This window comes from Sminthopsis crassicaudata, chromosome 5, assembly GCF_048593235.1.
Source record: "Sminthopsis crassicaudata isolate SCR6 chromosome 5, ASM4859323v1, whole genome shotgun sequence".
NCBI classification, from domain to species: Eukaryota; Metazoa; Chordata; class Mammalia; order Dasyuromorphia; family Dasyuridae; genus Sminthopsis; species Sminthopsis crassicaudata.
The window spans coordinates 34435669-34507757 of NC_133621.1; the positions used below are offsets into that span (position 1 = coordinate 34435669).

General features: G+C 39.4%; 1 long non-coding RNA gene across 1 annotated transcript; it reads right to left on the reverse strand.

The window, feature by feature from the left end:
- Window positions 1-16340: 16340 nt before the first annotated feature.
- On the reverse strand, window positions 16341-53026 carry LOC141544241 (uncharacterized). The gene is made up of 5 exons (XR_012482568.1): window positions 52354-53026; window positions 41344-41423; window positions 35271-35434; window positions 19780-21199; window positions 16341-19022 (listed from the first exon to the last, which is right to left on the reverse strand). It is a non-coding gene; the product is annotated as an uncharacterized LOC141544241 (long non-coding RNA).
- Between the last annotated feature and the right edge of the window lie 19063 nt (window positions 53027-72089).

The window sequence follows — 72089 nt, forward strand, 5'->3', positions numbered from 1 at the left end:
TCTATTGTAAAAACATACTGGACAATGAGAAGCAATAGTTAGGCTGTGCCCAGTGAGCTGCTAGGGCCTTCCTGGGCTGCTTATTACTCCCTTATTTGGGAAGATGGGGTAGTTATTGGAACCTGAGTTCTTAGTACTTATTTATTGACATTCTTTTCCCTCAGGAAATCTTTAAAATTCAGCATGGTGAAAATAAACTAGATATTTCCAGGGTGAGAATCAATTAATAAGCAAATAGTAATATTTCTTCTTATATCAGTCACTGTTAAATGTGTTTGGAAGATATCTTCCAAAAATTCATTCTAAGGAGGACCAAAAGTATATAAACTAGAATATGCCAGATCCAGAGTATACAAAAGTAACATCAGAAGGCATGATCCTAATGGAAATAATAAGGCTATCAGAATAGTTTGAGAGATGTACAGGGTGACCAGGCTGATAGCTCTGGGAATGAAGAAAACTATTGGGAGGAAAAATGTTGAACTAAAAGATACCTAACTAAATGGATAATATATGGGCTAAGCAAAGGGAAGAGTGGTGGATGACTGAGCCTGCAAATCTGGGTGATAGAAAAGGGAATTTCAGAAGAAGGCAGAGGATGGGTTATAAAGAGTGGATTGTGTTTTAAATACATCAAGATTCAGGTGCAATTGGGTGACTGGGTAAAAATGTTCAACAGATATGTGGGAATTGGGAAAGAGCTCAAAAGAGAGACTGAGGTAGGTTCACTATACCTGGGAGTGGTTTAAACTTGATGTGTTTACATAGGAAGATGATACTTGTAACTCCTTAGGACTTTCTCAATATTCTGTCAATTAGAGTATATGTAGCTAGATAGGATGGGTGTGAGTGGAAGATGAAGGAATGATCTCTTTTGAAAAATGGATGAAAAAGAGTAAGATAAGAATGTACTGGAAAAAGTGAAAAAAAGAAGGGAATGGTGTAAAGTATCTGCTCTAAGATCTCCTTCCAGTGGAGGAGGTGAGGAGGAAGAGAGGTTGAGTAAGAGAACATTCATCAGAACTGGCTCAAATAAGAGACCCCATAAATACTTAATAGGGGTATAGTAATGTCTTTTAGCCTGCAGGAAAATAGGAAGGGAAGGGAATATTGGGAGGGAGCATAAAAAAAAAAACCCAGGTAACCTGGGGGGAGTCAGTCAGTAGCAAAACATTTTTGAGGAGAGACAGTTAAAAGAGAGAATATGTGGGGGAAATACAATTGGCAATAAAAGTTGTAAAAATATTTTTGAAGCAAGTTTTTTTGATGGAATATCATTGTTCTCTGAGAAATGAGCAAGAATGTTCCCAAGGGAAAAGTAAAACCTGGAAAGTCTTCCATGAACAAAGTGAAATATACCATATATGAAATGATAGCAATGTTTTGGGGTAACCAGTTGTAAATGATTTTGTTATCAGTAACAAAATCATCCACAACTACTCTGAAGGAATTATGATTAAAAACCCTATCCATTCCCAGAGAAGAAATTGAAGGGGATGAACCCTGAAACTGTCCTTAACTTTTGAGGTAAACTCAAACTCTCCTCTGACAGGCTCATTCTTCAGGGTAGTTAAGTGGTTTCGATTAGCCCAGGACCATTCCTTACTTAGCTGGAACTTAAGTGGTCTCATTCAACTGGAAATCTAGGCCTGGGGGCAGTGACAATGGAAACCCCATCCTCAGACTTCTTATAAAAAGGCACTTTTAAATTCATATCTTCGCAGAAATCCGAAGTAGGAGAATGCTTTGCCAAGGGACCTTTCCTCTTTGCACAGCTGCCTACCAGAACTTCTGCCCACTGTAAAGAGACTGTCTTCTCAGTGATAGGATTTTGCCACTAAGAAGTTTGTCTTCCTAGCAAAGCTGGATTCTCAGCCAACAATAAACTTCCCTTTTGCCATTCAACTTTTTCGGGTTTGTGTATTTTTTTTTCACATTAGACCTGCATCGACCAGAGGAGATTCCCACAACTCTCTGCATTGCCTCTAATCACATTAGAATGATTGTGTCTGAATACAGTTCAAAGCATTCTCCATTTCCCTCCTTATCTATTTTATCTTAGAAAGCATCTATGTTGTCCTTGCAAGGAAAAATCCAAACTATGACCAAAGGGCTATAAAAATGTGCATCCCCTTTGATCCAGCAATGTTTCTATTGGGCCTGTATCCCAAAGACAGCTTAAAGGAGGGAAAGGGACCCACGTGTGCAAAAATCTTTCTGGCAGCTCTTTTTGTGGTGGCAAAGAACTGGAAAGTGAGTGGATGCCCATCAGTTAGAGAATGGCTGAATAAGTTATGGTATATGAATGTCATGGAATATTAGTGTTCTATCAGCAGGAAGATTTCAGAAAGGCCTAGAGAGACTCACATGAATTGATGCTAAGTGAAGGGAGCAGAACAAGAGATCATTGTACACAGCAACAAGATTATATGATGATCAGTTCTGATGAACATGGCTCTTTTCAATAATTAGATGATTCAGGTTAGTTACAATGGTCTTGTGATGAAGAGAGCATTTATACCCAGAGAGGACTGTGGGAACTGAGTGTGGATCACATCATAATATTTTCACTTTTTGTTTTTGCTTGCATTTTATTATTTTTTTCCTAATTGATCTGATTTCTCTTGTGCAGCAAGATAATTGTATAAATATGTATGCTTATATTGGATTTAACATATATCTTCACCATGTTTAACATTTATTGGATTTTTTGCCATCTATGGGAAGGGGTGAGGGGAAGGAGAAGAAATTAAAATACAAAGTTTGGCAAGGGTAAATATTGAAAATGATCCTTGCATAATTTGAAAATAAAAAGCTTTAATTAAAAAAATGTCCAATTACACCAACTGAGCATGGTATGTGGCCCCAGGCCGGAAACAGAAAATGAATTAAATAACCAAAGACTTGGGTTCATTGGATGGATTAAAAAGGAAGTAACCATTGACCAATGGTCAACAATGCTATCTATATAGATGTTCACGCTCATTCCCTTGCCCAGTTCCAAAGCTCTAGTTACAGCAATGAATTCAGCTTTCTGGGCAGAAGTTCCAGAGGGCAATGGCTTAGCCTTAGTGCTATTTAGGGTCACCATAGAATAACCTGACTTTATTTCTCCATTTTCAAGAAAACTGGATGCATCTGTAAACCATTCACTATTTGGGTTGTCAAGAAGAATGTCCCTCAAGCCAGGTCCAGAGGAGTAGACAGAATCTAAAATTCCTGGCAATTATGAAGCTATCAAAGGAGAAATTTAAACTGATGTGAGAGCAAGCCCTCATCTGGGAGTAAGGATGCTAGATACGGGGAGAGATTTCTGAGCCAGCAGAAAAGTGGCTTTTTCTTTGGAGAGAAAAAAAAACAAATAAAAATTACACAAGAAATCTTTTGTAAATTTAATCTGATTCAGGTTTTTCAGTTATGTTACTGAGACTTCTTTCTTTCTCTCTCCCTCTCTTCCTTCTTTCCTCCTCAGAGCACACCATTTTTTGCTTTCATGATAGGAGAGAAATAAAATTTTGTTAATTTTGCCTTTTGGAAACTCTGTACCGTTTTTACTTTTTTTGTTGTTTGCTTGCATTTTATTAATTTTTTTCTTTTTGATCTGATTTTTCTTGTGCAGCAAGATAATTATATAAATATGTATGCATATATTGGATTTAACATATAGTTTCATCCTGTTTTGCATATATTTAATTACTTGACATCTAGGGGAGAAGGTTGGGAGAAAGGGGAGAAATTTGGAATGCAAGGTTGTTCAAGGGTAAATGTTGAAAAATTAGTCATGCATATGATTTGAAAATAAAAAGCTTTAATAATAAAAAAAGAAACAGAGAGGTCCCAGTTCACCAACTGAGCAGCCCAACATGGTGTATGGCCCCAGGTCTGAAACAGGGAATGGATTAAATAGCAAAATACATGGCTTCATTGGATGGAATGAAAAGGGAGTAAACATTGACCAATAGTCATTTATGCTATCCACCTTCTCTCTCTTGGCCATCTCTTTCAAGTAAAGACAACAGCTGAAAAATGTTAGACTAATGGCCTTCTCAGCGTCTGTATCCTGCTTATAAAAACTAATTAACTAAGGACTCTTTAAAAGTTCCATGATTCAGTTGCTCAGAACCTACTGATTTTTGAACATGAGTTCGATTCCGTCCCCTAGCCTAAACTTTCCACATTAAAAAGATTAGAAAAAAAAATCTCTGTCTTGCCTCAGTTTCTCTGCCATTACAATTTCATGTTGTCCAAGTACTTGTAATTTCATTCTAGAAGAAACAACTCTCAGAAGTAGGTTAAAAATGCAGGGACCAAATATAAGCAAAAACCCAGCATAATTAATATGGGGGTTCCTAGGGACTTGGGGGGAGAGGAAGATGAGGTTATATCATGAATACCTCTCCTCCAAACAGCTTTTCTTAGGATGGATACTAAAGAATATTTTCCCCCAGTTCCTGCTTTTGTTTCTTCAAAGATTTCATTTCCTTTGGTAAAGGCATACACAGGTGGAAGATGACAAACCTGTTAAATGTGAATCAGTGGTAAATGTGAAGTTTGAAACCCAACTAAGGCAGAGGGACTTAGGTTTAGGACACTAAGTAAAGAGCAAGCTTCCCATGTCTGCCAAAATACTCCAGCCTGCAATGATAGAGGTGAGTTTTGACTCAAAATTTGAGTTTTGCAGTTCCTCCTCTGACCCTGGAAGTGCCTCAATGAATGTTGAACCATGCCTACCTATTTATATTCATGACCATCAGGAAGCCAGGCAAGACTTCCCTAGGGCTTCTCCCAAGAGGACCCGAAAAACTCCATCCTGTCTTGCCCACAGAATCCAAGGTTTCTACTTAGACTAGATGCGACCCCTCTACCCAATACCCCAGGAAAAAGGGCATAGACTAAAAGGCCCTTATTCAGGCTTTGTGAAAGGACTGGCCTGTGGAGAAGAGCCTGAATAGTTTTTTTTCAATTTAAACTCACCCAATTCCCCCCCCCCCCAAAAAAAAAAATTGAACAACATAACCTCAAATGCCAGGAGGAAGTCATTCCTATCAAATCAGTGAAGAAGCCAAAAGAGCTGGGGGAACTGTCATGGGTGAAAATTTGAGTTTTGCAGTTTCTAATCTGACGCTGCCAGGGTCAGATTAATGTTGAACCATGCCCTGCTATTTACCTCCTTGACAATCAGGCAAGCCTTTCCTAGTGCTTTTCTGAAGATGACTTGGAAATTCCATCCTGCCTTGGCCAGAGAATCCAAAACTTCTTCCAAGACTGTCCCCAACCCTTCCACCCAAAGCCTCTAGGAAGGAGGATCCATACAAAAAGATCCTTATTGGACCTTTGTAAAAGCCATGGCCAATGGAGCATTCTTCGATGAAGAGCCTGAATAGTTTTTTTTTTTTTTTTTTTTCAAATTCAGCTCTCCTAATTTCCCCCAGAAATTTAACTTAAAAGTATCTAAGCTCAAGGGATAGGAGGAAGTCATTCCTGTCAGATCAATGAACAAGCAAAAGGAGCTGGGAAACTGTCATCTATGAGAAATTTGGGGACTGAAATGTGCAAAAATGTTTGTGGTAGCCCCTTCTGTAGTGGTAGGAAGATTTCAGAAAGGCCTGAAAGACCTACATGAACTGATGCTGAGTGAAATGAATAGAACTAGGATATCATTATACATGGCAAGAACAAGATAATATGATGATCAATTCTCATGAAGGTGACTCTTTTCAACAAGGAGATGATTCAAGTCAGTTCCAATGTTCTTATGATGGAGAGTCATCTTCATCCAGAGAGAGGGCTGTGGGAACTGAGTATTTTCACTCTTTTTGTTGTTGGAATGCAAGGTTTTGAAAGGGTGTTGAAAATTCTTGCATCATTTGAAAATAAAAAGCTTTAATTTTTTAAATGGATGTTAATTTTATTTTTTAAAATTCATTTTATAATTATAACTTTTTTTGACAGTACATATGCATGGGTAATTTTTAAGGCATTATCCCTTGCACCCACTTCTGTTCTGAATTTTCCCCTCCTTCCCTCTACCCCCTCCCCTATATGGCAGGCAGTCCCATACATGTTAAATATGTTATAGCATATCCTAGATACAATATATGTGTGCAGAACTGAATTTGTTACATAGGTAGAATTGGATTCAGAAGGTAAAAATAAAAACAAAATGCAAACAGTTTACACTCATTTCCCAGTGTTCCTTCTCTGGGTGTAGCTGATTCTGTCCATCATTGATCAATTGGATATGAATTAGATCTTCTCTTTGTTGAAGATATCCACTTCTATCAGAATACATCCTCATACAGTATTGTTGAAGTGTATAATGATTTCCTGATTCTGCTCATTTCACTCAATATCAGTTCATGAAAGTCTCTCCAAACCTCTCTGTATTCATCCTGCTGGTCATTTCCTACAGAACAATAATATTCCATAACATTCATATACCATAATTTACCCAACCATTCTCTTAATTGATGGGCATCCATTCATTTTCCAGTTTCTAGCCACTACAAAAAGGACTGCCATAAACATTTTGGCACATACAAGTCCCCTTCTCTTCTTTAGTATTTCTTTGGGATATAATCCCAGTAGTATTACTGCTGGATCAAAGGGTATGCACAGTTTGATAACTTTTTGGGCATAAATCCAGATTGTTCTCCAGAATGGTTGAATTCATTCACAGCTCCACCAACAATGCATCAGTGTCTCAGTTTTCCCACATCCCCTCCAACATTCGTTATTTGTTCCTGTCATCTTAGCCAATCTGACAGGTGTGTAGTGGTATCTCAGAGTTGTCTTAATTTGCATTTCTCTGATCAATAAGTGATTTTCATTTTCATATGAGTGGAAATAGTTTCAATTTTATCATCTGAAAATTGTCTATTCATATCCTTTGACCATTTATCAATTGGAGAATGCCTTGATTTCTTAGAGTCAGTTCTCTGTATATTTTGGGGAAATAAGGCATTTATCAGACCCTTTAACTGTAAAAATGTTTTTTCCAGTTTACTTCTCTTCTAATCCTGTTTGCATTAGTTTTGTTTGTACAAAAGCTTTTTAATTTGATGTAATCAAAATTTTCTATTTTGTGATCAATAATGCTCTCTAATTCTTTGGTCACAAATTCCTTCCTCCTCCACAAGTCTGAGGGGTAAACTATCCTATGCTCTTCTAATTTATGACCTCGTTCTTTATGCCTAAATCATGGACCCATTTTGATCTTATCTTGGTATGTGGTATTAAGTGTGGGTCCATGCCTAATTTCTGCCATACTAATTTCTAGTTTTCCCAGCAGTTTTTGTCAAATAATTCTTATCCCAAAAGTTGGGATCTCAAACACTAGGTTATTAGAGTTATTTTGTCCTGTGAGCCTAATCTATTCCACTGATCAACTAGTCTATTTCTTATCCAATACCAAATGGTTTTGGTGACTGCTGCTTTATAATATAGTTTTAGATCAGATAAGCTAGGCCACCTTCATTTGATTTTTTTCATTAATTGCCTTGAAATTCTTGACCTTTTGCTCTTCCATATGAATTTTGTTGCTATTTTTTTCTAGGTCATTAAAATAGTTTTTTGGGAGTCTGATTGGTATAGTACTAAATAAATAGATTTAGCAAGTATTGTCATCTTTATTTTATTCACTGGGCCTATTCAAGAGCACTTAATGTTTTTCCAGTTATTTAAATCTGACTTTTTGTGGCAAGTGTTTTGTAATTTTGCTCATATAATTCCTGACTTTCCTTTGGTAGATAGATTCCCAAATATTTTATATTATTTATTTTTTGTATCTCTTGTTGGATTTTGTTGGTGATGTATAAAAATGCTGAGGATTTATGTGGATTTTATATCCTGCAACTTTGCTAAAGTTGTGAATTATTTCTAATAGCTTTTTAGTAGAATCTCTGGGGTTCTCGAAGTATACCATCATGTCATCTGCAAAGAGTGATAGTTTGGTTTCCTCATTACCTACTCTAATTCCTTTAATCTCTTTCTGGACTCATTGCTGAGGCTACCATTTATAATACAATATTGAATAGTAATGGTAATAGTGGGCAATCTTGTTTCACTCCTGATCTTACTGGGAAAGGTTCCAGTTTATCCCCATTACATATGATGCTTACTGGTGGTTTTAAATATATGCACCTGACTATTTTAAGGAATAGTCCATTGATTCCTATACTCTCAAGTGTTTTTAGTAGGAATGGATGTTGGATTATGTCAAATGAAAAGCTTTAATTTGTTTAAAAAAAAAAAAGGCCCAATTACACCAACTAAGCAGCCCAGCATGGCATGTGGCCCCTGGTTGGAAACAGAGTATGAATTAAATAGCAAAAGACTTGGGTTCATTGGATGGACTGACAAGGAAATAAACATTGACCAATGATCATCTATGCTGTGTATTCTTTGTGGATCAAGTGATTTTCTGAAGCATAGGTCTAGGGTCGGAGCTTAACTTCCCTATAACTCTCTGAAAATAGAGATCATGTGACTCCATGAACCTTAGAACTAGGGTCCTACAGCCCTGAGAAATCTCCCCTGGTCCCATTCAGTCCATTTTTATTTCATACCTTTGAAAATTTCTCAACCCAGTCCTGATGCATTTCTTCTACCAGGACTTCAGACAGATCCCTGTCCTCAGTATCCATTGTAACCCACCCTCTCCCAATCAGAACCAACCCCAGCACATCAGTCAGAGCTTTCAGGAACCATTTTAGCTAAGAAACCTTGACCCATTCTAGTACTCAAGTTATTAAGCAAGCAGATGATAGAATAAAGCTGCTTAAGGCAAGGAGCAGGAGTCAGAGATCCTGCTCCCACCAGCTCCCCCTTCTGTCTTGGAAACCCCAATGTCACAGACTCCTAATTGTGTTATCCACAGAACTCCAGCACTGTCCAGGCCTGGAGGCCTCAGGACCATTATCCCTCCTCAAGCAGGACAGACCAAGTCATTTGGGACAAAGGTATAAAGGACTCATCTTCTGGAGCTGCTTCAGGCTGATAAGGAATGAGGAGGTGGCCCTTCCCAGTAGTGTTTGGACTCAGGAGGGAAGACACGTGACTTGCAGAAACCACCAGCAGCAGGGGGATGCTGATTGTCCCAATCAGGTGTCAGGTGATTTCATATTGACCATGTGCTTGGAATTTCATGGCTCGGAGTCTGGAAGAAACAACTCAAGACTAGATTAAAACTTCAAGGATAAAATATGAGCAAAAACCCCATAAAAGTGGAGTTAATATGGGGGTTACCAGGGACAGTCACCAGGGACCCCACCCAGAGGAAGATTTGGGGCAGATAAGGCTCTCATCCACCCAACTTTTCTTAGAATAAATACCTCAAGATTTGCCTCAAATCCTGCTTTTGCTTGCTCAAAGGAATAAGGGGCAATGGGTGGGACAGTGTGGCCTTCAATGAATATGATCTCCTTTGGCAAAACTCTGCAGCCATTTCTGTCTTACAAGGAAAGGCTTTTAGCCAATTAGCACAGGTGTTAACAGAATCCAAAAGCAGTTTGAAGCCCTTGCCAGGGGCATATATGCACAATCCATCTGCCAATCCTCCCTAAGGATGTGCCCCTCCTCCAGAGAGGCTTCAGGATGGGGGGAGGATGTTTAACAGCATTTTAAAAATTGGTTTGTCTGGGAGCTCTATGAGGGAATGCAGGAGTCAGGAGTTGGGGAATTAAAGGTGCCTTGGTCAGGGGCAAACAGGCAGCTGCACAGGCCCGAATCAACAACCCTGTTTCCCTTGGACTGAAGTGAATCCCTCTTTGTCCTTTACAAATCGTAACAGGAGCCTTTCTAAGTCCAGGGACAGCTTGTAGTCATTGTTCCCTTACAGACTTATTGGAGAATGATTGGCTGTCAATAATCCCCTTTCTCTCCATATCACCCCCATGAGCATGCAAAACATGAACGGCATATTTGGAGTCAGTATAGATATTCACTTTTATTCCTTTCCCCAGTTCCAAAGCTCTGAAGAGGGCAACAATACTCCAAATTTGGTGAGGAGTTAGAATCTCCAGGGGTTGGCCTAGTATGAGCTTAGGGGTCTCCTTAGTTATACTGTGGCAGCTATTGCTCTAGGCAAGAAAGTTGCCTTAGAAAAGCAAGAAAGTTCACCATAAGGACAGGAAGTTTCTTTGAGAATTAAGCAAGGAGTCTGGGACAGGGTCCCAGGGACTGAGTCAAGATCCCTAGGTTAGGACCTTTTCAGTTTTCAGCAACATAGAGGAAAAGACTTTTGGTAGGGCTAAGTTTGGGGAGAGGGTCATTTTGGTTTCAAGGTCTTCAAAAGCCTGGGGCTGATCAAGGAGTAATGCGATTGTCTGCTTCCTTTGGCTGTGAGCAAAAGGGAGATGGGAGATGGCACAAATACTTAATAGACTGATAAGCAGAAGGAGCCTTCAGACAAAGAAGTCATAAAGTGAAAGGTCTTTTTATGGCAGCAGCCAGAGAATCCTCCAGAACTGGGCTGCAGATCTAGATATCATCTACATATTTGTATTATGCTCTTTGTTTCTACTTACCATGTGCTCTGATTACAAAAACTTGCTATAAGAGGAATAAGCAGGGACTTGATTTTAATATATCATCCATCAAAACCCAAACTTCAAGGCCTTGGCTTGAAAGCACAAATGTATGATATGATAAGACATCCTTGTCTGTGACAACCTGTCATACAGTACCAATTCCACCTCATAGTCAGACTCAGGAATAATTAGGTAAGAGACAAAGAAACAGAACTGGGAAACCAAGTCACAAGTATCCCACCCTGAGTAGGCATCAAGGTTGTCCTCCCAGTGCTTGCCCAGATAAGACATCCACTTGTAACATCTCAGGAAGGTCTCCTCTAAGTAACAGGGTATTCCTTTCAAACGTTGGGTTACTTACTTCATGATCTACCAGGCAATCATATCCAAATTTGAAATTCCAAATCATATTACAGTCCCAAGAGATTTCATCTCAACAGCAAATTTCAGTCATCAGGTTTTAGATCCTAAACTGACTATCCATGTGTGTGCAGAGCACAGCCAAAGCTAGATGCAAGACTGTCAGATGAGAATTCTGCTCTGGGTACTTCAAGAAAGCTATAGACCATATTTATTATGATATTCATTAAACAATTGAGACCATTATGCACTTACATAATGAAATAATTTGAAGATGGAGACCTTGGAAGAAGTAATCATTTTCAGAGAACTTGTACTTCTAATAAACCTCCGAAAAGTAGAATCTTTGATATAGCATCAAAAATAATCTTGACTTCATGCAAATAATATACAGTTTTCAATCCTAAATTTTTGATTAGCTATCAAATGTTCCAATCAAAAACCACCAGAAATTGAGAATTGGGCATAGGTGTATTGGGTGAGTATCATTAATCAGGATGGCAAGGGGGTGAAGTCATTTCTACAGAGAATGCCTAGTTTCTTCTAGCACCCAAAACATTGTCCCTTTATGCAGTGGTTGATTTACCTGCTTTATGTTTCTTTATGGTTGCTTAATACTTTTGCGGTTTTAAAGCTTAAATATGGAGAGCATAGAAACAATAAACTTGTCTTGACCATCAAGACCAGTGTTTCTCTTTTTTTTTTTTTTTTTTTTTTTTTGCTTTATGGTCTTTGCAAGAGCCAGTACAGCTGGTCTGTCATTGGCATTTCACATCTCATGTAATTGTAAGAGATTCATCATATAAAATTTAAAACTCATTTTGGTATCTAAGGAGGTGGCCTTAAGCTCAACATTCCTGGTGTAAATGCCAATTTTTAGAAATTTTTCCTACTTAATTTGTAGATTATCAATAAACTCATCCTTCATTGGTACCTATGTAACTCAAACAAGTTATTTCTCAGGGATAAGAACCTTATTCACAGGATAGTTTCAAGAAGCCTAACAATTGCGGAGGAATTTCAGAAAAAGATTCCTTTCTACTTGCTGCTTCCTTTCTTTAACTGACATGTGCTTTCTTCGTTCTCTTTTACCTCCCCCAATTCAGATCTGCATACTCTCAGGTCTCTAGGCTTTTAAAGTGCAGACCTGATCCAGATAAGATTTGGGTTTTTGCTTTTTTGTTTTTTGGAAGATATAAACTTTTAGTTCCAAGCCAAAATCAGTTCTACACTTTTAGAAAAAAACCATTACCTTTTGATTGTTTTTGTCGATTCACACAAATCTTTTACACATTCCTCTATGAATCAGAAAAAGCTTCCAAACTAGGTTGTTTGCTTCATAGGTTTTAAATGCAATTAATTGCTTTTCTGTTTTTCCCTAAGATTCTTCTGTTAACACAGTCAGTGGAAAGAGATTACAATTTACATATTCCTTTAGTGCATTTTGATTAGAACTCTTTTAAGACTGCTTTTACTATCATATGTCAAATAACAAATTTCACTGAATTGAGTGAGTATATTTTCCTTCTCTCCCTCTCACCCCTTCATCCACATGTCCCAGATGAAGTCCGGGAATGGGGGAAGGACAAAGAAAGAGAAAGAGAATCTCTTTATTCTTTGCACTATCCACCTTGTGGAGGCCCTAATTTAGTTGAATTAGCTTCCAGGTTACTTTAAATACATACAAAATGTTTATCTCAACATCAGCATTGTAAGCTGGTTTTTTAAAACCCCATGTAACTTTATCCAATATGAAGCAATTAAATCCACTAAAGAAGTTAACTCATACAGCATTTACTTTATGCTAAGCACTTTTGCAATGTTAAAATAACCAACTGCCAAACTCCCCAATCATTGCTCTCAAAAATTAGCTAACTTTATTTCTTTAACCCCCCACATGTCCAGAACTGGGACCATGAGAAAAAGTCAGACTTTTTTTTTTTCCTTCTAGGGTGGGAGTTAAGGGTGTTAAGAAATCTTTCCCAATATTAAAACTAGAGCATAAATTTTATTCTTCATGCTGTCTGAATTTAAATTCTGTTCAGGTAACAAAATCTAGCTCATAGAACAAATATGACACAGATATGCTGCACAAAGGCACAGACAGACAGAAAGTACGTGGAAGACGACTGCCCATTTCTCACACAAAACAGCAATATCTCATCTCTGTTGTGCATTCCAGAAAAGGAGAATCAGCTTCTTCAGAGTCCCATAAATCACAATCTGGACAGGATTTTACATGAATTCCCCAACTGTTTCACAGTTCTGTCCCAATTTACCCCTAAAAGTGGTTGGTAGATTGAGGAAATGTTGTATGCTTTGTGACATTAGAGACTTGAGACTTTTTTTACGCACTTGGAAAGTTATAACATTCTTACTAGCCCAAAGCCTGTGAAAAGCTCCATATTTATAAAGAATATGGATAATTTTTATCAGACTACATCTTTTGAAGCTAGCATTTGTAGTAGCACATAGGGGAGAATGCACTAGTAATTCCAGTCAAATTAAACATTAGACTCCTCTCCATGCTTATTAACATCCAATTCCTTCATTAAATATTGAGATCCATTAGTCTACCCTAGAATTTCAGGAATGTGTTCTCCCCATCCAACCACTCTCACCCAAGGTGGACTTTGTGTAATATCCCAGAGGGTTTTGGATGTTCCTTCTTCCAATTTCACTTCTGCCCAGCTGCAGGAGCCATGCTGCTCATTCCCCTGGCAGCTCAGTTGGCCTCTGCCAGTCTTTCCTTTTACCTTCATGCACCGGGTCACTTTGGACAGGGTGGCTACATCTTTCTGGGATCCATGTGTTTCCACCATCTGTGGAAATGCAAAGAAAACCTCAACCCCCAATGAATACCTTATCAGGGGCACTCCACATCCCACTGACATCCTTTTTCATCACAGATTGTGACAGGAGGGCTGAGTGGCAGAGCTGGCCCCTTAACCTTTTCTGATCCTCTTGGAGTAGAAATGATGCAGTGAAGAAATACGTTGGCTGGGGTGTGGGACATGTCATTCAATGTGAGATAAAATGGTATATAGTGCTTTAGCAAGTCTGTTCTTGGGGGACTTCTCTCCCTTTTTTAAAAATCAAGAATGACTTTCAAAGTTCTAATGCTGTACCATATATATAGCCTGTCCTGTTAGATTGTAAGGTAGTCTGCTAAGATGTGAAATACCCTAAGAAGCACAGAATTAAACTGCAAAGAAATATAAGCAGGTCCAGTGTCAGTTTTGACCTCTTAAAGCATTCTTAAAAAGGCCTAGCAAGATAATGGTCTATTCCATGAATTGTGGTTTCTCCTCCTAGAGCAGAGGCATGAGTGAATACTGAATATGTATCTATAATAACATGCACATATATCTTCCAAATTCCAATACCTGGGTATTAGCCATTTGCCAAAGCTCATTAAGATATCTTCCTTTGGGATGGATATCCTCTAATTTAGGGGGGTGATAAACATAGGATGGATATCCTTTATCAGTTGGGCCTGCTCTTCGAGAGATCCATAAAAAGTTCTCCTGGAGTTCTGAGAAGGGAAAATTGGGTCCTCAAGCTTCGACATTTAATGAAGCCCCAACAAGGGAGTAGGAGGAGGGAATAGTGGGAAAGGAGTGTTTAAATAAGCCACCAAACTGTCAGGGCAGAGCTGAGATCTCAAAACAGGTCTTGTTTCCCTTCACTCCCCATTACTCTTGGGATGTAGGGGAGGAGGAGGAGCTGGTGAGATCAAAGTGATGGAGAAAAGAAAATGAGACGTGTGTATCCAAAAATAATTTTTCCCAGTAGAGGGCATGAATCTTCTCAGGTCCTTGGGTAACTTCTCTTTCATAATTAGGGCATGTTAAAAAGTGATCCCTTCTCCAATGTGGAATACTGACAATGATCAGACAATTAAATTCAGAACTCAAAAGAGTATCAGTTACACAGTCCCAAGTGACTGTCTCTAATAGCAAATTCTGCCAATTGAAACTTAGGATTAAATGCATTATTTTCAAAGTTTAGCCGAACTTGAACCCATAAGAGATTTTAACATGTTTTTTATGTCTAAACTTATCCTGGTACAAAGGATCTTGGTGCAAAAGATCAATCATTATTCAGGCTTATAAATTCTTAGACACATTCCTTGTTTAGAAACTATATAAGGGAGTGACTTTATACAAACAAATCTGTACAAATAAGTGGTTTAAAGAAAAATTATTTAAAGTTATGAAGTTCTCTTGGGCTTCCTCCAACTAGGAAATGAGGAAGAGCATATTGAGTGCATTGACAAGGGTCCAGTTCTCTTGCTTAGACCAGAAATCTCTCTTGGTAGATCATAATCCTTGTGCTGCTGCTGTATTTCCCACCCATAATGTGCTTCCTTAAGTGAGAAATCACTCTTGGTAGAGCATCCCTTTGCTATCTTTCCCACTGACATTGTTTGCTGATTCCCTGCACGTTTGCTCATATATTTCCTTCTTCATTCACAGACTTGGTCCAGGACAAGCAGAAGAGCCTGTTCCAAAAGGCAACAATACCCCAAGGTCACCCACACCATATAGCACCCTTAGGTGCCAAAATGACCAAGTGTCTGACCTCAAGGGGAAGGAGGAGGTTGTTCATGCTGGGTCAATGACAAAACCAAAAAAATGGGTGCCTGACATAGATCAGAAATATAGCCTTTGCAGCTCTTCTGACCCTGGCAATACCCCAATTAATCTTGAACAATGTCTACCAATTTACCTTCATGACCATCAAGAAGCCACTCAGGCCTGGCCAAGTGCTCCCAAGAAAAGCACTGAAGCCGATCTTGCCTTGGCCATAGAATGCAAGGCTTTTTCTGAGACTGTCCCCAAACCCTCCACCCAAAGGAGGGGAATGGAGTATTGGAAGAGAGGGGTGATAAAGGAACAGGTCATTTTTAGGGACTCGGTGGTCAATATAGCAAAACATTTTTGAGTTAGGATGAAAAGATAATGGAAATAAATTAGTAATTGTAAAAATAACTTTTGAAGCAAGTTTTTCTAATATAATATTCTCTGGGAAATGAGCAGAATGTTCCCAAGGGAAAAACAAAACCTGCAAAGTCCTCCATGAACAAAGCGAAATATACTATATGTAAAATGATAGCAGTGCTCTGGGGTGACCAGTTGTAAATGATTTTGCTCTCAGTAACAATCATCCACTACTACTCTGAAGGACTTATGATCAAAATCCTATCCATTCACAGAGGAATGATTGTGTCTGAATACAGATCAAAGCATTCTCTATTTCCCTCATCTATTTTTATCTTCATTTCTCTTGAGGCTTTTTATTTTCATTGGGATGGGAGTTCTGTTTTTTCCCCAGCTTTTCTGGAAATGTTTTGGATAATTTCAAATGTGGCTTCTTAATTGAGTGGGAATCAGGTAAGGAAACATCAAAGCAAAAAAATTAAAAACACAAATTTTAATATAACTTGGGTAAAATATATAAACATTCAATTTTTTTTTTAAAAAGTCATTCACTTTTTTACTTTAGAGATTGCATTTCAATTACTAAAACTCAACTAAATGAAAATGTCAAAAACTAAAGGAACAGAAAGGCCATTTATTATCTACATGGGCCAAGCTCTATAGAAAGCACTGGGAGGATACCAAGAATGGTCCAAGCAGGGCCGTGGCCTGGAGCAGCTTCTAATCTAAGGAGGTGATTCCATTCCATAGAAACTCTGTACAAACACGTAATTTACCAGAAAAATTGGAAATAATGAAATTGGCTCTTGGGCTTCCCCCAAGTTGGAAATGAGAGCATAGGCAAGAGCACATTGACAAGGGTCCAGTTCTCCTCCAAAGGCCAGGAATGTCTCCTGGTAGATCGTAATCCCTTTTCAGCAGTTATCTTTCCCATCCACAATCTTTCTTGATTGCTTCCCCTTTGCTCATATATGTTCCCTTCTTCATTCACAGATTTGGCTCAGGAGCAGCAGAAGCAGGTAAAATCAGTGATACCCTTAGGTTTCCCTTGCTGTATTGCACCCTTGGATTCCAAAGATGAGCAAATGTCCGATTTCTATGTCCAGGAGAAAGTCATTCATGCGAGGTCAATGACCAACCAAAACAAGGAGCTGGGGGACGAATCATGGATCAGAAATTTGGCTTTAGCACTTCCTATGATCCTGGCAGTGCATCAGTTACTGGCAGAATCATTCCTTCCTATTTACTTCCATGATCATTGGGAAGCCACCCCAGCCTGTCCTGGCAAATTAGGAGCCAGTGCTCCTTAGAAGAGGACACCTAAAGTCTACCCAGCCTTGGCCACGGAATCCAAGACTTCTCCTCAGACTGTCCTCAAACCCTCTTCCAAAAAGCCCCAGGGAAGAGGATACAGACCCCAAGAAACTACCCCAACCTGTCCTAGAAAATCTGCCAGTGTTCCTTAAAGAGGACAGCTAAAGTATACCCAGCCTTGGCCACGGAATCCAAGACTTCTGCTCAGACTGTCCTCAAACCCTCCTTCAAAAGGTCCCAGGGAGAAGATACAGACCCCAAGAAACTACCCCAGTCTGATCTGGAAAAGCTGCCAGTGCTCTTCCCAAGAGGACTGCTAAAGTCCATCCAGCCTTGGCCACAGAATCCAAGACTTCTTTTCAAGACTGTCCTCAAACCCTCCTCCAAAAGGCTCCAGGAAGGAGGATACAGACCCCAATAAACTACCCCAGTCGGTCCTGGAAAATCTGCCAGTGCTTCTCCCAAGAGGACTGCTAAAGTCTATCTAGCCTTGGCACCCCAATCCAAGACTTCTCCAAAGAATGTCCCCAAACATTCCTCCCTAAGGCCCCAGGACAAAGGGTCCAGACAAAAATCTTAAAAAGTTTAAAAAAATATTAAAAAACCCAATTGAGGCAGAGTGGCTTGTGTTCAGGACACTAAGTATTGACCAACCAAAAAACGGAGCTGGCTTTTTCACTTCCTATGATTCTGGCAGTGCATCACTTACTGGCAGAATCATTCCTTCCCATTTACTTCCATGATCATCGGGAAGACACCCCAGCCTGTCCCGGCTAATCAGCAGCCAGTGTTCTTCCCAAGAGGACTGCTAAAGTCTACTCAGCCTTGGCCATGGAATCCAAGACTTCTCCTCAGACTGTCCTCAAACATACCTAAGGCCCGGGGAGAAGGATCCAGACAAAAAGTCTTTTTAAAAAGCTTTACAATATTTAAAAAAATAATAAATTCAATAAAGGCTGAGTGGCTTGGGTTCAGGGCACTAAGTAATGAGCAAGCTTCCTGTCTCTGCACAAATACTCCAGCCTGCAATGACAGAGGGGATTGGAGGGAGGCTAACGGATTTAATGGAAAAAGGTTTCCATGTGATGTCATGAATACCTAAATAGAAGGCCAGGAGTCTCAACAACCTTACTCTGTGCAAGAGACAGACAGAAAAGGAGGGAGGAAAAAAAAAAGGAGGATGTAAGGAGGGAATGGAAGAAGAAAAGGGAGAAGATGAGGGAAAGTGAAGCCACAGAGGGAGTTTGTATTTGGGTTGAGGTGTGTGTTTTTGTGGAAAATAATTAGTCTAGAGATGAATGGGACAGACATTCCTTATGCCAGCAATAGGAGATGGACAAGAAACTTGCTCTGTCCTCAATGGGGGAGCAACTAGGATACAAGTGAACTCGTAAGAGAGAACCCTCTTTTGTAGACTCTGGGGACATAACTCAAACCATCTGAGACTCAACTACAAAGGAAATGGGTTTTTGTTGTTATCCTGAAGTAGCTTCTCTGTTCCTAAGTAGAAGAAGTAAGATCAGGAATCTTGTTCTTCAAAGTCTTACAGAGAAAGACTTAAACAAGAACTATGTTCATCATTCCCTTATTAAAATAGCTTCTCAGATTTTAAAGTTTAAAGAGTTTAAAGAGAATGAGTGGTTCTCAGTTTTAACTCTTTGCTTTGGTTTTATGGAAAATACTTCTTGTTTAGAAGACCATTAGAGCAGCAGATTCAAGTGGAAGGAAAGCAAGTTCATTGTGGAATTAGATTCCTGCTGATCAAGATTAAAAATTTACCTGAAAGGTAGAAACATGGTGTCAGAGAGAAATTCTAATAGTTATTCTGTAGAGTAGTATTGCCCTCTAGGGCTCCACCAACGAGCAAGTGTCTGACCTCAAGAGCCAGGAGGACATCATTCAAGGGGCAGATCTCACTATTGCTAGATCATAATTCCTGGTCTGCTGTTATCTTTTACACCCACAATCTGTTTACTGATTCCTTCCCCTTTGCTCATATGTTCCCTTCTTCATTCATGTACTTGGTACATAAGAAACAGAAGGGCCTGAACCAACAAATAAAATCACTTATAACCAAGGTCCCTGTCACTGTATTGAAGCCTGGGCCTCCACCAATGAGCAAGTGTCTGACCTCAAGAGCCAGGAGGACATCATTCAATGGTCAGGAATCACTCTTAGTAGATCCTAATCCCTCTGCTGCTACTTTCTTTCCCACCCACAATCTGTTTACTGATTCCTTCCCCTTTGCTATCTTCCCTTCTTCATTTACAGACTTGGTCCATGAGAAGAAGAAGATCCTGAATCAACAAGCAAAATCACTTATCTGAGAGCCCTGTCATTGAATTAAAGCATGGGGTTCTATCAGTGAGCAAGGGTCTAACCTCGAGTGAGGAAGATATGATTCAAAGGCCAGGAGTCACTCTTGGTAGATCACAATCTTTATTCTGCTGCTCTTTCCCACCCATGTTCTCTTTCCTGATTCCTTCCCCTTTGCTAGTATGTTCCCTTCTTCATTCATAGACTTGGTCCAGGAGCAGCAGAAGAGCCTGTTCCAGCAGGCACTATCAGGTATACCTCAAGTTACTCCTCACCTAATAGCACCCTTAGGCTCCAACAAAGAGCAAGTGTTTGACCTCAAGGGGAAGGAGAATGTCGTTCTTGCTAAGTCAATGGCCAAGTTTGAAAGCCTGGAAGGCCCTTCATGGATCTGGAATTTGGCTTTTGCAGTTCCTCCTCTGACCCTGTCAGTGCCTCAATTACTGGTGCAACCATTCCAACCTGTTTATATCCATGATCATCCAGAAACCATCCCAGCCTGTTCTGGCAAATCAGCCAGTGCTCCTCCCCAGAGGACTGCTAAAGTCCCCTTGGCCCCAGTCCAAGTCTTCTCCCACCAATGTCCTTAAACTCTCCTCTCAAAGGGAGAAGGATCCAGACTAAAAGGTCCACTTTCATGCTTTGTTAAACCATTGGCCTGTGGCAGATTCTCAAAAGAAGATCCAGAATAGATTGTTAAGTTCTAAGTCGACTGGTTTCCCCACAAATTAAACAACTTTGTGCCTCAGGGCAAATAGAAATGGATAAAAAGGGAAGACTTGGGGGAGAACAGGCGTCCTTCCAATACAACCCAAAAAGATGTGAAGAAAGGCATTGGGCTGGGGGTGAACCAGTCTTTAATGCAAGAGCTGGAAACAGGGAATGTATTAAATACCAAAAGACTTGAGTTCATTGGATGAGCTGAGAAGGAAATGGTGACCAATGGTCACCTTTGCTGTTTACTTCCTGTGGCTCACGTGACTTCCTGAAACTTAGGCCTAGGGTCTGATTTTTACTGTCCTAGAGCCCTCTGGGAATAGGGGTCAAGTGAGCTCCTGTATCTTAGGCCTAAGGTCCTATAGCCTCTGAGAAATCATGACCCCCCCCCCCATTCAGTCTCTATTTCTGACCTTTGAAGCTTTCTCACCCCAGTCCTGATGCATTTCTTCCATCAGGACATCCTTGTTATCTAAGCCTTCAGGCTGGTCCCTCTCTTCATTATCCACTGAAACATCCCTCTTCCCTTCAGAAACAACCCCAGCACATCAGTGGGAGCTTTCAGAAACCACTTTAGCTAAGAATCTTGACCCATTCTAGTGCTTAAGTGCATGAGCAAGTGGGTGGTACGATAATGGCACTTAAGCAATGAGCAGGAGTCAGAAACCCCATTCCCACCAGCTCCCACCCTCTGTTTTGGAAACCCAATCATCACAGACTCACAATTGGCATCTGGCAGCCAGTGTTATCTGTGGAACTCCAGCACTGTCCAGGCCCAGAGGCCTCAGAGCCATTTTCCCACCTCAAGCAGAAAAGACCAAGTCATTTGGGGCAAAGGGATGAAGATCTCATCTTCAGGAACTGCTGCAGGCTGACAGGGGGTGAGGAGCTGGCTCAGCCCAGTGGGGTCCTGAATGAGGAGGAGAGACGCATAGAGGTGACTTGGAGGTGATATCAGCAGCAGGAGGGTGCTGAGTGTCCAAATTTCATCCATGTACTTGGAATTTCTTGGCTTGGAGTCTGGAAAAAACAATTCTCACATGTAGAACACAACTGTAAGGACCAAATATGAGCAAAAACAAACAACAAACAAACAAAAAAACCCAACAGCATAAAAGTTGAGTTAATTGGGACAGTCACCAGGGACCCCACCCAGAGGAAGACTTGGGTGCAGATGAGGCTCTCATAAATGCCTCTCATCTAGCTTTTCTTAGGATAAATACCAAAGAGCATATCTCCCAATTCCTGCTTTTGTCTCCTGAAAGATTTTGTTTCCTTTGGCAAAGATCCACAATAGGTAGAAGATGACAAACCTGTTGAATGAGAATCAGTGGAAAATTTGAAGTTTGAAACCCAACTGAGGCAGAGGGACTTAGGTTCGGGACACTAAGTAAGGAGCATTCTTCCTGTCCCTGCACAAATATTCCAGCCTGAGATGAGAGAGGTGATGGAGGGAGGTAACTGATATAACGGAAAAAGGGTTCCATGTGTTGTCATGGCTACCTCACAAACAGTTACTAGGATAAAAGTCCAGAAGTCTCAACAGCCATGCTTTTGGGGCGGGAGGAGGGAGGAGAGAAAGGAAAGAAGAGAGGAAAAAGAAGAGACAGAGAAGAGAGAGAGGGGAAAGAGGGGAAAAAGAAAGAAGAGAGAGAGCCCAGCATAACCTAGAACTTGACCAGCTAGGTGGTACCTTGTTTTTCTCATCTTTGAGAAGCTCTTCGAGGTAAGAAGTTTGATGACACAGACTTTTGGGGGATGGGAGGTGGGGAGCACCAAATTTGTGTAGGAGGAGGAATGAGGAAGTTTGTATTTGGGGTGAGGTGTGTATTTTTGTGTGAAGTCACTGGTCTAGAGATGAAACAGACAATTCATTATGCCCCCAATAGAGACAAGATGCTTTTGTTCCTCTGTCCTTAGAGGGGGAGCTGCTAGGACACATGTAGATAAGAGAGAACACTCTTTTGCAGACTGTGGGGAGATAACACAAACCATCTGAGACTCAACTACCAAGAAAATGGCTTCTTGTTGTTATCCTGAGGAAACTCCCCAGTTCTTAAGAAAGACAGATTTGGGCCTTGGAGTTTGGATGATCTGACTTTCAAATTGTGTCTCAGACACAGCTGAGTTGCCCTGAGGCAAACCATTTCACCTGTTTGCTTCTATTTCCTCATAGGATTGCTGTAAGGATCAAAGGAGATGATATATTTTGGGAAAGGCTGGGAGCACAGTGCAGAGGACAGATGAGAGGTGTTTCCTCTCATTTTCTGTCTCTCTGATGTGACCCTGAGACTGCCTCCAGGTGGTCCTTGCTTAGAGCATTCAAACAAATTCACCATCAGCTGATGGATCGATCTCAACCATTGTAGCCTTGTGGATCCCTTCAGCCAGAGAGCAGTATCAAAGTTCTTAACCTTTCTCTGACAGTGAACCTTCTGACAACTAGTGGAGCCTCTCCCACCTTTCTCTAAACCAGATTTTAAATTCATTTTTTAAAAAACATTTTGCAATCTCAAAATGTATATCTTAATCCATTGCTTTTTTTTTTTAATTGGAGGAAGTCATCACAGTTGTTCCTTCTACCTGTAGATATCCAATGTAGCTGTGGAAAAATCCCTTTCTCCCTCTACTCAGGTAGCCAATCTGTCATTTCTTCAAGAGCTGGTGTGCTTTAAGGCACTGAAAGGATTCAGAAAGGCTTATCAGGATAGAAGTGTAGGTGAAGACTTTCAAGCCTCTCCTTCTGGCCCATATTGTAGTTGCTGTTTTGCCCTTAAGTCCTGTGGATTTGGGAATACAAATATGAGAGAACTCTTAAGGGAAAGAAGCAGCAGGGATGGGAGCCTGTGATCTCCTGACAAGTCCAAAGGATGTTGTCAAAGAATACTGGAATTATTCTCAGAAATTGTGATTTGGGCAATCTGATAGAAGGTACACCCTGCATTTAAAACAGGCCACTTCAAACCACAGCAAAGAAATTAACTTGAAAGATTCTTCTTTATCCTGACAGACACTTTGCCTACAATATTTCATTCTCTTTCTTTTCTTGTTAAACAAGGGAGTTTCTCAGTTGCTTCCTTTGAGCAGAGGTACAATGGAGAAAGGAGGAAAGAGGGAAAGGAACCTGTAGGAATGGATTGTTTTTAGCAATTGTGTTGAGGCTGGCTCTACTGTAAAAATATATTAGTCATTGAGAAGCAATAGCTAGGTGGTGCCCAGTGAGCTGTTAGGGCCTTCCTGGACTGCTTGTTACTCCCTTATTTGGAATTGAAGAATTTGGAACAGGTACTAACAATGATACCCCGAGGTCCCCCTCAGCGTGTTGCCCCTCTTTACTCAAACAAACTTAATGTGTCAGACCTCAAGGTCCAGGAGGACATCACTGAAATACCAGGTATCTACTTTTGGTAGATGATAATCACAGAGCGGCTGCCATCTTTCCCACCCACATTCTGCTTCCTGATTCCTTTAACTTTGCTCTTATGGTCCCTTCTTCATTCACAGACTTGGTCGAGCAGAGCCTGTTCCAACAAAGGAAAAAATTTTTATGCAGAAGTCACCATGTTGAACCCTTGAAGATTAAAACCATAAAAGTGAAGGAAGTCACTCCCATAAATAAGCCAGAGAAGGAAGAGGAACCATCATGGGTAAACAATTTAAGTTTTGCCATTCCTCTTCTGACTCTAGAATGCCACGCTTACTGCTACAACCCTGTCCACCTGTGCCATCTGCGTGACATAAAGGAAGGCACCATAGCCTTTTCCACTGCTGCTCCCATTGGGATCCTGCATCCTGCCATGGGCAGAGAATATAAGGATCTGTATCCTGTGTTGGGCAGAGAAAACAAGAATGTGTATCCTGCCTTGGGCAGAGAAAACAAAGATTTGTATCAGGCCATCCCCAAAGTCTACATGGAAAGCCTCCAAGATGGAGGATATGGAGACAAAGGACCCTACTGGGGATTCCTAAAAGGAATGGCTTGTGGAGGATTTTCCAAGGAAATTATTGATTAGCTCAAGGAAAATTCATGGTGTAACAATAACGATTACTAGGATAAAAAAAAGTCTGAAGAGCCTTGAGAAAGAGAGTGACCAGCTAAGGAGCTGCCTAGTTTTTCTCATCTTCAAGAAGCTCTTAGTGGTAAGAAGCCTGATGATCCAGACTTTTCAGGGGGTGGGGACTGCCACATATGTGTAGAAGGGGAAATGAGTTAGTTTGTATTTGGGGTGAGGTGTGTATTTTGTTGGGATCAAGCTGAGCCATCAGAGACTTGGGGGTCTCCTTAGCAGGAGAGGAGATGGGGCAGAACAGCATCAAAGGTTTTAATCTTTTCTGACAATTAATCACCTGGCCCACATTGCAGTTGCTACTTTGCCCTTAGGTTCTTGTGGATTTGAGAATATGACCATGAGAGAACTTTTAGGGGAAAGAAGAAGCAGGGATGGGAGCACATGGACTACAAGACTGACTGGTCATAAGATGTTGTGAAATCAAAGAATATTAGAATTATTCACAGAAATTTTGTGGTTTGGGCAGTCTGATAGAAGGTACCCACCCTCCCATTTAAAACAGACCACTAGAAATCACAGCAAATAAACTTTCAAGATTCTTCTTTATACTGACAGACAAGACACTTTGCCTACAATGGTAGTTTCATCTCCTATTTTCTCTATTGTCTTACAAGGGAGTTTCTCAGTTGCTCCCTTTGGATTACTTTCAATGATGAGGAGAGAGGGACAGAGAAAGGAGCAAACAGGGAAAGGATCCTGTAACAATGGAATGTTTTTATCAATTGAGTTGAGACGGGTTTTTCTGTAAAAAACATCCTGGACAATGAAAAGCAATAGCTAGGCTGTGCCCAGTGAGCTGCTAGGGCCTTCCTGGGCTGCTTATTACTCCCTTATTTGGGAAGATGGGGAAATTATTGGAACCTGAGTTCTTAGTATTTATTTATTGACATTCTTTTCCCTCAGGAAATCTTTTGAATTTGGCATGGTAAAAATAACCCGGATGTTTCCCCACAGTGAGAAGGAATTAATCTACAGACTTGTGGTAATACTCGTTCTTATATCAGTCACTGTATTAAATGAGGATGACCAAAAATTCATTCTAGGAGGAAAGACCAAAAGTATGTAACCTAGAATATGACAGATATAGAGTATAGAAAAACTATGTCAGAGGGCATGATCCTAATGGAACAGCGAGGCCATGAGAATAATTTGAGAGAGATGCACAGGGTGACCAGGCCAATAGCTCTGGGAGTAAAGAAGAAAAAACCTCTGGGGGAAAAACGTTGAGTTAGGAATTAAAAGATGCCTAAATGAATGGTATCTGGGCTAAGCAAAGAGAAGAGTGGTGCATTAGTGAGCCTGCTTACCTGGATGACAGAAAAGGGAATTTCAGAAGAGGGCAGAGGGTGGGGGGACTAAGAATGGATTGTGACATTGAGATTCAGGTGCATTTGGGTGTCTGGGTAAAAATGTCCAACAGATATTGTGTGGGAATTGGGAAAGAGAACTCAAGAGAGAGACAGAGGCAGGATCAATAAACCTGGGAGTGTATTGTCTGTATACATTGTGACATAGGAAGATGATACTTGTAACTCCTTAGGACATTCTCAATATTCTGGCAGTTAGGAAGACTATACATAGCCAGAGGAGACGGGTATGAGTGGAATATGAAGAGAGGCTCTCTTTTTGAGAATGGATGAAAAGGAATGAGATAGGACGTGAGTAGGAAGGAGTACTGGGAAAAGTGAAAGAGAGAAGGGTGATTGTGCAAGTTTTCTGCTTTAAGAAAAAGAGGCAAGAAAAATCTTTTCCAGGAGGGGGAAGAAGAAGAAAAGAACTGGCTCAAATAGGAGACACCATCAATACTCAATAGGGTATAGAAATCCATCTTAGCCTTCAGGAAAATGGGAGGGAAATGGAATATAGCAAGAAAGGGGTTATAAAAGATCAAGTCATTTTGGGGGAGTCACTGATCAGTAGCAAAACACTTGAGGAGAGTCAGAGAGAAAGAAGAGAGGGAATAAATGGGGAAAATACAATTGGCAATAGTAATTGTAAAAACAATTTTTAAAGCAAGTTTTTTTTCTGATAGAATATCATTGTTCTCTGGGAAAAGATATGCAGAATGCTCTCGGGGGGGAAAAGCAAAATCTGGAAAGTCCTCCATGAACAAAGTGAAATATACCATATATGAAATGGTAGCAATGTTCTGGGGTGAGCAGTTAAATGATTTTGTTTTTCTCAATATCACAATCATTCACAACTCCTCTGAAGGACTGATGATAAAAAAAATCCTGTCCATTCACAGAGAAGGAATGATTGTGTGTCTGAATACAGATTGAAGCATTCTCTATTTCCCTCCATCTCTATTTTTAACTTCATTTCTCTGGAGTTTGTTTACTTTCATTAGGGTAGGAGATGAAAAAAAAAATTTACTACAACTTTTACAGAAATGTTTTAGATAATTTTAAATGTGGTTTCTATTATCTACTGTGGACCCAGCTCCATAGTAAGCACTGGGGGTGTTGAGGTTGAGAAGGGGGGACCCCAAAGTCCCAGACCAATGTCACTAGGTATCTCAAAAAAATTTGCAGGCTTGAACCCATCTCCTAGTCAAAGGGCAAAGATTTATTAAAAGTAATGTGAAGCCATTACAGTGTAGACTGAATAATATGGGAATTCAGGAAAGAGACTGAAGCAAGGAGATACTTAGACAGCTTTCAATCATAGATGTGCTAATTCTATCACCCAAGAGCAAGTCTAGGAAGTAATCTCTCAATGGATTAAGTGTGGTCTCCCAAATTTGATTATCACTGACTGGATCATCAGTCAGCAAGGAACTGAGAAGTAGTCTTATTCAGAATCAGGCAGATCAGACGTTTCCTGAGGCATCCTACAAAGCTAGAAGGCTTAGGGCCACTGACTTATTGTCCCTCAAGGTCAAGGGACCTCATATTCCATCAGATGGATACAAAGAATGGCCCAAGTCAAGCCATGGCTCGGAGGAGCTCCCAGTATAAGGGGATGACTCCATACAAACAACTGTGTACAAATAAGTGATTGACCAGAAAAAATGGAAGTAATGAAGTTGTCTCTTGGGCTTCCTCCAAGTGGGAAATGAGGGAGAGCATGTGTGGGATTAGTGTTAGACCCCCTTCCCCTAATGAACTAATCAGAGACATCTTCAGATAAAGCATTTATTTAGTCCCTGCAGGGAGAGGCGCAGACACACCCCTAAAAGCCACCCCAGCTCCCACCATATGCTCTTAGAACCTGACAAGCTTCCTGCTTGTGATTTAAATAGCAAACATCCAAAGCCTTTGCATTGGATAGACTAAAAGGAAATAATCATCCTTGACTAATGGTCACCAATGTTGTCTGCTTCCTGTGGGTTACATCACTTCCTGTAACTTCCTGAGGGTCTGACCTTTAGAGACCATGTGACTTCCTACAAACCAGAGTCCAAGAATTGATTTTGTGGCTCTGGGGATAGGGATCATGTGACTTAGGCCTAGTTTCATAAACTCAGAAAACTTCATCCAATCAGTCCCATTCAAGCAAATGCAAGAACACATTGAGAAGGGTCCAGATCTCCAAAGGCCAGGAATCACTCTTGGTACATCATAATCCTTGTGCTGCTGGTACCTTTTCCACCCATGTTCTGTTTCCTGATTCCTTCCCCTTTGCTCATATGTTCCCTTCTTTATTCACAGACTTGGTCCAGTAGCAGCAGAAGATCCTAAACCAGCAAGGAAAATCACTTACAATCCAAGATCCCTGCCACCGTATGGAACCCTGGAGCTCACCAATGAGCCAGTGTGACTCCAAGAGCCAGGAGGCATCATTCAAAAGCCAGCTATCACTGTTGGTAGATCATGATCCCTGTGCTGCTTCTATCTTTCCCACCAAAAATCTTGTTTCCTAATTGTTTTCCCTTTGCTCATATGGTGCCTTGTTCATTCACAGACTTGGTCCAGGAGCAGCAGAAAGAGCCTGTTCCAGCAGGCAACATCAGTGATTCGCTGAGGTCCCCCTCACCTAACAGTACCCTTAGGTTCCATCAACAAGCAAGTGTCTGGCCTTAAGGGGAAGGGGAAGGGGAATATCAATCTCCCTAAGTCAATGACCCAGTATAAAAACCTGGAAGGCCCATCATGTATCAGAAATTTTGGCTTTTATAGTTCCTTCTTTGTCCCTGTCAGTGCCTCAATGACTGGTGGAACTCTGCAAACCTATATTCATGATCATCGGGAAGCCACCCCAATTGTCCTATGAAATCAGCCAATGCTCCTCCCAAAAGCACCGTGATAGTCCTTCCTGCCTTGGCTCCCTAATCCAAGACTTCTCCTGCAATTGTCTCCAAATCCTCCTCCTAAAAACCCCAGGGAGAAGGTCCATAAGGTCCATTTTGGTGTTTTGTTTAACCATTGGCCTGTGGCAGATTCTCAAAAGAAGATTGAAAATAGAAAGTCCAATTCCAGCTCTCCCCTTTGCCCCAAACAAATGGAACAACTTTGTGCCTCAGGGCAAATACAGATGGGTTAAAAAGATTTGGGGCAGAACAGGGGTCCTTCCAATATAACCCAAGATGATGTGAAGAAAGCCATTGGGCTGGGGATGAACCTGTCTCCAGTGCAAAGGCTGGAAACAGGAAACAGATTAAATAGCAAAATATTTGGGTTTATAGACAAATTGAAAAGTAACCATTGACACTGTCCTCAATGGGGGAGGAGCTAGGATACTAGGGAAACAAGCCTCTTTTGTGGACTTGAGAGAGATAACTCAAACCATCTGAGATTCAACTACAAAGGAAATGGGTTTTTGTTATCCTGAAGAAGCTCCTCTGTTCTTAAGTAGAAGTAAGAACTAAAAAGTGGTAAGATCAAGAATCTTATAATTCAGTGTCTTTTTGGGAGAGGCTTGGAAAAAAACTAAATCATTCCCTTATTAAAATAGCTTCTCAGATTAAATACCGAGTTTAAAGAGAATGAGTGATTTTCAATTTTAACTCTTTTATGGAAAATACATCTCCTATACCTTGTTTAGAATATCATTAAAGCAACAGATTCAAATTGGAAAAAAAAAAAGCTTACTGAGGAATCAGATATGGATCAAATTTTACCTCAGAGACAGAAGCATGAGGTTAGAAGGAAATTATATAATCTGTGGAAAGTAGCAAATTAGATTTTCAAAGGGAGAAAATATATATGGAGATAGTGTATTCCCTCAGGACTCTCTGTATTATTCCCTTTCGCAAGTTGGATCTCTATTTCTCTACAAGCTATTTCTCTCCTTAAGGATCTAGAGGTAAAGGGTTGGGATCCCCCATCAGATGTGTTCCTTATAATTTCAATTAATCAGTTGATAGCTTTACTGAACAATGACAATTTCCTCAAGCTGAGCCATACACTCTTCTCTTTTAGCACATTTGGTATGGAACATAGCTGACCAAGGAGTGTCTTCTGGTTTGGGGGATTCTTTGCTCTTTTTTGTGGATTCTCCCAAGTTTATTAAGAATAGGCAACATATTTCCTTATTCAGCTGAGCTAGATCCTTTCAGGACATAGCTTTGCTGCTGAGTTGATCTACTTTGGGGCTCAATCAATAAGCCATTGAAGGATGAGTTTTCATTGCACTTAACTACTGAGTTATAATTTTTTTTTGAAAGTGATTTTCCATTTTATTGTAATTGGCTTTAATGAAGAAAGAGAAATTTTTTTTTTCTGTCTCCTAGATGAAACAATATTCTTCAGAGCTACTCTGATTTACTTTTTTTTAAATTATTTTTTTTTTAAATCTACCTTCTCTTCCCCCCACTTTTTGTCCTTTCTCATTAAGAAGGAAAGAAAAACTGTCACATAATTAAATTAGGTAAAATAAATTTACATGTTGGGAATTTATCCAAAAAAAATCACTAAGTTTATAACTTTTATTAGGAGGGAACAGAATGTGTCTTCATACTGGGCTCAGCTATAGTCATACTGTGTCTGGTTGTCAGTACAATCTCTTTGATTCAATTATTCTCCCAGTCTCACCAGTCATCTGGACAATCCCCTATCACCTAAAATTGGGAAAGAGGAAACAAAAACCACAGGTGCCAAAGAGTTCATAGCCATATGGCAGACATGTGGGAGATGGGACCAGCTCTCCAATCAGAATACTTTATATTGCTTTGAATTCTCATTGATTAGTCTTCCTCAGGCTCAATCTAATGACTATAATTTAGGAGACACCCAAATATAGTAAGGGTGGGAACAGGGGAGTGGAAGAACTTAAAGAGTCTGTGAAAATGGCAGAGGAGAATTTTGAGAAAGAAGTTGAAGATAGGTCAGATAGTGGAAAATCCTTGTCAACTTTAGGAGAGGTTAATCCCTTAGAGGAAGTAAGCACCATGAAAAGTATCTTGGCCCTAGGAAAGCTCAATTCATACACTTTCAACTCTTCATGCAGGTCCCCAAGCTTGGGACACTCACACTAACCTTGTTGTGACTTATTAGCTTGAATAGGTCTGCATTTTACAACTTTGTTTCCATTAGGGATATCAGTGCACTTAACACCTGCCTTTTCCAATAAATGAATCTCTGCTGATAACCTGTTTAGCCCGTTTTTGTAAATACCTAAAAAAGAAGGAAATGTCTTCTGGGAGAAAAGTGGGTTACTGAATTTATTAGCACTGAAAGTATTCCACAATCAGAGGACTTAACTCATCATGGGCTCACCTTTAAAAAGATTTTCCCTTTCAATAAGTCAGTATTCTTGCTAACTGCCTGTTAGGATAGAAGGTCAATTAGTATATGGTAAGCATTGAATAAATGCTTGTTGAATATATTCAGAATAACATGTACTAGGCACTTACTGCATTGAATAAGGGTATATTCAGGAAATGAGAGAAATGAACAGGACCAAGAGAATACTGAAAAAGTAATAGAAATATTGTTTTAAGAACTTTGAACTAAGTCATTTTGACTATTGTAAATGACAAAATTAATTACAAAATACATAGGAAAAACTATCCATATAAAGAGAAACTGATGTATAAAATGATTTTACATGTATGTATACACAAATGTGTGTATTGTGTGTCATCTGAGGGGGAAGGAAAATTAAAAGGAAAAAAAATTACATGGTAACTTTTTTATATATTTAAAAGAAGTAGCAAATTGTATATAAATTGGAAGTTTCATGTGCAATTATCTTTTTTTTATTCAGTTATGAATGTGCTTGTTTTATTTTCATAAAATTATATTTTAAAAATAAGATATATATAAACTGTTCTTGTAGAACAAAAACTAGAACACAAAATAGGCACCAGTCACTTGAGGGAATTTCCAAATGTGTGATTTAAGTAGGTAGCTAAGTGACTGCTCCCTCTACCTTCTCCTCTCTCACACCAAAATGTGGGTCTTTATTTTACATTATTGTTATTCTCTATGCCAATAGTTCTCAAAGTATCAGGAAGCCTTAGGAATGTCCAAAATCCTTTCTGGGAGATTTGAGATTTCAAAAAATTATTTTCATAATCATAAGGTATTTTAATTTCTGACATGGTAAATATCAATAAGTATCACATAAACAAATGCCCTTTGGAGAGTCTTCACTCATTTAAAAGTGTAAAAGGGAGTTCTGAAACTTTATTTTTATGTCTTATACTTTATATTTATACCTCATTTTTTTATCTGATACCTAGTACCTTATAACTTATATTTTATGTTATATAAGTGATATCATATAGCTTATTCCTCAGGACAGCTTGGTGATAATTTAGTTTTAGTGAAAAATTACTTTCCCTTCTTGTTTGCCATAATTATTGCCATAAGTATTGCCATATTCTCCTGCCCGGACATCTAAAAGTTCCACATTTGGGTGCCATCTGTTGGAGTCCAGCTCCACTGAATACTAAGAGAGTAAATTAATACCCATGGCCAGGCAGAAGATCCACTTGGCAGTCTGTGTATATTAATGTGAGTGAGTACCAGGCATAATATACCTTTTAAGCTAGTGTTACAACATTGTAGGTGACCTCACATCCTTCCAGAATTAATGAACATTTCCCCAACTCAGTGGAGATCCTTCTCAGAAGAGGAAAGCACTGAGAAGCTGAGCATGATGTGGGTCCTGAGGCCAGAAACAGGGAGGTGATTAAATAGCAAAAGACTTGGGTTCATTGGATGGATTGAAAAGAGAATTGACTTTGACAAATGATCAGCAATGCTGACTAACTTCCTGTGGTCATGCAACATCCTGATGCTTAGATCCTAGGCCCTTATAGACTCTGACAAGTCTTCATCTGGTCCCATTCAGAAGGAAGGAAGGAAGGAAGGAAGGAAAGGAAGGAAGGAAGGAAGGAAGGAAGGAAGGAAGGAAGGAAGGAAGGAAGGAAGGAAGGAAGGAAGAGAGGAAGGGAGGAAGGAAGGAAGGAAGGAAGGAAGGAAGGAAGGAAGGAAGGAAGGAAGGAAGGAAGGAAGGAAACTGCAGTTGTTGAACTGACGAGTCAAGGGGCAAAAAGCTTTATTATGTTGCTATATGGTGAGCAAATTTGGGAAAAGATTCAAACTAAATGCCTAATGAACTTGAAGTTTACAAGGAGAAAGAGGGTACTGTTTATATAGTAAGAGCATAACCTGGGGGGTTAACATCATTAGTAGATACAATGTGGGGTCAAGATAGTTCTGTCAATGCAAGGAACTCAACAAGGGCCCATGCAACAAAGGCCCACTGAAAGACAAAATAATCCTGTCAATGGCCTCTCCAGGTCAAACTGCTTCTGTCCAACAGCCCTAATAAAACCTTGCCTTGAGGGCCATCTCCAGATATCCTGATCTATAGCTGGCCACTGGACCCAGATGGTTCTGGAGAAGTAAGGCCAGTGACCTTGCCCAGCTCTCCCTCATTAGAATCCAATTCACTTGCATGTCATGGCCATAGGCTAGTTCTTCCAGCTCATTGGAAATTCTTCTGGGAAGGGGAGAGCGTTGTATGGGATGGACCAACATGATGTGCTCTCTTCTCACTCTAAATTCCCAAGATTTGGTACAGTAGGAAGGAAGTTTTGCATATGTTTGAGATACTTGATGGATTGTATTTGTTATTGTACAACTGGTGAGAATCTATACCTTGAAAGAGAGACTATAGACACTCCTCACACTTTGGATATCAAAGGATTTTTACATCTACAATCTCATTGTATCTTCCCACCAGTCCTGCATAGGTTGCCATTTATTATTCACATTTTACAGTTGACTAAACAGTCCTAGAAATTTTGTTTTTTTGGCTCCTTACTCAGTATTTCATAGTATATGAACTCAGGTCAAGTTTTCTGATGCTTTATCATCAATCTGAATGACAGAAATTTTTAAGCAGGCACATTAATAATCAAGTAACTATATCATTTACAATTTCATAAAACTTTAAAGTTCACAGAATGGTTTTCTCAGAACCCTTCATGGATATAAGTGTAATTTTCCATCCCCATTCTGTAGGTAAGGAAAGTGAAGCTCATGAGGCAGTTGTAATACAATTGGAAAACCAGGACATTTTATTGTCAAGCATATAGAATAGCAAGGAAAGAAGTATAACAAGACAGTAGGTGCTTCAGTGCCAAATGAATTTGTAGAGGGTACAGGGATTTGGGATGTAGGTGGAGAAAATTGCCCACTCGATCAGGCCCTTTTCTGTTGTGACCAGCATAACCAATGGGCAAGTGGCAGTTGAAAAAAAAAAAAGATGAGGTTTCTGATAATTCAACAGAGGCATTTATTATGAGAAATCATTCTGCTTATAAATCTTAAAACCATATGTTATGAAAAGCACTGTTCTGTGACGAAGCCTGATTTCTGTTTTCTAGGATCTAACTCTCTGAACTATGTTTCAAGTTATAACAAACACAATACTGGTATTAACCATACCTCCTATGCATTCAGAAACCTTGTATTCCCTGCAAGAAACATTGTAAATTCCCTCTACCTTTGCTATTGTAACTTGGCCAATTTCTCCCCTCATGAAGCATAATCATTTCCCAAACATGACTGCACAGAAGCATTATATGAGACATTCTTATTTCTATTATGATAATATCCCTCTACAGGAGCAACCAGCAATATGATTTCCCAAACCTGATCATTCCCTTTTTAATTCTTTCCCCACCAATTCGGTTATAGGAGGGAATATGTAAAATATATTCAGGATTTATGACAAGCCCTAACTATGTTTTGAAGATCTTAAAATGTATAAAATATCTTATTCTTACTTCTTAATATTGGCAGTTTCTATTCTAGATAATACTCCTACTGCCTACTTAGTATCTGATATCATGTTAATAGGCTCTGGAAACATAACCAAGGAAGTTTTAATAGCTGTCAATCTTTTTTTCTAATAATATGAAAATATAAGAAGTCATCAAGCCATAATTCATTAGAGCTGATTTTAATTCTTTCAATTGTTTTAATTCCAGCATTTGCCAAGTCCTGTTTCCTTGTGCATCTTCTAGTACAGGGCAAATCATAAGATCCTTTGAATATATACTTAAATCTTTCAGTCCCTCTTTATCAATGGCTACTAACAGCTATTTTTGGGAATGGAGTATGTCACAAGGGATTATATGGAGGACAACATAAAGGAGCACTTGATTAAGGATTAGATGAGCTATTTCTTGCCTTTTCCCCCTATTTCCTCCTCCTGAACCCTCACTTAGTTCTCTCATGTCTATAATTTCCTTTACTTCTCCAGGTTTTGATAATCAAATATTTATAATATTAAAAAGTGGCTTACCAGAAGAGACTGCCTGAGGGCCTTTCTCTTTAAATATTTTGTATAAAGTTTCTCCAACTTCCCATTCACTGATAGTGATTTGGGGGCTGCTGGGGAACCAGGGCACATTGTTATAAACATCCTGTAAAAAAACTCTTATTTATCTTGGCCCTTACTCCCCTTTTAAACAGGCTTAACTGTAAAAGTTTAAGATCTTTTCCTTCATTCTTCAATCCCTTAACTATTTGACCTCCTATAGTTTTATGTCTCCATTTACTGCAAAAAATGAAAGATGAGCCAGACTGGTGAGCCCCATTGCTGGAGCTTCCCCTTACCTTGACTTAGGCCTTTTGTCTTCTGGCTACCCAGGGGATACCAACCATGAGAAGATTGTCTTTGGTTCCAGTTCCCTGTCAAGTCTCTGCTTCTCTTGTGGATTGCTTGACATGCTCATTGCCTGATAGGATCAGCATCCTATGTTGGGAGCCATCGTTTGTGACTAGAACAACACAAATAGATAGGGTTGCTGATAATTCAACAGAACTGTTTATTAAGAGAAAACATTATTCTTACATATTTTTTATTTTATAATTATAACATTTTTTGAAAGTACATATGCATGGGTAATTTTTTTTTATAACATTATCCCTTGCACTCACTTCTGTTCCGAATTTTCCCCTCCTTCCTTCCACCCCCTTTCCTAGATGGCAGGCATTCCCATACATGTTAAATATGTTATAGTATATCCTAGATACAATATATGTGTGCAGAACTGATTTTTTTTCATTGCACAGGAAGAATTGGATTCAGAAGGTAAAAATAACCTGGGAAGAAAAACAAAAATGCAAACAGTTTACACTTATTTCCCAGTGTTCCTTCTCTGGATGTAGCTGATTCTGTCCATCATTGATCAATTGGATCTGAATTAGATCTTCTCTATGTTGAAGATATCCACTTCCATCAGAATACATCCTCATATAGTATTGTTGCTGAAGTATATAATGATCTCCTGGTTCTGCTCATTTCATTCAGCATCAGTTCATGTAAGTCTCTCCAAGCCTCTCTGTATTCCTCCTGCTGGTCATTTCTTACAGAACAATAACATTCCATAACATTAATATACCATAATTTACCCAACCATTCTCCAATTGATGGGCATCCATTCATTTTCCAGTTTCTGGCCACTACACAAAGAGCTGCCACAAACATTTTGGCACATACAGGTCCTGTTCCCTTCTTTAGTATTTCTTTAGGATATAAGTCCAGTAGTAACACTATTGGATCAAAGGGTATGCACAATTTGATAATTTATGGGGCATAATTCCAGATTGCTCTTCAGAATTGTTGAATTCTTTCACAACTCCACCAACAATGCATTAGTGTCCCAGTTTTCCCACATCCCCTCCAACATTCATCATTATCTTTTCTGTCATTTTAGTCAATCTGACAGGTGTGTAGTGGTATCTCAGAGTTGTCTTAATTTGAATTTCTCTGATCAATAGTGATTTTGAACACTCATATGAGTGGAAATAGTTTCAATTTCATCATCTGAAAATTGTTCATATGCTTTAACCATTTATCAGTTGGAGAATGGCTTGATTTCTTATAAATTAGAGTCAGTTCTCTATATATTTTGAAAATGAGGCCTTTATCAAAACCTTTAACTGTAAAAATGTTTTCCCAGTTTATTACTTTCCTTCTAATCTTGTTTGGATTAGTTTTGTTTGTACAAAAGCTTTTTAATTTGATGTCATCAAAATTTGTTATTTTGTGATCAATAATGATCTCTACTCTTTGGTCACAAATTCCTTCTTCCTCCAAAAGTCTGAGAGGTAAACTATCCTTTGTTCCTCTAATCTATTTATGATCTCGTTTTTTATGACTAAATCAGGGACCCATTTTGATCTTATCTTGGTATGTGGTATTAATTGTAGGTCCATGACTAATTTCTGTCATACTAATTTCCAGTTTTCCCAGCAGTTTTTGTCAAATAATGAATTCTTATACCAAAAGTTGGGATCTTTGGGTTTGTCAAACACTAGATTGCTATAGTTATTCACTATTTTGTCCTGTGAACCTAACTTATTCCACTGATCAACTAGTCTGTTTCTTAGCCAATCCCAAATGGTTTTGGTGACTGCTGCTTTATAATATAATTTTAGATCCGGTACAGCTAGGCCACCTTCATTTGATTTTTTTTTTCATTAATTGCCTTGAAATTCTTGACCTGTTGTTCTTCTATATGAATTTGTTATTTTTTTCTAGGTCATTAAAATAGTTCTTGGGAGTCTGATTGGTATAGCATTAAATAAATAGATTAGGGAGTATTGTCAACTTTATTATATTTGCTCGGCCTATCCAAGAGCACTTAATGTCTTTCCAATTATTTAAATCTGACTTTATTTTTGTGGCAAGTGTTTTGTAATTTTGCTCATATAATTCCTGACTTTCCTTTGGTAGATGGATTCCCAAATATTTTATATTATCAACAGTTATTTTGAATGGAATTTCTCTTTGTATCTCTTGCTGTTGGATTTTGTTGGTAATGTATAAAAATGCTGAGGATTTATGTAGATTTATTTTGTATCCTGCAACTTTGCTAAAGTTATGAATTATTTCTAATAGCTTTTTAGCAGAATCTTTGGGGTTCTCTAAGTATACCCTCAGATCATCTGCAACTGCTTATATATTTTAAAACCATATGTTATTATGAAAAGCCTTGTTCTATGACCAATCCTGGTTTCTGTTTTCTATGATCTACCTCTTTGAAGCATCTTATTAACTTTTAGGGACTCAATCTTATGTAAAGTTCATAGTGCCCCAGTATTTGTGCCAGGACCTTATGTTTTCTCATGATTTCAAGCTTAAGTGCACCATTGATTAATCTTAGGAAGAGGAGAACATCTCAGTTACATACTCAGTTTACTAGCTTTCTGGGAGTTATCTACACTTTCCCATCTTATTTTCAAGTTAATCTGTAGGATTAATAGGGGAATTAAAGGGCCTGAAATTAATCCTTTCATAAGAAATCTACCAGCACCTTTATAAATTGCCTAAGTATAATACAAAGATGATTTTTGAGAGAGGCAGACTCTCTCCCTAGGGTCTAATAGTTAAAAGGAAGCATATCAAATCCCCCTTATCTATCCAAGCTGGACACAAATATATTTACTTCCTTATGAATAGTCAGACGAATACTAGAATTTTAAAATTTCAATGTTGGGAGATATTTTTAATCTTTGGTAAAGATACATGCTAGGTGGAAGATGACAAACCTGTTGAATGAGAATTAGTGGGAAACACAGTTTGAAACCCAGTGAGGCAGAGTTGTAAGGCCCTTTAAATGGGCGGCCACAGCACAACAGGAGATTAAGTACCCCAGAAGTAATCTCTGTGGATATAGGACTGCCCTGTGGGTGGGATCCTGGCCATATTGAGATAGCTTCGTAATGGGTGACTCTCTCGCTGGTTGGCTGTGTGTGTGACCTCACAGGACCTTTATAAGCCCACTGTAGGCAGCAAGTCACTCTCTTTAACCTGGCTCCCTAGCCTAGGATAGCCAAGCCAAGCTGATGGATAGCCAAGAGAGGTAAGGAGTTTGGTAGTGAACACGTGGGTCTTCAGACCAGGTGTTCACTAAGGAGTTAACAAGTCAGGGCATTAAGTCAGGGCATTATGTGAGTAGGTATAATAAAGGCTTTTAAGATTACACATGGCTGTTCTTGAGCGTGCTCTTGGTTATTAAACTACTATTCAAGAAATCGTGGCCAGAGACCTTTGAAGCGCCTCAGAGGAGGCGAGCCGGGTAGAGTTGACACTGCAAAGGGTCAGTGGTCAAAGGTACTCTGTTGGGTTTAGGACAGACTGGTAATAGTAACTGCTAGGAGGGTATGTTACACAGAGTGGCTTGGGTTCAGGACATAAGTAATGAGCAAACTGCCTGTCTCTGCACAAATATTCCAACCTGAAATGACAGAGGTTATTAGAGAGGAGTAAATGACATAACAGAAAATGGTCATATGTGATGTCCTGACTATTTCACAAACCATTACTAGGATAAAAGGCCAGGAGTCTCAACAGCCATGCCCTCTGTAAAAGGGTGAGGTTGGGGGGCAAAAGAGAGAGAGAGAAAGTGAGAGAAAGAGAAGGGAGGAGGAGGGGAGCGGGGAGAGAGGAGAGAGGGGAGAGGGAAGAGAAGAGAGATCTGGTAGCCACAAAGTCCCCAGAATAACCTGGAACTTGGCCAGCCAAGGGGCTGGCTAGTTTTTCTCATCTTCAAGAAGCTCTTAGAGGTAAAAAGCTTGATGACAGAAACTTTTCTGGGGGTCGCTATTGCCAAGTATGTATAGAAAGAGGAATGAGAGAGTTTGTATTTGGGATAAGGTGTGTATTTTTATTGGAAATCACTGGTCTAGAGATGAATGAGAGAGAGAGAGAGAGAGAGAGAGAGAGAGAGAGAGAGAGAGACATTCCTTGTGCCAGCAATAGATAGATGGACATGATGCTTGTTCCTCTTCCTCAATGGGGGAGCAGCTAGGATACATGTTAGATCATGAGAGAACCCTCTTCTGTAGATCCTATGGAGATAATAGAAAACCATCTGAGACTCACCTACAAGAGAAATGTGTTTTGTTGTTATCCTGAAGAACCTCCTCTGTTCTTAAGTGAAAGTAAGATATGGAAGGACTCAATGAACTGAGCCTGGGAGTAAGGGACCTGAGTTTCAAATTGTGTTTCAAACAGAACTATGTCTCCCTGAGGCAAACCACCTGATTGCCTCTGATTCCTCACAGGGTTGATGTATGGATCAAAGGAGATAGTACATTGGGTGTTGAGTACAGTACAAAAAAACAGAAGAGATGTGTTTCCTCTCCCTTTTCTTTCTCCCTGAAACTGCCTTCAGGTCCTCATTGCTTAAAACATTCAAAACAATTCCCCCATCACATGATGATCAAGCTGAACCATTAGAGACTTGTGGGTCCCCCTTAGCTGGACAAGAGATGGGCAGCAGCAAAGTTCTTAACTTTTTTCTGACAATTAGTGGAGTCTATCCCACCCTTCTCCAAACCATATTTTAAATTCATAAAATTTTCTGCAATTTCAAAATGTTTATTGATTCCATTTTTTTTTAATTGGAGAACATGGGCACAAATATGCATTCTACCTGTGAATATCCAATATAGAAGTGGAAAATCCCTTTATCCTTGTACTTACATAGTCAATATGTCATTTCTTCTTAGAAAGCTAGTGTGCAAGAAAAAATCTGATCATGAGGGAAAAGTCTAAACCTAAGGAAAAAATTAGGAATCTGTGTCAGATAGGGTACTGGACCCCCTGAGCCAAATTGACTACTCAGATATATGTCCAGATACCACCAGAAAGCATGTATTCTGTCCTTGCAATCACTCTGAGCAGCCCAGCATGGCCTGGGGCCCTAGGCAGGAAATAGGGAGTACATTAGCAAAAGACTTATGTTCATTTGATGCACTGAAAAGGAAGTAACCTTTGACCAATGGTCAGTAATGCTATTTACATCCTGTGGGATGTAAATTTTGGATGCCATTTTGAAACTTAGGGAGGGAGGAAGGCAGAAAGGGAAGAAGGGAGGAAGAAAGGAAGAGAGGAAGGAAGAAAAGAAAGAATGAAGGAGGGAGAGAGGGAGTATGTGGGATAGTGTAACCCCTTACTTAAAATGAATATTTAGAGATTTCTCAAAGTGAAGATTAGAAGGTTTATTAGAGAGAGAAGGGGGCAATCTACTCACTGAATGTTCAGAGAAAGGAAGCCAATTTCACAGAAGTTAAGAGTGGTTATTTAGTCATAAACCCACAGGAACCCATAACCCCTTTCCCTTATCTGGTTAATTTTCACTGCTTGTTCGATGCTTGCTCAAGTGGAAGTGGTAAATGTGTTACAAAGGTTTGCTAAATTCAAGTCAAGCTGATATGGTTTGACTGATTGACATTGCAGGTGTGTTTGCTTAAGTTTGCTGTGGTTAGCCACTGGCTTCGACTGGGTCAGCCTGCCTCATGATGTCTTTCCCTTTCCCTTTGTGGTATCTCTCCTAACTCCACTAGGCTTTCTGACCCCACTTCTCCTCAGAGTTAACTCTTTCAGGGTGCTAAGTCCCTTTCAAGATTCAGCCTGACAGCTAAGGACATGCCCAAACCTCATATGAGGTTTCCTTTCTCCTGGCAAATAGCAAGTTCCACTAAAGAATTTACTTTTTCTTTCCATCATTAATCATTAAAATCTTTTTCTCTGCTTGGGTTATTATTGATCTTGCTAACAATCCCTACAACTGAGGTGTTTCAGGAATTTATTTTTTTGCAATTTTAATCTAGCTCACAGAAAACAAAACAAAAAAACATGACACAGACATTCTACACTGAGAAACATTCTACACACCTTCTGTTTCCTGATTCCTTTCCCTTTGCTCATATGGTCTCTTCTTCATTCACCAACTTCATTCACCAGGAGAGAAGAGCCTGTTCCAAAAGAAAAAATCATTTTTATTCTGATTTTTGTATTGAACCCTTAGATTCCAACACTGTAAAAATGTCTGACCTCAAGGGCCAGGAGCAAGTCATTCCTGTCCAGTCTGTGAATAAGTAAAAGGACCAGGAGGAACCATCATGGGTGAAAAATTTGAGTTTTGCAGTTCGTCCCCTGATCCTGGCAGCTCCCCTATTAATGCTGAACCATGCCCACCTATTTACCTTCATGACCATAAGGAAACCACCCAAGCCTTTCCTAATGCTCCTCCCAAGAGGACAGCTAAAATCCATCCTGCCTTGCTCCCCCCAATCCAAGGCTACTTCCAAGACTATCCCCAAACCCTCCTCCCAAAGGCCCCAGGGAGAAGGATCTGGACAACAAAGTCCATTTTGTGGCCTTTGTAAGGCATTCTCATGTGGGGATTCTCAGGAAAATATTCCAGAATAGCCTCTTTAACTCTAGCTCTACCAATTTCTCCCACAAACTTTGTGCCTCAGGGCAAATAGAGATAGGTTAAAATGGAAGACTTGGAGCAGAACAAAGTCCTTCAGATAACCCAAAAAGATGTGAGGAAAGCCATTGGGCTGAGGATGAACCTGTCTGAAGTGCCAACACCTCCAGGTTAAATCCACAGAAACAAGTGGGGACCCCTCAGCTCTCTTAAGTGTGTCTGGAACCTCAGCGGAACCATAGACTTTCATCTCCCAGACTGTTTGTCATTTTGAATTCTTGAGTTCTGGAGGCCTGAGTGAAACTAGGCTGATTAGGATTGCCACAAGTTTTAGCAGTGCCACTGAGAACCTGAGAACTGGCCCTGATGGGAAGGAACCAGCACCAGGTGGGTGCAGAGGCAGGGGGACAGGGATGCTGCTGGCTGCCTGTACTTGGAGGAGTGGGGAACTCTTGGTTGGGGTTCCTGGTCAGAGGGCAGAGGAAGCTTGAGGAACCATCTCCCCACACCACAAATAAAGGTGCTCAACACTATTTTCTTGCAGTATTGTGAAAAATCAGATTTAAAAAACAAAATGCCACAATAGCTAAACACACACACACACACACACACACACGAATTGGGGGGGGGGACAGGGTGCTAGATCCCCTGAGCCAAATTGAGTACTTGGAATATTTCCATATACAGACAGAAAATATGCATTCTGTCCTTGCATGGAGAGGTCCTTGTAAGGTGAGGTCCAAATTATACACAAAGGGCTGTCAAAATATGCATGCCCTTGATCCAGCAGTGTTTCTACTGGGCTTGTATCCCAAAGAGATCTTAGAGGTAAAGGGACCCACATGTGCAAAAATGTTTGTGGCAGCCCTTTTGTAGTGACAAGAAGCTGGAAACTGAGTGGATGCCCATCAGTGAGAGAATGAATGAATAAGTGATGGTATTTGAATGTTATGGAATATTATTGTTCTGTAAGAAACGATCAGGAGGAGGATTTCAGAAAGGCCAGGAGAGACTTACAGGAACTGATGGGATCCAGGAGATTCTACATGGCAACAAGATGATTATATGATCAATTCTGATGAATGTAGCTCTTTTCCACAATGACATGATTCAGATCAGTTCCAATGGTCTTATGATGAAGAGAGCCATCTCTACCCAGAGAGAGGATTGTGGGAACTGAGTGTAAATCACAGCATAGCATTTTCACTCTTTTTTTTTTTTTTTTTATGGTAAGAACCTTTTTTTATTTATTTATTTATTTATTTATTTTTTATTTTTTTAAATTTTTTTTATTATATATATATATATTTTATAATATTATCCCTTGTATTCATTTTTTCCAAATTACCCCCCCTCCCTTATTCCCTCCCCCCGACGACAGGCAATACCATACATTTTACATGTGTTACAATATAGTCTAAGTACAATACATGTGTGTGAATATCATTTTCTTGTTGCACAATAAACATTAGAATCCGAAGGTACATGCAACCTGGGCAGACAGATATTAGTGCTAACAATTTACATTCCCCTCCCAGTGTTTCTTCTCTGGGTGTATCTACCTCTGTCCATCATTGATCAACTGGAAGTGAGTTGGATCTTCTTTATGTTGAAGATTTCCACTTCCATCAGAATACATCCTCATACAGTATTGTTGTTGAAGTATACAGTGATCTTCTGGTTCTGCTCATTTCACTCAGCATCAGTTGATTTAAGTCTCTCCAACCCTCTCTGTATTCCTCCTGCTGGTCATTTCTTACTGAGCAATAATATTCCATAACTTTCATATACCACAATTTACCCAACCATTCTCCAACTGATGGACATCCATTCATCTTCCAGTTTCTAGCTACAACAAAAAGAGCTGCCACAAACATTTTGGCACATATATGTCTCTTTCCGCTCTTTAGTATTTCTTTGGGATATAATCCCAGTAGTAGCGCTGCTGGGTCAAAGGGTATGCACAGTTTGATAACTTTTTGGGCATAATTCCAGATTGCTCTCCAGAATGGCTGGATTCTTTCACAACTCCACCAGCAATGTATTAGTGTCCCAATTTCCCCACATCCCCTCCAACATTTGTCATTATTTGTTCCTGTCATCTTAGCCAATCTGACAGGTGTGTAGTGGTATCTCAGAGTGGTCTTAATTTGCATTTCTCTGATCAGTAGTGATTTGGAACACTCTTTCATGTGAGTGGATATAGTTTCAATTTCTTCCTCTGAGAATTGTCTGTTCATATCCTTTGACCATTTATCAATTGGAGAATGGTTTGGTTTCTTATAAATTATGGTCAGTTCTCTATATATTTTGGAAATGAGACCTTTGTCAGAACCTTTGTTTTTAAAAATATTTTCCCAATTTGTTACTTCCCTTCTAATCTTGTTTGCATTAGTATTATTTGTACAGAAACTTTTTAGTTTGATGTAATCAAAATCTTCTATTTTGTGATCAATAATGATCTCTAGTTCTCCTCTGGTCATAAATTCCTTCCTCCTCCACAAGTCTGAGAGGTAGATTATCCTCTGTTCCTCTAATCTATTTATTATCTCCCTCTTTATGCCTAAATCATGGACCCATGTTGATCTTATCTTGGTATATGGTGTTAAGTGTGGATCCATATCTAGTTTCTGCCATACTAATTTCCAGTTTTCCCAACAGTTTTTTCCGAATAATGAATTTTTATCCCTAATGTTGGAATCTTTGGGTTTGTCAAAGATTAGATTGCTATAGATGTACCCTTTTTTGTCCTTTGTATCTAATCTGTTCCACTCATCTACCGGTCTATTTCTTAGCCAATACCAAATGGTTTTGGTGACTGCTGCTATATAATATAGCTTTAGATCAGGTACACTTAGACCACCTTCCTCTGAGTTTTTTTTCATTAGTTCCCTTGCAATTCTTGACCTTTTATTCTTCCATATGAATTTTGTTGTTATTTTTTCTAGGTCATTAAAATAGTTTCTTGGGAGTCTGATTGGTATAGCACTAAATAAATAGATTAGTTTGGGGAGTATTGTCATCTTTATTATATTCGCTCGGCCTATCCAAGAGCACTGAATGTCTTTCCAATTATTTAAATCTGATTTTATTTTTGTGGCAAGTGTTTTGTAATTTTTCTCATATAATTCCTGACTTTTCTTTGGTAGATGGATTCCCAAATATTTTATACTCTCAACATTTGTTTGGAATGGAATTTCTCTTTGTATCTCTTGCTGTTGCATTTTGTTAGTGATATATAAAAATGCCGAGGATTTATGTGGATTTATTTTGTATCCTGCCACTTTGCTGAAATTTTGAATTATTTCTAGTAGCTTTTTAGCAGAGTCTTTGGGGTTCTCTAAGTATACCATCATGTCATCTGCAAAAAGTGATAGTTTAATTTCCTCATTTCCTACTCTAATTCCTTGAATCTCTTTCTCGGCTCTTATTGCCGAGGCTAGCGTTTCTAGTACTATATTGAATAGTAATGGTGATAGTGGGCAACCTTGTTTCACTCCTGATCTTACTGGGAAAGGTTGCAGTTTATTTCTATTGCATATTATGCTTACTGACGGTCTTAAATATATACTCCTGATTATTCTAAGGAATAATCCATTTATTCCTATACTCTCAAGAGTTTTTAGTAGGAATGGATGTTGGATTTTGTCAAATGCTTTTTCTGCATCTATTGAGATGATCATATGGTTCTTATTAATTTGATTATTAATATGGTCAATTATATTAATAGTTTTCCTAATATTAAACCAGCCCTGCATTCCTGGAATAAATCCTACTTGATCATAGTGTATTATCTTGGAGATGATTTTCTGAAGTCTTTTTGCTAATATCTTATTTAAGATTTTAGCATCAATATTCATTAAGGAGATTGGTCTATAATTTTCTTTCTCAGTTTTCGATCTACCAGGTTTAGGTATCAGTACCATGTCTGTGTCATAAAAGGAATTTGGTAGGACTCCTTCATCCCCTATTTTTTCAAATAATTTATATAACATTGGGGCTAATTGTTCTTTAAATGTTTGGTAGAATTCACATGTGAATCCATCTGGCCCTGGGGATTTTTTCCTGGGGAGTTGATTAATAGCTTGTTCTATTTCTTTTTCTGAAATGGGACTATTTAAGCAATTTATCTCCTCCTCTGTTAATCTAGGGAGCCTATATTTTTGGAGGAAGTCATCCATTTCACTTAAGTTATCAAATTTATTGGCATAAAGTTGGGCAAAGTAACTCCTTATTATTTCTCTAATTTCCTCTTCATTGGTGGAAAGATCCCCCTTTTCATTTGTAAGACTATCAATTTGATTTTCCTCTTTCTTTTTTTTGATCAAATTTACCAAAGGTTTATCTATTTTATTGGCTTTTTCATAAAACCAACTCTTGGTTTTATTTATTAATTCAATAGTTTTTTTACTTTCAATTTTATTGATTTCTCCTTTTAATTTTTGTATTTCGAGTTTAATTTTTGGTTGGGGGTTTATAATTTGGTCTTTTTCTAGCCTTTTAAGTTGTAAGCCCAATTCGTTAATCTTCTCTTTCTCAATTTTCTTCAAATAAGCCTCTAAAGATATAAAATTTCCCCTTATTACCGCTTTAGCTGCATCCCAAAGATTTTGATATGATGTCTCATCATTATCATTATCTTGGGTGAAATTGTTAATTGTTTCTATAATTTGCTCTTTCACCCAGTCATTCTTTAAGATGAGATTATTCAGTTTCCAATTACTTTTTGGTCTATTTACCCCTAACTTTTTACTGAATGTAGCTTTTATTGCATTGTGATCTGAGAAGAAGGCATTTATTATTTCTGCCTTCCTACATTTAATTTTGAGATCTTTATGTCCTAGTATATGGTCAATTTTTGTATAGGATCCATGAACTGCTGAGAAGAAAGTATATTCCTTCCTATTACCATTCAGTTTTCTCCAAAGGTCTATCATACCTAGTTTTTCTAATGTTCTATTTACTTTTTTAATTTCTTTCTTGTTTGTTTTGTGGTTTGATTTGTCTAAATCTGAGAGTGCAAGGTTGAGATCTCCCACTATTATAGTTTTACTGTCTATTTCTTCTTGCAGTTCTCTTAACTTTTCCTTTAGAAAGTTAGATGCTATACCACTTGGTGCATATATGTTTAGTATTGATATGGCTTCATTATTTATGCTACCTTTCAGCAGGATATAGTTTCCTTCCTTATCTTTTTTAACGAGATCTACTTCTGCTTTTGCTTGATCTGAGATAAGGATAGCTACCCCTGCTTTTTTGGCTTTACCTGAAGCATAATAGGCTCTGTTCCAACCTTTTACCTTTACTCTGTATGTATCTCCCTGCTTTAAGTGTGTTTCCTGTAGGCAACATATTGTAGGGTTCTGCTTTTTGATCCAATCTACTATCCGTCTCCGTTTGATGGGATCGTTCATCCCATTTACATTTACAGTTAAAATTACTAATTCTGTATTTCCTGCCATCGTATTATCCCCAGATTATGCTTTTTTCCCTTGACCCCCCTGATCCCCCTCCCCGATATTTAATTTACAGACCCCCCTTGTGACGCGCAACCCTCCCTCTTTTTTTTTTTTTTTTTTTTTTTTTTTTTAGGATCCCTCCCCCCTCCCTCCAAGTCCCTTCACTTATTCTCCTTTTCCTTTTCCCTTTTCCTCTCCCCCCTTTTAATGAGGTGAGAGAAAATTCTCTGAAAAACAAATATGTTAATTATTTACTCTTTGAGCCTCTTCTGATGAGAGTAAGATTCACACAATGATTCTCCCCCTCACTAAGTTCCCTCAGATATGGTGTATTTTCTATGTCTCTTCCTGGGATGTAGTTTCCCTCTTTTTATCACTCCTTCCCCTTTTTCTGAACCGACCTCCTTCCCTTTACTACACCCCCCTTTTTTTCTTTTATATCAGTAAAATCAAATTATCCTTGAGTATTTTTTATATACCCACAACAGAGTTACAGTTCTCAAGGGTTCTGTGTACCTTTTTCTGTTTCTCTTCAGTCTTGTGGATGTAGATCAAATTTTTTGTTTAAGTCTGGTTTTTTTCTTAGAAACATATAGAATTCCTCTGTTTCATTGAATGACCATCTTCTTCCGTGGAAAAAGATGCTAAACTTAGCTGGGTAGTTCATTCTTGGTTGCAGTCCTTGATCTTTTGCCTTACGGAATATCAGGTTCCAGGCCCTTCTATCTTTTAATGTGGAGGCAGCCAGATCTTGGGTGACCCTTATTGTGGCACCTTGGTATTTAAATTGTTTTTTTCTAGCTGCTTGCAGGATTTTCTCCTTTGTGTGGTAATTCTGCAGCTTAGCCACAATATTCCGTGGTGTTCTTTTTTTAGGGTCTATTTCAGAAGGAGTTCGATGAATTCTTTCCACATCTACTTTCCCTTCTGTTTCTATTATCTCTGGACAGTTCTCTTTGATAATTTCCTGTAAAATAGAATCTAGGCTCTTTTTTTGGTCATAGTTTTCTGGAAGTCCAATAATCCGCAGATTATCTCTCCTAGATCTATTTTCCAGGTCTATAGATTTTCCCAGTAAGTATTTGACGTTGTTCTCCAGCTTCTCATTTTTTTTGTTTTGTTTGACTGATTCTTGGGTTCTCTGTGAATCATTCATTTCTATTTGTTCCATCCTGACTTTTAAGGAGTTATTTTCTTCTTTCACAGTTTTTAGTTCTTTTTGTAAATGCCCAATTTCGTTTTTAAATGAATTATTTTGCTCTATTGAATTTTTTTCCATTTCCCTAATTTTTTTTTTGAGAATTATTTTCTTTTTCCAATTCAGAAATTCTATTTTCTTGAGACTTTTTTATCTTTTCCAATTCAGAAATCCTACTTTCCTGTGTTTTTTTAACCTTTTCTAATTCACTAATTTTGTTTCCCTGCATCTCCTGTGAATTCTTTATTTTTTCCAACTCCAATTTCAGGACGTTGTTATTCTCTATCATAACTTCCCTTTCCTTGCCCCATTTTTCTTCGATCTCCCTCAATTTCTTAAGAGCTTCTTCTAGGAGAGAGTTATGTGATGGGGGGCAGGAATCGTTCCCCTTTAGGTTGTTATCTTCTGAATCTTTGCTGTTAACTTCCTCGGGGTTGGGTACCCGCTCTTTCTCTGTATAGAAGGAATCTATAGTTTTTCTAGCTTTTTTGCTCATACTTAAAAAATGTTTTGGGGTCTGTCCCTGGGGTAGGAAATTATTTACTTCTTTACCAGCTTCCTCCCAGACCGGATGGATGCAGCGGCCCCTGCGCCTGCGCTAAGAGAGAGCTCTGGGAGAGAGTTCCCCACCCCCTCCCTGGAAGCGCCTCAGAGGTGATTAGCACTGCTGTGCTTTGAGGGCGTAGAATAGTGAAGACAGCAAGAAGCTCAGCCTATGTGTCCGGGTGGGGAGTGGATGTCTGCAGCAGGTGACGTGAGAAGCCCCTGCGCTCAAACTGGAAGTGTCTGCCAGAAACCGCGGTCCCTAGTTCAAAGGTTCCGCTTCTCTGGGACTTCCTGGAGCTGAGTTCCACTCCCTCCAGCTAAGCTAGGCCGTGTGTGTTGCCTTGGGCCGTATCCACCCACTTGTCAGTCTCTTAACTATTCTCAGGAGGTAGCTGAGGCCACACCCCCTGGTGCCGAGTCACCCCCAGGGTGGGGGGGGGGGGAAATCTAATCTGAGTTTTAAAATATTTTGGCTTTCTCTTCTGAACTGCTCAATAATTAGCAGAGAAGAGCTAACAGCCTGTGCCAGATTCCTTTACCTCAGTGGCTTCTCTGATCCCAGAGCCCCTCCCAGCGCAATGGGCGCAGTGTGCCCCTACCCCACCGTCTGTGCTGGTCTTTCTTATTCCTCCCCTGAGAACTGACCTTTCCTGTTGAAACTCCAGATTCTCTTCAGCTGGTAAGTCGTGCTTCCAGTCCTTGTGGTATCTATCAGTCCTGAGCTAATTTTGAGACTTAATTTATCTAATTGGTTGTGAGGGAGTGAGGACGTTCACTGAGTAGTGTGTTTCTTCTCCGCCATCTTGGCTCCGCCTCTTTTTGTTGTTTTTTGCATACATTTTCTTTCACTTTTTTTTTGATCTGATGCATTTTTGATTTTGTGCAGTAAGATAATTGTATAAATATGTATGTCTATATTGGATTTAACATATTTTCCTATTTAACATATTGAATTGCTTGCCATCTAGTGGAGGGGGGGGGGAGAAGGGGAAATTTGCAACACAAGGATTTGCAAGGCTAAATGTTATCCTTGCATATAATTTGAAAATAAAAAATTTAAAAATTGAGGTCCCAGTACACCAAGTGAGTTGCCCAGCATGGTGGGTGGCCCCAGGCCAAGAACAGAGAATGGGTTAAATAGTAAAAGACTTGGGTTCATGGGATGGACTGAAAAGGAAGTAACCATTGACCAATGGTCAGTTATGCTGTACTTCCTGTGGGTTACATCACTTCCTGAATCTTATACCTAGGGTCCTACAGCCTCTCAAAAATCTCCCCTCCCCGGGCCCATTCAGTCCCTCTTTATTTCAGACTATTGAAGCTTTCTCACTCCAGTCCTAATGCATTTCTTCCACTAGGACATCCTTGTTATCTAGGCCTTCAGGCTGGTCCCGCTCCTCAGGACCTACTGTAATCCTTCTCTCCTTCAGAACTAACCCCTAGACATCAGTGGGAGCTTTCAGGAACCATTTTTGCTAAGAAATTTTGACCCATTCTAGTACTCAAGTTATTAAGCAATCAGATGATAGGATAAAGCTGCATAAGGCAAGGAGCAGGAGTCAAAGACGCCGCTCCCACCAGCTGCCACCCTCTGTCTTGGAAACCCCATTGTCACAGACTCATAATTGGTATCTGACAGCCTGTGTTATCCACAGAACCTCAGCACTGTCCAGGCCTGGAGGCCTCAGGGCTATTATCCCATCCTTCCCACCTCTAGCTGAACAGACCTAGAGAGTCGTTTAGGACAAAGGGATGAACTCTTGGAGCTACTGCAGGCTGACAAAGGGTAAGGGGCTGGCCCTTCCTAGGGGCATCTGGAATGAGGAGGGGAGACCTATGACTTGTAGGGGGTCTCAGCAGCAGGGGGGCTGGGTGCCCAAGTCAAGTGTCAGATGATTTTTTGGGCACTGCCCCCCTTCCTTGCCATTAAGACTAGAAACTGATATTTACATATTATTGTAACACATGGAATTGTCCGACTTGAACTGCATTCCCCTGCTGAGATGTTGCTCCAGAACTGTAGAGGGCCTGACATGTTAATCTGGCAACAAAGAGGCCTCTGTGTGGCCCTAAACAAGGAATGCTGTTAACAACTCCAGGGGTATCAGGAAGAGTCTGGCTCTTGTCTGTAAGAATTTTGAGTCCAGCCAACTGGTGCAGTGTCAGGGGACTCTTGTCCACCATTGTTTCTTCTTCTCCTTCTCCTCACTACAGGTCCTTGCATCTTTTCTTGTCATGTTCAACTTATCCATTCCCAGGTAGGGTCAGTCAAAATCATGGTGCTGAGAACCTTCAAAATTTGAATGCTTGTAGAGAGTGTGGATATGTAGGGCACTGCCCCTCTTCCTTGCCATTAAGACTAGAAATTGAGTCTTACATACCATTGTGAAATACAGGATAGAAAAGATCCCTGCAGATGCCCGTCACTCTGACTCCATCCTTGTCCAAAACTTCCCTGAAGTAGAATTATGCTATCTCACTTCCTGCCACAGGCTACAAGTCCCCATCTATCTAAGAATGGTCCTGCTCCCTTTTCTCATAGGAACTGAGTCAGGATCCAAGGCCGTAAATCCTAGGCTGACTTCTCTCTCTCTCTCTCTTTCTCTCTCTCTCTCTCTCTCTCTCTTTCCCTTCTCTCTCTCTCTCTCTCTCTCTCTCTCTCTCTCTCTCTCTCTCTCTCTCTCTCTCTCTCTCTCTCTCTCTCTCTCTTTCTCTCTCTCTCTCTCTCAAGGGCCAGGAGGAAGTAATTTTGTTGGGTCAGTGAACAAGCAAAAGGAACTAGGGGAACTGTCTTGGGGGAGAAATTTGAGTTTTGCAGTTCTCTTTTGACCCTGGGAGGGCCACTATTAATACTGAACCATGCCTACCTATTTATTTTCATGACTATCAGGAACCAGGCAAATAATTCTATCCTGCCTTGGCCACAGAATCCAAGGCTTCTTTTGAGACTCTCCATAAATCCTCCACTCAGAGATCCCAGGAAGGAGGATATGGACAAAAATGTCCTTACTATGGCTTTCTGAAAGCCTTGGACTGTGGAGGATTCTCTGAAGAAGAGCCTAAACAGTTTTTTCAATTTCAGCTCTTCCAATTTTCCTTAAAAATGGAACTTCAAAATTTTGAATCTCAAGGCCCAGGAGGATGTCATTCCTGTCAGGTCAATGAACAAGCAAAAGGAGTTGGGGGACCAGTCATTTATGAGAAGTTTGTTTCCCACTTTCTCCTCTGGGAACTGTTTTCATTAATGTTGAATCATGTTCACTTACCTCCAAGACCATGGGGACTCCAAGCAAGCCTTTCCTAGTGCTTCTACCAAGAGAACCTGGGAAACTCCATCCTGTCTTGGCCATAGAATCCAAGGCTTCTTCCAAGACTGTTCCCAAACCCTCCACCCAAAGCCCCCAGGAAGGAGCCCCCAGACAAAAAGCTTCTTATTGGAGCTTTGTGACAGCTGTGGCCAATGAAGGATTCTCTGAAGAAGATCCTGAATTGTTTTTTCAATTTCAGCTCTCCCAATTTCCCCCACAAATTGAACAATTTAAAAGTTCCCAATCATTCCTGTCAGGTCAACGAACAAGCAGATGGAGCTGGGAGAACCATCATGGGTGAGAAATTTGAGTTTTACAGTAATTCTTTTGACCCTGGCAGTTCTCCCATTAATGCTGAACCTATGCCCACCTATTTACTTTCATAATTATCAGGAAGCCAGGCAAGCCTTTCCAAGGGCTGTTAGCAAGAGGACCAAATAATTCCATCCTATCTTGACCACAGAATCCAAGACTTCTTTTGAGACTCTCCTCAAACTCTCCATTCAAATCTCCCAGGAAGGAAAGTCCAGACAAAAATGTCCTTGTGAAAGATTTGACCAGTGGAGGATTCTCTGAAGAAGAGCCTAAACATTTTTTTTTCAATTTCAGCTTGACCAATTTCCCTTACAAATTGAACAACTTAAAAGTGTCTAACCTCAAGGAACAGGAGGAAGTCATTCCTATTATGTCAATGAACAAACAAAAAAAGCTGGGGAACAATCATCTGTGAGAAATTTGTTTCCCAGTTCCTCCTCTGGGAACTGTACCTCGATTAATTTTTAACCATGGCCACCTATTTACCTTCAAGACCATAGGGAATCCAGGCAAGCCTTTCCTAGGGCTCCTCCCAAGGGGACCAGGGAAACTTCATCCTATCTTGGCCAGAGAATCCAAGGCTTCTTCCAAGAAGAAGGGGGTTGTCCCCAACCCCTCCACCCAAATCCCCCAAGATGGAGAATATGAATAAAAAATCCTTATTTGGGCATTGTAAAAGCCTTTTGACTGTAGAGGATTCTCAGAAGAAGAGCCTGAATACTTTTTCAATTTCAGCTCTTCCAATTTTCCTCACAAATTGAACAACTTAAAAGTGTGTAACCTCAAGGGCCAAAAGGAAGTCTTTCCTGTTGAGTCAGAAAACAAGCAAAAGGAGCTGGGGGAACCATTGTGGGTGAGAAATTTAAGATTTGAAGTTCCTCTTCTGATCCCGGCAGTGCCCAAATTAATATTGCAAATATGCCCACTTATTTACCTTTATGACCACTGGGAAACCACCCAAACCTTTCCTAATGTTCCTTCCAAAAGGATTGGGAAGCTCCATCCTTCCTTAGCCATAGAATCCAAGGCTTTTTTCCGAGGCTGTCCTCAAATCCTTCACCCAAAGATCCCAGAAAGAAGTTGATTGGCCTAGGGTTAGTTGAGAGGCTTAGAAGGGCTGTGGCAGCTGCTGCTCTAAGGTAGGAGGGGCCCCAAAGACACCAAGATCCTTTCAGAAGTAAGCAAGTCTGAGCTTGCCCCTAATTTATATTAGGCAAGAATTAAGTGCACTAAAGTTGGAAGGGCAAGAGTGATGGGCCCAAAGATTCCTTGGTCCCAGATGGAGGAATGTATTTCCTCCCAGATTTCAGAAGGAATCTGGGAGGGCTTTGAGAGAACCACAAAAAGTTCTCCCGTCAGTCTGAGAAGGGAAAATTGGGCCATTAATTGGATTATTTAATCATAACCAGAACAAGGGAGCAGGAGAGGAGGGAATAATAAGAAAGCAATGTTTAAATAACAAGCCACCAAACTGTCAGGACAGAAGGAAGGTCTCAAAACAGATCTCAAGTTTCCCTACAATCCTCATTACTCTATGGAGGTGGGAGGTGGGTGAGACCATAGTGCAGGAGGAAGACAGAAAATGAAGCCATGTACCTAAAAGGAATTCAAGGAGCTTACCTGCCAGATCCAAAGTTGCCCTGAGTTTGGTTATTGTGATGGAGTAAGAGGGAGCCTGACCAAGCCCCAAACCCTTGCAGGATGACCGGGCATTGGGGGTGCACCTTAACCCCCAGTCTCTCTTTAAGTGCCCCTTCTGAATGCATTTGGGACAAGGGCCTGGGAGTTTGTTCCAAGGACAAATGCCAGCGCAGTGGTCCTGCCGTGATATTAGGACATAAAGACCTCAAAATTAAATGCACAAAGGCAGAAATAGTAAATGCATTCTTTTCAGTCCACGATGCAATAAAAACTACATTCAACAAAAAGCTAAGGGTAAATAGACAAAAAAGTAATTGGAAACTAAATAATCTTATCCTAAAGAATGAATGGGTGAAACAGCAAATCATAGACACAATAATTTCACCCAAAAGAATGACAACAATGAGAAAACATACCAAAATTTGTGGGATGCAGCCAAAGTGGTAATAAGGGGAAACTTTATATCTCTAGAGGCTTACTTGAATAAAATAGAGAAGATCAATGAATTGGGTTTGTAACTTTAAAAGCTAGAAAAAGACCAAATTAAAACCCTCCAATCAAATACTAAACTTGAAATTCTACAATTAAAAGGAAAAATCAATAAAATTGAAAGTAAAAAGAAAACCTATTGAATAAATAAAACTAAGAGTTGGTTTTATGGAAAAAAAACAATAAAATAGATAAACCTTTTGTAAATCTGATTAGAAAAAGGAAAGAGCAAAGTGAAATTGTTAGTCTTAAAAATGAAAAGGGAGAGCTTTCCACTAATGAAGAGGAAATTAAAGCAATAATTAGGAGTTGCTTTGCTCAACTTTATCCCAATAAATTTGATTACCTAAGTGAAATGGATAGTACTTTCAAAAATATAGACTTCCCAGATTAACAGAGGAAGTAAATTGTTTAAATAGTACCATTTTAGCAAAAGAACTAGAACAAGCTATTAATCAACTCCCTAAAAAAAAAAAAAATCCCCAGGATCAGATGGATTCACATGGGAATTCTACCAAATATTTAAAGAATAATTAACTCCAATGTTATATAAACTATTTGAAAAAATAGGGAATGAAGGACTCCTACCAAATCCCTTTTATGACACAGACATGGTATTGATACCTAAATCAGGTAGGTTGAAAACAGAAAGAAATCTCCCTAATGAATATTGATGCTGACTTCCAGCCAACATGGCGGCCAGGAGGCAGACAGTTGCTTGAGCTCTGCATTTTCTCACAGGACTTACTTCATGACAAGCCTTGGAATTAATGCTTGACCAGAAAAGAAACCCAAAAATAATCACCAACAGAAGACATCCTTGAAATTTGCCAGAGAAAGTCTGTGTTTGCTTGGGGGAGGAGACAAACAGACTGGGTGTAGACTGAAGGCAGGCAGCTCACACAGCTAAGACTGGAGGGGGGAGGGGTGCAATCTCTTCCATTTCTGACAAAAGACTTTTACCCCAGTGTGGATGTTCCATCTTGGCAGCAAGCCAGGAGCAGCGGAGAGGGTATAAACACCAGAGGTGAAGAATAAAACCCCGGAAAGCTAGCATCTCTCGGGACCTGGCCACCTCCACCCCCACCCCCACCCGAAGTGACTCAGGTCGTTCTTAGAGCCTCAGAGTGCAGACGCAGCACAGCCATCGCTGTCCTGTTAGTGCCTCGCTGCTGTCTCCCTCAGTCTGTAGAGGAAGCCTGGTAACATCATTCAGCCCCATTCCCCCTCCCAAAACAGACCAATTGTTTCTCTTGTCAATTTGTTTTCTTCAATTTCCGCTCTGACAAAATGAACAAAAAATTTAAAAGGGCTCTAACCATTGACAGCTTCTGTATGGAGAGAGAGCAGACTTCAAAAACTGAGGAGACAAAAAGCAGATTGTCTCCAGAGGAATCCCCTAAGGGGATATGATCTGCTCCTCAATACATAAGACTCTCATAGAGGAAATCAAAAAGGCTCTCACAAGAGAGCTAGAAGAGAAATGGGAAAAGGAAAGGGAAGCTTGGCAAGAGAGTCTGGAGAAGACATCCCACGCATTTAAAGACAGAGTGGATAAAGAAATCAAATCATTGAAAAATAAAATTAGTGAATTAGAAAAGGTAAACAACCCCAAGGAAAACAGGATTAGTGAGCTGGAAAAGGAAAACAGGATTAGTGAGCTGGAAAAAGAAAACAGCTCTCTAAAAAATAAAATGGATGAAATGGAAAAAAATTCCACTTAAAAACTCAATTGGACAATTACAAAAAGATATAAAAAAAGTGAGTGAAGAAAATACATCATTGAAAATTAGACTCAAACTAGTAGAAATGAATGACTCAAGGAGAAACCAAGAAGTAGTCAAGCAAAACCAGAAAAATGAAACAAATGAAAAGAATGTTGAAAAGACAACAGACCTGGAAAACAGATCCATGAGAGACAATTTGAGAATAATCGAAAAAATGTGAGGAAAAACAGAGCTTGGACACTATTTTCCAGGAAATTATCAAAGAGAACTGCCCAGACGTTTTGGAAACAGAGGGTAAAATAGACATTGAAAAAATTCATCAATCACCTACTGAAAGGGACCCTAAAATCAAAGTGCCAAGAAATATAGTGGCCAAGTTCAAGAACCATCAGACGAAGGAAAAAAATATTGGAAGCTGCTAGAAAAAAGCAATTCAGATATGGAGGAGCCACAATAAGGATAACCCAGGATCTAGCAGCTTCCACATTAAAAGAACGAAGGGCCTGGAATATGATATTCCAAAAGGATAAGGAACTTGGTATGCAGCCAAGAATAACTTAACCAGAAAAAATGAGCATCATTTTCCAGGGAAGAAGATGGACATTTAACAAAAAAAATGAATTCTATCTATTCTTGATGAAAAAAACAGATCTACGCAAAATGTTTGATTTTTAAATACAGAACTCAAGAGATTTCTAAAAAGGTAAAAAGAAATGTTGAGAACTATATTTCTGACATAAAGATATGTAAAGACCACATGTATAATTTGTCCTAGAAATTAGAGGTGGAAAGGAAACTGTAGCATAAAAAAGGGTAAAGTGGTGGTACTACATCTCATGAAGAGGCAAAGGTAACCTATTATATTTGAAAGAAAGAAACGAGGGGGATGTACATAGTGTGTATCAATAGACATATTCGATTTATGATGAAACTTCTTCCACTTCATTGAAAAGTGAGAGGGAAGGAGTAAGCTAAGGGGAAGGGAATACAGAAATTGTGAGAAAGAGGGGTAAAATAGGAAGAGGAACTTTAAGGTGGGGGAGGGATACTAAAAAGGGAGAGCTGTGAAAAGCAAGTGGTGTTCACAAGTTTAATACTGGGTAAGGGGGTAAGAGGGAGGGAAAGGGGAAAAGCATAAGCAGGGGTTAATAGGATGGCAAGCAATATAGAATTAGTCATTCTAACCATAAATGTGAATGGGGTAAACTCCCTCATAAAGAGGAAGCACTTAGCAGACTGGATTAAAAGCCAGAATCCTACTATATGTTGTTTACAGGTAACACACCTGAAACACGGTGATACATTCAAAATAAAAGTAAAAGGGTGGAGCAGAATCTACTATGCTTCAGGTGAAGCCAAAAAAGCAGGGGTAGCCATCCTCATCTCAGATCAAGCAAAAACAAAAATTGATCTAATTAAAAGAGATAAGGAAGGGCATTATATCCTGCTAAAGGGCAACATCAATAATGAAGCAGTATCAATATTAAACATATACACACCAAGTGGTGCAGCATCTAAATTATTAAAAGAGAAATTAAGAGAGCTGCAAAAAGAAATAGATAGCAAAACTATAATAGTGGGAGATCTCAACCTTGCACTCTCAGAATTAGATAAATCAAACCACAAAATAAATAAGAAAGAAGTCAAAGAGGTAAATAGAATACTAGAAAAGTTTGATATGATAGATCTTTGGCGAAAGCTAAATGGAGACAGAAAGGAGTATACTTTCTTCTCAGTAGTTCATGGAACCTATACAAAAATTGATCATATACTAGGACACAAAAACCTCAAAATCAAATGCAGTAAGACAGAAATAGTAAATGCATCCTTTTCAGACCACAATGCAATGAAAATTACATTTAATAAAAAGCCAGAGGAAAATAGACCAAAAAATAATTGGAAACTAAATAATCTTATACTAAAGAATGATTGGGTAAAACAGCAAATCATAGACATAATTAATAACTTCACCCAAGAAAACGACAATAATGAAACAACATACCAAAATGTGTGGGATACAGCCAAAGCAGTAATAAGGGGAAATTTTATATCTCCAGAACAATAGTTAGGAGCTACTTTGCTCAACTTTATTCCAATAAATTCGATAACTTAAATGAAATGGAAGAATACCTTCAAAAATATAGCTTGCCCAGATTAACAGAGGAAGAAGTAAATAGTCTAAAAAGTCCCATTTCAGAAAAGAAATAGAACAAGGTATTAACCAACTCCCTAAGAAAAAATCCCCAGGACCAGATGGATTTACATGTGAATTCTACCAAACATTTAAAGAACAACTAACTCCAATGCTATATAAACTATTTGAAAAAATAGGGATTGAAGGAGTCCTACCAAATTCCCTTATGACACAGACATGGTACTGATACCTAAACCAGGTAGGCTGAAAACAGAGAAAGAAAGCTATAGACCAATCTCCCTAATGAATATTGATGCTAAAATCTTAAATAAAATATTAGCAAAAAGACTACAGAAAATCATCCCCAGGATAATACACTATGACCAAGTGGGATTTATACCAGGAATGCAGGGCTGGTTCAATATTATGAATATTGATGCTAAAATCTTAACTAAAATATTAGTAAAAAGATTACAGAAAATCATCCCCAGGATAATACACCATGACCAAGTAGGATTTGTACCAGGAATGCAGGGCTGGTTCAATATTAGGAAAAAATTTAATATAATTGACTATATCAATTACCAATTAACAAAAATCACATGATCATCTCAATAGATGCAGAAAAAGCATTTGATAAAACCCAACATCCATTCCTACTAAAAACACTTGAGAGCATAAGAATAAATGGACTTTTCCTTAAAATAGCCAGTAGCAGTGATTTAAAACCATCAATAAGCATCATATGTAATGGGGATAAACTAGAAGCATTCCCAATAAGATCAAGAGTGAAACAAGGTTGTCCACTATCACCATTACTCTCCAATATTGTATTAGAAATGCTAGCCGTGTCAATAAGAGTTAAGAAAGAGATGAAAGGAATTAGAGTAGGTAATGAGGAAACCAAATTATCACTCTTTGCAGATGATATGATGGTGTATTTAGAGGACCCCAGAGATTCTACTAAAAAACTATTAGAAACAATTCACAGCTTTAGCAAAGTTGCAGGATACAAAATAAACCCACATAAGTCATTAGCATTCTTATATATCACTAACAAAATTCAACAGTTAGAGTTGCAAAGAGGAATTCCATTTAAAGTAACTGCTAATAATATAAAATATTTGGGAATCCATCTGCCAAGGGAAAGTCAGGAACTATATGAGCAAAACTACAAAACACTTTCCACACAAATAAAGTCAGATCTAAACAATTGGAAAAAAATATTAAGTGCTATTGAATAGGTGGAGTAAATATAATAAAGATGACAATACACCTGAACTTTGGGGATAAGAATTCACTGTTTGACAAAAACTGCTGGGAAGATTGGAAATTACTATGGCAGAAACTAGGCATTGACCCACACTTAATACTGTATACCAAGATAAGATAAAAATGGGTTGATCTAGGCATAATGAGGTTATAAATAAATTATAAGAACATAGGATAGTTTACCTCTCACAACTGTGGAGGAGGAAGGAATTTGTTTTTTTTTTTAAATTTTTTTTTTATTATATATATATATATATATATATATATATTTTATAATATTATCCCTTGTATTCATTTTTCCAAATTACCCCCCCTCCCTCTATTCCCTCCCCCCGACGACAGGCAATACCATACATTTTACATGTGTTACAATATAGTCTAGGTACAATACATGTGTGTGAATATCATTTTCTTGTTGCACAATAAACATTAGAATCCGAAGGTACATGCAACCTGGGCAGACAGATATTAGTGCTAACAATTTACATTCCCCTCCCAGTGTTTCTTCTCTGGGTGTAGCTACCTCTGTCCATCATTGATCAACTGGAAGTGAGTTGGATCTTCTTTATGTTGAAGATTTCCACTTCCATCAGAATACATCCTCATACAGTATTGTTGTTGAAGTGTACAGTGATCTTCTGGTTCTGCTCATTTCACTCAGCATCAGTTGATTTAAGTCTCTCCAGGCCTCTCTATATTCCTCCTGCTGGCCATTTCTTACCGAGCAATAATATTCCATAACCTTCATATACCACAATTTACCCAACCATTCTCCAACTGATGGACATCCATTCATCTTCCAGTTTCTAGCTACAACAAAAAGAGCTGCCACAAACATTTTGGCACATATATGTTTCTTTCCGCTCTTTAGTATTTCTTTGGGATATAATCCCAGTAGTAGCGCTGCTGGGTCAAAGGGTATGCACAGTTTGTTAACTTTTTGGGCATAATTCCAGATTGCTCTCCAGAATGGCTGGATTCTTTCACAACTCCACCAGCAATGTATTAGTGTCCCAATTTCCCCACATCCCCTCCAACATTTGTCATTATTTGTTCCTGTCATCTTAGCCAATCTGACAGGTGTGTAGTGGTATCTCAGAGTGGTCTTAATTTGCATTTCTCTGATCAGTAGTGATTTGGAACACTCTTTCATGTGAGTGGATATAGTTTCAATTTCTTCCTCTGAGAATTGTCTGTTCATATCCTTTGACCATTTATCAATTGGAGAATGGTTCGGTTTCTTATAAATTATGGTCAGTTCTCTATATATTTTGGAAATGAGACCTTTGTCAGAACTTTTGTTTTTAAAAATATTTTCCCAATTTGTTACTTCCCTTCTAATCTTGTTTGCATTAGTATTATTTGTACAGAAACTTTTTAGTTTGATGTAATCAAAATCTTCTATTTTGTGATCAATAATGATCTCTAGTTCTCCTCTGGTCATAAATTCCTGGAGGAAGGAATTTGTGACCAAAGAAGAAGTAGAGATCATTATTGAACCCAAAGTAGAAAATTTTGGTTATATCAAATTGAAAAGCTTTTGTACAAATAAAACTAATGCAGACAAGATTACAAGGGAAACAATAAACTGGGAAAAATTTTTACAGTCAAAGGTTCTGACCAAGGCCTCACTTCCAAAATATATAGAGAATTGACTCTAATTTATAGTAAATCAAGCCATTCTCCAATTGATAAATGGTCAAAGGATATGAACAGACAATTTTCAGATGAAGAAATTGAAAGTATTTCTAGCCATATGCTTCAAGTCATTATTAATCAGAGATTAATCTGATTAATTACTTTGAGATACCACTACATACCTCTCAGATTGGCTATAAAGATAATGGTGAATGTTGAAGAGGATATGGAAAAACTGGGACACTGAAATGTTGTTGGTGGAATTGTAAATTCCATTCTGGAATGGAATTTACAGCCATTCTGGAGAGCAATTTGGAACTATGCTCAAAAAGTTGTCAAATTTTTGATCCAGCAGTATTACTTGGGGATATAATCCCCAAGGAAATCTTAAAGGGAAAGGGACCTGTATGTGCAAAAATGTTTGTGGCAGCTCTCTTTGTAGTGTCTAGAAACTGGAAACTGAGTGGATATCCATCAGTTAGAGAATGGCTGAATAAATTGTGGTATATGAATATTATGGAATATTATTGTTCTGTAAGAAATGACCAGCAGGATGATTTCAGAAGGCCTGGAGAGACTTAAATGAACTGATGTTAAGTGAAATGAGCAGGACCAAGAGATCATTATATACTTCAATAGCAATACTATATGATGATCAATTCTGATGAACGTGGCTCTCTTCAACAATGAGAGGAACCAAATTAGTTCCATTTGTTCAATAATGAATAGAACCAGCTACACCCAGCGAAAGAACTCTGAGAAATGAGTGGGAATCACTACATAGCATTTCCAATCCTTCTGTTTTTGTCTGCTTGCATTTTTTACTTCCTTCACAGGTTAATTGTACATTATTTCAAAATCTGATTCTTTTTGTGAAGCAAAATAACAGTATGAATATGTATACATATATTGTATTTAACATATACTTTAATATATTTAATATTTATTGGTCTACTTGCCATCTGGGGGGAGGGGAAAATTGGAACAAAAGATTTTGCAATTTTCAATGCTGAAAAATTACCCATGCATATATCTTGTAAATAAAAAGCTATTTAAAAAAAAGGAAAAGAAACTGGCTAAACAGGTTGTCAGCAGAGGTTCATTGATTGGAACAGGCTGGTATTATAAGTGCACTGATATTCCTAATGGAAATGTAAAGTTGTGGATGAAATGCAGACTTCTCTTATTAATTCAAGCTAATAACACCAAGTCACTCACAATGGACAAGGTTAGTATGAGAGCCTCAGCTTGGGGACCTGCATGAAGAGTTGAAAGTGTAAGAATCGAGCTTTCCTAGGGGCCAATATGCTGGCTGACTTTCTTGGTTCTTGTTTCCTCTGAGTGATTAGCCTCTCCTAAAGTTGACTTGTGGGTTTTTCACTGTCTCTACACAGTTTGTATTTATGGTGACTACAGGATCAGGCTGATGGTGTCTGACTGTCCCCTTATTCCTGACTATTGATTTCTTTCCCTCCTTTCACTGTTAGGCTGCTCAATGGCATGGGCTACACTCAAGCTCTACTTAAGCCCCTGAAACTGGCTGCCTCCTCATCTCTTCCAATGACTTTCTTTTTCAAAGATTATCCACCTTCATTCAGTCTACCTGCAATTTGACCTCTCTCCAGCCTTTCAAGCACAGGTGACTTTACAGTTTATTAAAACTCTCTTTTTCTTTCTCTGTAATGTAACATTATCTTCAACTTCTTTCTCAGGGTTCTCCTCTGTGAACTTCACCAACTCCCAGTTCTCCCTCTCCCCCTTTCCCATGCTCACAATAGTTGGGTGTCTCCTAAGCTATAATCATTAGACTGATCCAGAGGACTAACCAATGAGGATCCAAAGCATATGGAGATTTGTCCTTGATTTGTGCATGATATTTTCTGCCTCGCCTCAAACCAATACATGAAGCCCTGGTTAAGTTTTTCTCTGGCTGTGAATGACTGAAGGGCAAGTATTATGTGGCGATCCAGTATTCTGATTGGAGAGTTGGTCTCATCTCTCACCTGTCTGCCATATGGCTATGAATTCTTGGCACCTCTGGTTTTTTCTCTGTTTCTTCTCTCCCAATTTTTGGTGACAGGGGACTATCTAGATGACTGGTGAGACTGGGAGAACAAGGGAATCTATCAAAGAGTTTGGGCTGACAACCAGAGACTGTAGGAACAGTTGCTGAACCCATTATGATGAAGCTTTCTGTTCCTTCTTGATAAAAAAGTTATAAACTTATGAGTATGGAATGAGGCATATGGGATTTTAAAGATTTTTGGACATGGCCAATATGAGAAAACTAATTTTACTTAGCTAATTTAAATTTGGAACAGGAGTTTATTTTTCTTTCCTTCTCAATGAGAAAGGACAAAAGGAAGGTGGGAGGGAGAAAAGGTAGATATTTTAAAATCATTTAATTTAAAAGAAAAAAGTAAATCAGAGCAGCTCTTAAAAATATTGTTTCATCTGGAAGACAATAGACATCTTGTTGTGTTTTTAAAAAATCAAATTTTTCTTTATTCTACATTATTCTACAATAAAATGGAAAATCACTTTAAAAAAATTACAAGCCAGTAGTGTACCATCCAAAGAAATCATCTTTCCAGGGCTGATTGATTCAGCTTCAAAGTAGATCATCTCAGTAGCAAAGACATCATGTGCTGAAAGGATCTAGCTAAGATGAACAAGGGAATGATTTGTCTGTTGCCTATTCTTAACTTGATGGAGACTCCACAAAAAGAACAAAGGATACCCCAAGCCAGAAGAGAGTCCTTGGTCAGATATATTCCACACCACATATGCTAAAAGAGGAGAGTATGGCTCAGCTTAAGGAAATGAGACCTTTTTTATAATTCTGTCCTTGTTCAGTACATATCCCTGATTGTTAGGATTACTAGGTGAGAACTCAGGTTGTCTGGACAGTGACAAGGTGAGAATTCAGGTTGTCTGGACAATTACAAGGTGAGAACTCAGGTTGACTTGACAGTTCTCTGGCTCAGACCTTTGGTTTGGGCCTTTAAAGGGAATTTACACCTTAGGAATTCTAAGAGGAGCAAGCTCATTGGTTGGAGTACTTCTTCCCAGAAGCCCTTGCATTATCCCACGCCCATTCTCTGGGAGGATAAAAGAGGACAGCACTCCAGAGATGAGAGAAGTCTCTGCACTACATCAGGCTTGACGGGGCTCTATGCAGGAAGGGAAGTTACTTCTTTGGACAAGAGTTAACGGCAACTCCCTGGAGACAACGGTTCGTTACAGGAAGAAAAATCTGTCCAAGAGATTTGAGTTGACACAGCAGATCTCTTCCCAGAGAGCGATCAGCAACTTCTGGAGATGACAGCTCGCTACAATTGGCGTCCACACGTGGGGCCAGGAGTTTTCCTTATCCTGACAAGGACTTGTTCTGAGCCCTTCAGAGGAGCTAAACTGGACCATAGCAATTTGGCGCCTGAACAGGGACAGACACAATCCTGATTCCAGTGGAAAAGCCTCCAATCCAGATCTCAGTCTCTCTGACCCAGAACCGTGAGTAATGAGGAAACTTTGTTAAAGATTAAGTGAGCATGCTAATAGATAAATAAGGAATTTAACTTGTTAAGGGCTAAACCAGCAATCTCTTATAGCTGAAATGGGGCAGATGTTAGCTAAATACAATCCCTTGACCTCAGCCGACTCAACCCCAGCCCCAGAGGCAGCCTCAGCTCCAGCCCCATTCAGGAGTGGTACTATAGAGAGTATAATCAAGATAATTGAGGAGCAGAGTTTACTTGTAACCTGGGTACAGATTGCTAAACTCTTGGCTGCATTAAGACGCACATCCCCTTGGTTCTTAGAGGAAGAAAAGATAGATGTAGATAAATGGAAGCTAGTGGGATTTGAAATGAAAGAATTTCATGCAAAAAATGGACCTCATTCAATTTCTGCAGAAGTATTTTATATCTACAACATAGTTCAATTATCCTTAAACTATCAAGCAAGTTGTAGGAGAAGGAAAAGTTTTAAAAATGAACAGAGGAGGAAGTGTGAGGAAAAAAGGAAAGATCAAGATCTTGCCTTAGAGCAAGAGGATTTAAATGAGGAATTAGGGTATGATTCTCTTGAAGAAGCTTCAACCTTGCCTAGAGAACAGATTATTGACAGGCCCACAACAACCCCACCTTCAGAGGTGGAGGAAGAAGAAGGAGGGGAAGAGGCAGAAGCAAAAACAGAATTGCCTGTGAAGCAGCCTAAACCTATGACAAGATTAGAAAAAGCATTGGTTAAAGCTAAGAGAGAAGGACAGGATATAAGTGATTTTATACATGCATATCATGTGATTGAAGAGATTGATTCTGTAGGTCATAAAAGGAGAAAATATGCACCTTTAGATTTGAATAAAATTAAGGATTTGAAAAAAGGTTGTACCCTTTATGGGCCTACATCAGCTTATGTTAAAATGTTACTAGATGGTTTGTCTTATGAAGTCCTAACCCCGAATGATTGGAAATCCATAGCAAGGACATGCCTGGAACCTGGAGAAAATTTGCTATGGCTTGCGGAGTTTCATGAATTATGTAAAATTCAAGTCAGATGCAATTTGGAAATAGGAGTTAACACACAATTCACTTTTGAGCACTTGGCTGGTGAAGGTCAGTATGGAGAGAATTCAGAACAGATTAATTATACCATGACAATATATGAACAAATTGCTAAGGCTGCAATAAAAGCTTGGGGTGTCCTCCCTGGACAGAAAGATTGCGGAGAGGCTTTCACTAAAATACAGCAAGGTCCCAATGAACCTTTTGCAGATTTTGTGGGACGTTTGCAAACTGCTGTCAAAAGAACTATTGGAGAAAATGCAGCTACAGAAATAATGACCAGACATCTGGCTAAGGAAAATGCCAATGAGATTTGCAAAAGGATTATATGGGGATTAGACAAAGATGCTCCTTTAGAGGAGATCATAAGACGCTGTGCCACAGTGGGAACAAATGCTTTTTATACCCAGACAATGATGAACGTGGAAAGACAGGGTCCCTCTTGGCAAGGGCCTTCTAGAGAAACTCGGCGATGTTTTCAATGTGGAAAAATTGGGCATCTAAGAGCTCAGTGTAGATATGGAGATACAGTGAGAAGACAGGGTGAGAGAAGACCTAAAACTCCATGTCCAAAATGTCACAAGGGTCTCCACTGGGCCTCCGAATGTAGATTGACCCAGGGAAATGACAGGCTGGGCCCAGCTTCATCCCCCCAGGTGGGGTATGATGGCAGCCGAGGTTACATCCAGAGAATTTTAAGACATGATCAATCAGCCAAAAGGCAATCAGATGGAAGAAAGGGATTGAAATTAGGAAAAATAGAATTGTGTACAGTAGAGACTATTGAGATACTCCCTGGAAATCTGTTCCTGTTGAGCCTATGGATCCTTTGCCTCCAGGCACAGTAGGCTTGACCATTTCACCTTCTGAGAGTGCCTACAAAACAGTGTCCATCCATACACTGATGTGGGAAACTGGAGAACGTGTAGCTAATATCCCAGTCACTAACACAGGGAGACAACGTGTGATTTATCAAACAGGAGAAGTAGTAGCATCAGGCTTATTGTTACGTACCCCTAATAAGCAACCTGGTGATAGTCGCCTAGATTCTGACTCCAATGAACAAAATCCAGGAATATATTGGACAGCAGCTGTGACAGCTGACCGACCTATGCTTACTATTTATATAAATGGAATACCATTTGAAGGATTGGTAGACACAGGTGCAGATCGTACAGTTATTAGAGGTGCCAATTGGCCCAGTCACTGGTCAAAGATTAAAGCAGACACCTACATGTCTGGGGTAGGAGGATCAATAGCAGCAGAAGTTAGTGCTAAGCCTTTGAGATGGATATTTGAAGGAGAAACAGGAGTTTTTACTCCTTTTGTGGTTGAAAAAATCCCCATCAATCTGTGGGGAAGAGACATTTTATAGCAGATAGGATTACAAATAAGCACTTCGGCTTTTTAGGCAGGGCTGCTTTTGAAGGCCTACCTGCACTTTCACCGGTTCCTATTCAGTGGAAGACTGATTCACCAGTGTGGGTAGAACAGTGACCCTTAAGAAGTGATAAGATTCAGGCCTTATTAGACATAGTGAATGAACAACTTGACCAAGGACACTTGCAGCCTTCTCTAAGTCCTTGGAATTCCCCAGTATTTGTGGTGAAAAAGAAATCTGGGAAATGGAGGATGTTAACTGATCTAAGAAGAGTAAATGAACAGATGGAAACTATGGGAACTCTTCAGCCTGGACTTCCATCTCCTACTCAGTTGCCAAGAGAATGGCCTCTATGGGTTATAGACATTAAGGATTGTTTCTATTCTATCCCTCTAGATAAGGAGGATATGAAAAGATTTGCTTTTTCAGTGCCTAGTGTTAATTTAGCTGAGCTTTATAAAAGATATGAATGGACAGTTTTGCCACAGGGAATGAAAAACAGCCCTACTATGTGCCAAATGTATGTTGCTGCTGCTCTTGCTCCAGTAAGAAAAGCATTTCCAAAAGTAATATTGTTACATTATATGGATGATATTTTGGTATGTGCACCTGAGGAACAAATGTTAGAAGCATGTCTACAAAAGACCATGGAAACACTAAAGTACTACAAACTGCATATAGCTACAGAAAAAATTCAAAGACATGCTCCTTTTCAATATTTAGGATATGAAGTATATCCTAAGACACTCACAGTACAAAAGCTTTCTTTAAGAACAGAGAAGTTGAACACCTTAAATGACTTTCAAAAATTAATAGGAGATATCCAATGGATGTGTCCAGTGTTAGGCTTAACTACCAATCAACTACAACCTCTATATGACATTTTAAGGGGAGACAGTGCTTTAAATTCATCACGCCAGCTTACAAAAGAAGCACAAGAGACTTTGAGAGAAGTTGAACTGGCTTTATCCAATGTGGTTGAAAGAGTCACTCAAAAACCCTTGGAAATATCAGTTTTTGCTACAAAAGAGGCACCCACAGCAGTCCTTCATCAAGGAGACAGTGTGATTGAGTGGGTGAACCTCCCAGCACAACCAGAACAAAGCCTTACTCCTTACCCAGTGCTTGTGGCTAGGATTTTATTAAAAGCTATTAAGAGAGTAACACAATTATCTGGAATAAGTCCTGAAAAAATATACACATTCTATACTAATGCACAAATTAATGTATGCTGTGAGACCATCCCAGAATGGCAAATTTTATTGGCCACCGCTCCAAATTTTGCACATGGATCTCCATTAAAGATAACCCGGCTACTACATAATTGGCAATGGATTTTTGAAGAAAAGGTTTCTAAGGTTCCTCTTAAGGGACCAACAATCTTTACAGATGCCTCCAAAAAAAATATTTGTGCTGTATACTCTCATGATTTAACCATAAAGAGAGTAGTCAGGACTCCTTTTCAGTCCACTCAACAGAATGAATTATTTGCTATCATGCTAGCTCTTACTTATTACCCAGGAGATGTAAATATAATTACTGATTCAGCCTATTCAGTAGGTGTAGTACAAAGAATTGCCACAGCCCAAATAAAATTTGCAGCCTCTAATATTTATCAGCTCTTTAAGGAACTTCAAGAGCAAGTGAAAAAACATCCAGGGAAGATTTATATCTTGTATGTCCACTTACATAGTGGACTCCCAGGTCCTATTTTTGATGGAAATTCAAAGGCAGATAGCCTTCTAACCATGTTAGCCAGTAGTCCTTTATTTCATGAAGCACAAGAATCTCATTCTAAATATCATCAGGCTGCTCGAGCTTTACGTTTACAATTTGGAATCACAAGAGAGGAAGCTAGGAGCATAGTAAAAAGCTATACAGTTTGTCTTCCTTTCCACGCTCCTACACTCCCTCCAGGGAAGAATCTTCGTGGTTTGAGACCCGATGAAATCTGGCAAATGGATGTGACCCATTATAAATCTTTTGGTCATCTATCTTTTATTCATGTGGTAGACACCTTTTCAGGATTCACATTTGCAATGCCAGCAGCAAAAGAGACAGCCCGAGTGGTCACTGAATTCCTTATATAAGCATTTGCAATTATGGGTGTGCCACAAGCAATAAAAATAGACAATGGACCTGCATATACATCCAAACATTTTACACACTTTTGTGTTAATATTTTACATACCACGGGCATACCCTTTAATCCTCAAGGGCAGGCAATAGTAGAGACAAGAAACAGAGATATTAAGACACTCCTACAAAAACAAAAGAAAGGGGGAGCCACAGGTAGCCCTAGGGAACTTCTAAATTTAGTTCTCTATACCATTAATTTTCTAATTTTTGACAAAGATGCATTGGCTCTGGCAGACAGGTTTTATAACCCACCAGAAGGGCAGTGTCCAGTGCGAGCAGCTCCACTGTCCTTAGATAATCGCCAGGTGATGTGGAGAGATCCAGAAAGTGGTGAATGGAAGGGACCAGATAGGTTAATTGCCTGGGGGAGAGGGTTTGTTCAGGTGTGTTCCTTATAATAACAATCAGGTGTAGCAAGCTGTCCTCTCCAGAAGCTGCTGGATTGCTCTCTGGGAAGAGATCTGCTGTGTCAACTCAAATCTCTTGGACAGATTCTTCTTCTTGTAGAGAACCGTTGTCTCCAGGCAGTTGCCGTTAACTCTTGTCCATGCATTTAAGTAGGTTAAGATCTCTTAGTAATGTGGTTCCTGAAAGCTCCCATTGACCAATGGTTAGCTATGCTGGCTACTTGCTGTGGATCATATGACTTTCTGAAAATTTGGCCTAGAGTTTGACTTTTTCTACTGCAGAACTTACTGAGAATCGAGATCATGTGACTCCTTATGATCCTGGATGTACTTAGGACTGAATGATTCTGCCATTATTAAAGACAAATTCAGAGTCACAGGTTCTCTTGGGATGAGCACTAGTTCTTTTGACAGGACTGGCAGGAGTGTCTTCTTGTTTGTATCCTTCTTCTTGGAACTTTGAGGCAGAGGGTTTGATAACAGTCAGGGGAGAAGTCTTGGATTCCATTGTCGAGTTAAAAAGGACTTTCGAGGTTCTCTTGGAATAAGCACTGTTTTGTTTTTTTTAATAGGAGTGACTGGGGTGTCTTCTGTATGATCATGGATGTAATTATGATTGAATGATTCTGCCATTATTAGAGTCATGGCCAATGTCATAGGTTCTCTTGGGATGAGCACTGATTCTTTTGATATAACTGTTTGGGGTGTCTTCTTGAAGTCTGTATTCTTCTCCCTGGAGTCTTGAGGTGGAAGGTTTGGGGACAATCAGGTGGAAGTCTTGGATCCCATGGCCAAGGCAACAAGGACTTTAACAGTTCTCTTAGAATAAGCACTGGTTCTTTTGACAGGACTGGTTTGGGTGTCTTCTTGGGGTCTGTATCTTTCTCCCTGTGCCCTTTGGGATGTATGTTTGGGGACAGTCAGGGTAGAAGCTTTGGATTCTATATCCAATGCTGGATGGAATTTAATAGTTCTCTTGGGAGAAGCACTGGTTCATTTGACAAGACTGGCTGGGCTGTCTAATTGGGAATTGTATCTTTCTCCCTAAGTCCTTGAGTTGGAGGGTTTGGGGACAGTCAGGGGAGAAGCCTTGGATCCTATGGCAAGAAAGGCTTTAGCAGTTTCTTGCGATGATCACTGGTTCTTTTGACAGGAATGACTGGAGTGTCTACTTGGATCCATATCCTACTTCATGAGCCCTTTGGGAGGAGGGTTTGGGGAGAAGTCCTAGATTCCATGGACAAGGGAGGGTGGACTTTAGCAATCCTCTTGGGAAGAGCACTGGCTGCTGGTTTGCCAGGACAGACTGGGGTAGCATCCCAAAGTAATTAGGATTGAAAAATTCCACCATTTATATGAATGTTATGGAATATTATTGTTCTGTAAGAAATGACCAGCAGGATATTCATCAGAGAAGCTTGGAGAGACTTACATGAACTGATGCTGAGTTAAATGAGCAGGACCAGGAGATCATTATACACTTCAACAACAATACTATATGAGGATATAATCTGATAGAAGTGGATATCTTCAACAAAGAGAAGATCTAATTCAGTTCCAATTGATCAATGATGGACAGAATCAGCTACACCCAGAGAAGGAACACTGGGAAATGAGTGTAAACTGTTTGCATTTTTGTTTTTCTTCCCAGATTATTTTTACCTTCTGAATCCAATTCTTCCGGTGCAACAAGAAATTCATTTTTGTACATATATTGTATCTAGGATATACTATAACTGCCTGCCACCTAGGGGAGGGGGTGGAGGGAAAGAGGGGAAAATTCGGAACAGAAATGAGTGCAGGGAATAATGTTGTAAAAAATTACCCATGCATATGTACTGTCAAAAAAAAGTTATAATTATAAAATTAATTTTTTAAAAAAAGAAAAATTCTACCATTATTAGAAGCAGGGTCAGGGTCACAGGTTCTCTTGCAATTAGAAATGGTTATTTTCACATGACTGGTTGGGGTGTATTCTTTGGGTCT